The 72,089-nt window shown below is 36.0% G+C and overlaps 2 protein-coding genes and 1 non-coding gene across 3 annotated transcripts; 1 reads left to right on the forward strand and 2 right to left on the reverse strand.

The window, feature by feature from the left end:
• The first annotated feature begins 9,228 nt into the window (after nt 1–9,228).
• LOC130940346 (vacuolar cation/proton exchanger 3-like) lies at nt 9,229–13,881 on the forward strand. Its single transcript, XM_057868458.1, has 11 exons — nt 9,229–9,722; nt 10,796–10,863; nt 10,998–11,026; nt 11,113–11,309; nt 11,400–11,615; nt 11,734–11,847; nt 11,943–12,059; nt 12,213–12,266; nt 12,491–12,607; nt 13,094–13,187; nt 13,443–13,881. The coding sequence occupies exons 1-11, from the start codon at nt 9,369–9,371 to the stop codon at nt 13,487–13,489; spliced, it is 1,407 nt and encodes a 468-aa protein (XP_057724441.1). The 5' UTR covers nt 9,229–9,368; the 3' UTR covers nt 13,490–13,881.
• A 494-nt stretch (nt 13,882–14,375) lies between these two features.
• Nucleotides 14,376–25,488, reverse strand: LOC130941823 (ABC transporter G family member 31-like). Its single transcript, XM_057870423.1, is given in 23 exon segments — nt 14,376–14,918; nt 15,028–15,194; nt 15,389–15,497; nt 15,499–15,739; nt 15,937–16,164; nt 16,366–16,499; nt 16,608–16,691; nt 16,793–17,083; nt 17,161–17,493; nt 17,603–17,724; nt 17,804–17,869; nt 18,096–18,252; nt 18,627–18,730; nt 18,804–19,356; nt 19,992–20,273; nt 20,375–20,676; nt 21,010–21,154; nt 21,240–21,316; nt 21,391–21,553; nt 22,559–22,643; nt 24,678–24,766; nt 24,887–25,007; nt 25,127–25,488. Coding segments are annotated over 23 exon segments (4,497 nt in total). The 3' UTR covers nt 14,376–14,636.
• A 40,017-nt stretch (nt 25,489–65,505) lies between these two features.
• On the reverse strand, nt 65,506–65,613 carry LOC130942365 (small nucleolar RNA R71). The gene has a single exon (XR_009070938.1). It is a non-coding gene; the product is annotated as a small nucleolar RNA R71 (small nucleolar RNA).
• Between the last annotated feature and the right edge of the window lie 6,476 nt (nt 65,614–72,089).

A 72,089-nucleotide genomic window follows, 5' to 3' on the forward strand; every position in this document is an offset into this window, starting at 1 on the left:
GCTTAATGAGGAGTCGGAACAACCCCTGGCAGTTGTTAATGTTGTGATCGGTAGGAATGCACCCCCAAGTCAATATCTGCGACTAAGAAGGACGTCAAGGTCCTGACCATGTTATCAGGAACTCACAAAGCCTCATCCCAAGAACCTCCCAGGATATCCTTCAGACTAGAGGACCAATGGTTCCACGACATCCCTGAGAACCCTCCCATGGTGATTACGGCTAGAATTGGAACAGGCCTAGTCAAACGGATCCTAGTTGACACTGGATCCGACTCCAACATCATGTTCAGAAATGTATTCGATGCCTTAGGGCTCCAAGAAGCCGACATGAAAACTCATCAACATGGAGTCATTAGCCTGGGAGACAATTTCATCAAACCCGATGGGGTAGTCACACTCCCTGTTTGCATTGGAGAAAGGAAGCGAAGAGGTCGGTAATGACGGAGTTCGTTGTCCTAAGGGACTCCACAACTCACAACATTATCCTAGGAAAAAGAAAAATTAATAAACTCTCTACTGTCATATACACCAAATTTTTTCTCATGAAATTCGTTACTGATAATGGATCGGTTGGATCTCTCAGAGGGGACATAGAAACGGCTGTCGCATGCAACAATGCTAGTCTCTCTCTGAGAAAGAAGTCCAAAGAAGCCTCTAGGGTCTTCTTGGCCGACCTGGATGCCAGGATAGACGAAAAGCCAAGGCCTGAACCTGAGGGAGATCTGGAGAAGTTATGGGTTGGGGATACGGAGGACAAGTTCACCTTCGTGAACAGGAACATCCCCCACAACTTGAAAGAACCCCTCATGAAGGCGGTCAGGGCAAACGGCGACCTATTTGCCTGGACCCCAACCGACATGCCAGGAGTCGACCTCGAGTTCATGTCACATCGGCTAGCCATGAAGCAGGATGCCAAGCCCATAGCCCAGAGACGAAGGAAGATGTCCCAAAAGAGAGCTAGTGAAATGGCCAAGCTAGCGGCTAGCTTACTGGAGGCCGGATTTATCTGGGAATTTGACTATTCGACTTGGCTATCAAACGTAGTACTTGTTAAAAAAGCCAATGGGAAGTGGAGGATGTGCATTAATTAGTTAGACCTCAACAAAGCATGTCCCAAAGATTCTTTCCCTCTCCCCAATATTGATGTCTTGGTAAACGCAGCAGCAGGTTACCGTTTCTTGGGTTTCATGGACACATACTCCGGATATAACCAGACACCCATGCACCAGCCTGATGAGGAAAAAATGGCATTCATAATGCCAGGAGACACGTACTGCTATAGAGTAATGCCGTTCGGGTTGAAGAACTCAGGGGCAACATACCAAAGGTTAATGAACAAAGTTTTTGGCGATCTAATTGGAAAGTCCGTTGAAGTGTACATCGATGACATTTTAGTCAAAACCAGCCAGCCAGAAGACTTAGTCAGTGATTTAGAAGTCCTCTTCCAATCCCTTCGTAAGCACAACATGAGGCTCAACCCCCTCAAGTGCGCTTTCGCCATGGAGGTAGGGAAGTTCATTGGATTCATGATAACTCAAAGGGGGGTTGAGGCCAACCCAGACAAGTGCGAAGCCGTGTTACAAATGAAGAGCCCGGATTGTGTCAAGGATGTGCATAGGTCGCCTGAAAGGCACACAGCTTTGTCCCGCTTTTTGAGAGCTTCGGCAGAAAAGGCCCTCCCTTTCTTCAACCTGATGAAGAAAAAGGATTGCCTTTGAATGGACCTCAGAATGTGAAGAGGCCTTCAACTACTTCAAGAAGGTACTATCGACACCCCCTGTCCTTGGCAAGCCTAGAGCAGATGTAAGGTTATTCCTCTACTTGGCCGTCATGGACCAAGTGCTGGAAGCCGCCCTCATCCGGAAAAGAGAGAGAACCCGGCAATTGGTGTATTTCGTCAGCAAGGTGCTCCAAGGAGTAGAGTTGAGATAATCAAAGTTGGAAAAGCTGGCTTACGCTCTCCTCATTTCGTCTCGGAGGCTCAGATAGTACTTCTAGGGACACCCAATCTCAATGCGAACCGACCAAGCTATCCGTCAGGTCTTGCAAAAGCCCGACTTGGCAGAACGGATGATGACATGGGCAATTGAGCTGTCCCAATTTGACCTAAGTTACAAATCTAGACATGCAATCCAAGCCCAGGCAATGGTAGATTTCCTGGTAGAGGTCGTGGGAAGCCCTCCCGAAAACTCGGACACACGGTGGATGTTCCATGTTGACGGAGCCTCCAGCCAAGCTTTTGGAGGAGCCGGAATAATCCTTGAGAGCTCAACGGGGATGGTCTATGAACAGTCAGTTAGGTTTGACTTTTTGGTGTCTAATAACCAAGCCAAATACAAAGCTCTGATCGGAGACCTACTCCTGGCCAAAAAAGTCGGAGCATCATGGGTTGAGGTCAACAGCGATTCTCAAATTGTGACCTCCCAGGTAAATAGAACTTACCAAGCTAGGGACTTGATCCTCCAGAAATACTTAGAACGGGTAAAAAAGTTGTGTGAAGATTTCCAAGAAGTCACAGTCCAGCACGTGCCAAGGGAAAAGAATGCCAGAGCTGACCTTCTATCAAAGCTGGAAAGTACGAAGCCGGGTTTACGGAACCAATCTCTCATTCAAGGGCTGATAAAAGAACCGTCCATAACCCTATGCCTCACGTAAGCCGTAGGCCCCCGATGCTGGATAGACCCAATCATCTGCTGGTTGGAATTCAGCGAGCTCCCAGAGGGCGACAAAGAGGAAAAAGTAATAAGAAGAGAGGCAGCCAAGTGTGTGGTGGTCCGAGGCCAGTTGTATAAGCAGGGCTTTAACTAGCCTCTGTTGAGATGCCTACGTCCCGACCAGACGAGCTACATTCTCAGTGAGGTCTATGAGAGATGTTGCGGCCACCGTAGCTAGGAAGCTCGTTAGAGCAGGATACTACTAGCCCTCGATGATGGTGGACGCGTTAGTATTTGTAAAAAAAGGCAAGAAATGTCAAGAGAACGCCAACTTCCACAAGGCCCCGGCGATAGACCTCGGCTCTATGTTAGCAGATCGACCTTTTTCCCAGTGGGAAGTCGACCTCTTGGGCCCTTTCCCAGTAGGACCAAGACAAGTAAAATATCTAATTGTAGCCATCGACTACTACACCAAATGGGTGGAAGCAAAGCCACTAGCCAGCATATCGTCAGTAAATTGTCGGAAGTTCATATGGAGCCAAGTGGTGTCCAGATTTGGAATCCCTGAGGTCGTGATCTCAGATAATGGGACACAATTCACAGACAAGAAATTCGACGAGTTCCTTTCTGGGTTAGGAATCAAATAGAAGTTCTCCTCAGTTGAGCACCCTCAGAGTAATGGCCAAGTGGAGGCAGCGAACAAGATCATCCTTCAAGGCCTGAAGAAGAGATTAGACCAGAGGAAAGGATCTTGGGTAGACGAATTGCCCTCGGTCCTATGGTCATATAGGACAACGCCACAATCTTCCACCGGGAAAACGTCTTACCGACTTACCTACAAGGTCGACGCAGTCATTCCCGTGGAAGTTGGGGAGCCTAGCCCGAGAATGCTCCTCGGCAGTGGTGAGGAGCCAATAGAGAATGCTCCTAGGGAACAATCCCATTTGACAGAAACGGTTGAAACAAAGAGTGGCGATGAGATACAATGCCAGGGTGTTGAAAAGAGACTTTGAACAAGATGACTTAGTGCTGAGGCGAAATGACGTCGGACAGCCGACCCCAGGGGAAGGTAAATTGGCGGCCAACTGGGAAGTCCCGTACAGAATAAGGAAAGTTTTCGGCAAAAGTGCATACAAGCTGGAGTGCCTAGACAGAATCGAACTGCTGAGAACTTGGAATGCCATGAATTTGGAAAGATTCTACTCTTAGGGTATGACCCTATGCTTTAACAATTTATTTCCTCACTTATGATGTTATCTTCATACTTGCCTTATGTTTGTCGGGAATGCCTCCCCTGTTTTGTCATCCATTATGTTCATTACTCTCATTCAGTTGACTTAATTTCATTATTAATATTATGAACCTATTAGTTATTGCTTTATCAAATATTATTAGCACCACGTGTTTATTTTTGTTCACGGTTTTCCGGGACTGATCACCCCAGGAAAATATCTATATATGTATATGTATATATAAAAAAATAAAAAATAAAAACAAAGTGTAGATAACGAATTCATGGCCCACGAGCCAAGCTAACACAAATATTTCACAAGGGCACACATCAGCCAGAAAAGTACAAAATAGTATACAAAACAAGGGCATCACATCAGCCCTACAAGTTCATCACTAAGTAATTACAAAAGTCTTCACTTCCTCAGAATGTCCACGATCTTACCATCTTGGACCATCATGAAAGCGCCAACAACAAAAGTGTCAAGATCGGGAGCCAAAACGGCGATCTGAGCCTTGATGCCGTCTTATGTCGCCTTCACGACCTTTCGAGCGTCCCTCACCACTTTTTTGTTTTTTTTTTCAAAGTTGCAGCCTCCTGCTGAGATGCTTCCAATAACCTCTGGGACTCAGCTAACTTCTCCTCCATCTCTTTGACTTTCGTCTCGGCAATAGTTGTCTGGCCGTGCAAAGTATTCAAGAACTCGGTGAGAGTAAGGTCCCGCTCGGCCAGCCAGACTATCTCGACGGCATCAGCAGCAACTTGTTTTTCCTTCTCCTCAAGACGGGCCTTCAGAGCCCCCTCCGAGGCCTTCAAGCTAGTGAGGTCTTTCTGCACGGCCCTCAGCTTCTCCTCCAAGGCTTGGTAGTTGACCAAGATGGGCTTTAATTTTCGAGCAATGGTAGCAGAACGGAGGAGGCTGCGATAGGTCCACCTCGCCTGGGCCGCGAGGTCCTCATCCTGGAAGATCGCCCCGTTCCCTGGGAGGAGCTGGGAATCTATGAAGAAGCTGGCATTAAAATTTTTTTCCATGACAGTTAAAGTCTTGGCGCCAGCAACTGCTTTCCACTTCTTGGGGTTGGTTACAAGGACCACTTAGCGGTCATCTCCAACCTCTTCTTGAATTGGGTCTTCGGGAGGGCAATTGTCCGCCTGATCTTTTGGTGACTCAGCGGGGGAAGGAATGGCCTCTCCCTGAACACCCGGAGCAGCCTGGCTCGACCCCTCCCCGATTGTTTTGACGCGAAGACCTCCTGAAACAGTCGCCGAAGTGTCATCTTCGACGTTGCTCCCATCATGAGGAAGGAAGTGAGCCATCAGCTCGGCCATGGTCGTCTTTCCAGCAGCCATGGAAACTATAGTAAAAAATGAGAAGTTAAAAACCGAAGTAACGGAATCAGTAAATAAGAAGCTCAAGTCGAAAGCTTAGAAAGAAGGAAAAGTAAAATGGGTAACTTACTCACGAGGGCTCGACCGGCTTCCCGGTCCCCTGTCACCAAGTGAGGGTTTAAATTTTTGGTGCCAAAGATAGCCAACAGTATGTCGGCTACCCAGCGGTTCTCTTTGCTCATCCAGTCGTAAGGCATCTTTACAAAATAATCCACCCCGGCCCCAAAACTTCAGTAGGTCGGGATCCACCTTGTCCCTTCTAGAGTAAGCCAGAATGGGTGATGGCCCTGGACCGGTCGGACCTTGAAAAAGGTGCTCTTAAAATTGTGAAAAGAATCCTCAAAGAGGTCGAAAATCTTGTGGCCCTGTTGATCCCGGAAGGACATATATCCCTTTTTCGTTTTTCCCTCCCGAGTGGGGTTCGTCAACTTAAAAAGATAGAGAAACACATCAACGGAGATTGGGAGCCCTAAATACTCGTACACCGATTTAAAACACTGAATGGCGGCCCAACTGTTAGGATGAAGCTGGGACGGAGCAACGTCACAGCGATTTAGGAGAGAAATAATGAAGGGAGAAAAGGAAATCGAAGGCCCATGGTGGTGAACATTGGCTTATACACCCACAACCAATCGACAACTCGGGGTGTCGCCATGTTCATATGACAAACCCTGTCCCGCTCGCTCGGCGTGTCTTTCACGTCTGAGGTGACCCAGGCGCAGTAATCTATAACGTTCCCACGGACCATCGGTTGAGCCATACCTACAGTAGGGGCACCACTAACGTCAAATCGGGAGGTCGTAAACTTGTGGGATACACAAAAACAAGTCACAGCCAAGTACAATAATAATCAGCATTGGCTACGCTAATCCAAAAAGCCTAAAACCAAGAAACGTACTCCTAACCAAATCCAATGGCAGATGGTACCCCCTCTGATAACTACTCAATGCAACGCAAACTACGCTAGCGCAAAGCAAAGAGCCAGAAGCAAAAATAAAAGAACTAAAGGAATATTTGCAGAAACGTAATAAGACAGTGAAGGGGAATGAACAATTACCAGGAAAATGTGCACGTGATGGAGAAAGAATAGGTGGTAGGAAGATGCAGAAGCCAAAAATGGAGAGCAAGAAGAGAAGACTAGCGCAGCATGATGGACGCAAATGTAATGAGAGAGGAATAAACTGAGCAAGGAACAAAAAGTGATTTTATAAGGAAGGAATGGTAACCGTTGAGAAGGAGCGTGAAAAGGCAAGAGTACAATGGTCTTTTCATTAGGGTTTTCAAATCAAACATAATGAGCATTAAATGCTCGGCGTAGAATCCAAGGTGACATCCCAACCAACGGATAGGGCATCACGTGCACACGAGGTCGTGACCTTGGGGAACTCGACTGAAGAGGGCGTGTACTGAACGCGCTAACCACGAGCATAACCTCATAAGTCGGCACGTTGGGGGCACTGTTCTAGCCCAGCCCCTTTTATAGCTGGACCCGGGTAAAAAACCACCAACCCGACAGGGTTACAGACCTGACGGGTTCCCTGACCCGAGGTTTCCCTCGCTTCTGGCGTGATGCCCAGCCAATTGGAAGGAAGCTTCATAGAAAGAGGACCTGCACATGTGGGGTCCACTTCCGTGCAAGATATATAAGGGAGAGGATCCTACCCCTTCTCAGAGGTACGTCACCTATACCTACCCTATCTGTCATCATTTCGTACGGATACTAACTTGATCGTTGGAGTCCTTGCAGGTGACCACCCTTTACTCCGTTCAACCCATCCGGGGAGACCTCTCAGCGGGAGATCAGGACCCACCACCTCCTCCTCTCAGTACTCCTACATCTATTCGTCAGTTTTGAACCGTCAAGCACCCGACCTGATGATCAAATATAATTATTATACTCTTGTATATTTAAAGGTAATTGCATTGTTAGAAAAATTCATTTTTAATATCATGCTTTCATATAGATAACTTTTCAGATATTTAACAAAAATAATATTAATTATATTTTCTCTATGTTTGATCAAAATTTCAGTTTTTGCCCGAGTATGAAATGTTTCAATTTTACCTTTCTATTAAAATTATTAACAATAAACTATTAATCGACATTTTTTTACTTGTTAAAAGAGAGTCGCTATTGTTTTATCCACAAATTTGCTATTGAAGAGTGAATGTTGACATTCATTTTTATATTCACTGTATAGGATTAATTGAAGGTTATCATACCCCAATAAAAAGATCCCAATGAATATTGCTAATTAACTTCCACCTTATAGAATTTATCAAAATTGAAATTTCAGATTGACTTTTTATAATAAAAAGTTGAAAAGGGTTAATAATTGTTCTAAGTATTTGATACAAAATCTAAAGTTTCAATAATGATCAAAGAGAAATTTTAAGAGGACAGGAAATTTGGTGATTTTTAGCTATTAATTAACTATTAATGATATTTTTAATAATGTAAGATTGTATTTAATAGTATAAAATCATTCAATTTTTTTTTATAATTAAATCTGACTAGAATTTAACAAAGTGCTGGTCCTTAGTACTCCTCATAATCAAAATATTTATATGTAAAACTGATGAATACCTGTTAAGAGGGTTGGTATACGTGGTTAAAAACTGAAATAGACCAAGTGATTGCGATCCATTTAATAAAGACTTTTATGAGAAAGAAAGAAAGAAAAAAAACAATGGCCTTAATTTAAAAAAATTAATTTGAGAGTTTTAATTTTTAAATAAAAATATTTTATTCTTTTAGTGTTTTCAAAAATAATTTATATATTTAAATCAGTACTCATTTAAAAGTTAAAAAAGTTAAATTAAAATTCAGAATTATTACTCATCTCCAAAATATCTGTAGGGATGACTTGCAAAAAAAAAAAAAAAAAACACTCAGAAGTCAGAACTGAAAAGAGTAGCGATATAAATCCGTTGCATGCAAATTAGGATATGCATATAACTATATATCTTTCTATATGGCATGGCATGACCCAAGGTGACGCCATAAGAAATGACAAATGAAAAATGATCCCCACACTTGAAAGGAAAACCTTGTTGACACACTGACACACATGTACCAATTATAGGAAGATTCATTCTTCATTCATTAATATCACCCATATTATATAGTAACAATATTTCACACACAAATATGTGGCTAAAAAATTTTGATATTGGAACAAAAGGAATGATATACTTTAACATGATAATTTTTGGTATTTTTTAAAATTGTGAGAGTACACAAATCGAACCCTTCGATTTGTGTTTAAAAAGTTGAAAAAATCTAGAGTACACAAATCGGAGGGTCCGATTTGTGTTAAAAAAAATTGAAAAAACTCAGAGTACACAAATCGGACCATACGAGTTGTTTGATTTTAAAATTTTGCTTAAGAAATCGCATGGTCCGACTTGTGGTTGGGCAAATATAAATTTTGGAAGTTAGAAAACGGACCCTCCGAGTTGTTTGTTGTTTTCAATTTTTTTATTAATGGAGAACTCGCATAGTCCGAGTTCTGTTCCATTGACATCACATGACTGTGAAACTTCTGTATTCCCCACATTTGAGTTCAACACCACTTTTTTATCCATATTCAAATTAAAAAACCCAAATATGTATAGTACTAATTAATTAGTAAATTGATTAAAATTCTTCTAATTTTGCTCCCTACTATATCTCTTGCAATAAAGGTTAAGATTTCGCCGATTGGCATGAATATGTACCGCAATAAAACACCTATCACTATACGTGGCTCATGCAATATATTGTTTGAGAAAATTCCACGAAGCTTCATAGCACTGCACTGCTACGGACATTGGAAACACACCGTCTATGTTTATTACAACTATTTTTCCTAATAATAACAAAACATTATTATTATTACTATGGTCAATTGGTTAAGAAAAACAAACACTATATTAATTATTCATTTGATAATGCTAACTTTCGCACACAATATTTAATCTTCACGATATATATCCTAATAGAGAAAGAGAAACTAACAGCAATAAAGAAACTAAACCTATTACATATATACGAACCTTATTATATAGTTTTCATTTCATCCGTTCTTCTTCTTCTTCTTATTCTCTCTCAAATGCACATTCTAAGTTATTACTCATCACAACAAGGCAATAATAATAATAATACAATGCAACCCTCATCCTCTATGGAAAACAATGATTTGGAGAACAACAATAGCAATAAGGAAGTTTCAAACAACATCAATGGTAGTGGTAGTGGTATTTTTGCAAAGACACCATCAATGGTGGTGAGAAAGAAGTCATCATCAGAAGATTCAATTATTGTCACAAACAATAGCAATGGTCGAATGGAAATGCTTAGGAATTTCGTGACAAATTTGAGAGAGGTCATTCTTGGAACTAAGCTTGCTGTGCTTTTTCCGGCAGTGCCTTTGGCTGTTGCTGCAGATTTGTATAGCTTTGGAAGGGTAAGCTCTAACCATCATTTTTACTACATGGTTCTTATGATTTTCATTTATTTATTTATTTTCTTTTTTATGTCAACCCGTTTTATGGTATTGTAATAAATCCAAAATGTTATGTATATCTAACACTTTTTTCCCCTTTTTATTTTGTTACTCCAAGTGTCACTATAAGTTTCCTTCTATTTCGTTTTATTCATAAATTTAGTTATGTATAAGAATTAAAAAATAAAGTTAAGATTTAATAATGATAAAAAAAAACATTTATTAGAATGTCTTTGTTTATTTGTTAGTATCTGATTAACTAATTTTACTTTATATTATTCCATTAATACTATATGCCTTTTTTGTAATTACAATCAATTTATAAGTCTCCTGTTTTAATTTTATAAGGTTAAAATTTTGACTTAAGTTTTTTTTCTTTTTTTTTTCAAAAAAACTACTAACTTCTTTCTGTGTCTTTATTAAAAAAATTTATATAAAAAGCCATTTTACCCTAATGAAATAGGCAGTTTAGAATAAGTAAAACTAAAAAGTACCTATAGTTAATCACATTTATTTTTACTTTTTTCTTTTTTTATATATATATAATGTTTAAGTCTGGCATATATCTTACCTGGCCCAAATATGTAAACTAGTATGAATTTGTGAGATGATTATCAAGCACTAGTTGTATCATATTATTAAATTTATCCTATTTTATAAAGTGTCTAATTTGATGAAATGACAATATAACATTTCATAACTATTTAACCATATTTTTTTTTTTACGTTTCTTTCAAATGATCATCCTATAATTATTATGTGCATGTATATATTCCAACGGTATATTAAAATTAAATTTTTTTTATAAATATTTTTTATAATATTTAATTTTATGCATTATCAATAGAAAAATATTTTATTTAAGGTAGAAATTTATATGTAAATATTTTTATGTGAAATTATAGATTAATAATTATTAAATGATTTGATATATTTAATTAAATTATTATTTAATTATTTTTATTTGTTAACTTGACAAGAAAATATATGTATCCAAGTATTTATTTTGAAAACGGTTGTCCTGTCCTATGCAGCCGTGGATTTTTGCATTAAGCTTAATCGGACTTGCCCCGCTAGCAGAACGTGTCAGCTTCCTCACTGAGTATGTTTGCCATGACAACTCCTATCTAAGCTATATATTTATTTATAGCGATAATAATTTAGTATATGATTTATGATTCTTGTTATCGTGTTTCTAACTCCTTTTATTTTTCATTATTCTCATCCAACATGAAGGCAAATTGCCTACTACACTGGTCCAACAGGTACAAACACTTTAACATATAGTATATATGTTGCACAAAGATATTGCATATTTTGAGATAGTTAATGGAAATTTCTGTATAATTAGTTGGAGGGCTTCTGAATGCTACATGTGGAAATGCAACGGAGATGATAATTGCATTATTAGCACTGCGCAAGAACAAAGTGGATGTTGTCAAGTTCTCCCTTTTGGGTTCCATTCTCTCCAACCTTCTTTTGGTTCTTGGTAGTTCACTCCTTTGTGGTGGCTTGGCCAACCTTAAGAGGGAGCAAAGATATGACAGGGTACAATAATAATAATATTTAAATTCTATAATTAAACTTAATTACTTGTTCTATTTACATAAATTATTATTATTATTATTATTATTACAGAAACAAGCAGATGTGAACTCACTGCTATTGTTGCTGGGGTTGCTGTGCCATTTGCTGCCATTACTGTTCAAATACGCATTAGCAGGGGGAAGTTATTCAATTGCCACTTCTACCCTTCAGTTGTCAAGAGCAAGCAGTGTTGTCATGCTAATTGCATATCTTGCATATATTGTTTTCCAGTTAAAAACTCATCGAGTAATATTTGATGCACAAGAGGTAGTACAATAATTCAAATTCAAGTTAGTTAGCAAAAGGCCAAAATCAGAAACAACCTTAGCTTGGACTATATATACCACTTTATTAATTATTTGGTGCGGGAATTTCACGTCTACAGGAAGAAGATGATGAAGAAAAGGCCGTTTTAGGATTTTGGAGTTCATTTTCATGGTTGGTTATTATGACATTGGTCATATCTGTGCTATCCGAATATGTTGTGGGAACCATTGAGGTATATATATATATATGATTATTTTTGTAGCTATGAATTTTTTTTCTTCAGTACCATGCATGATCAATTAATTAATCCCCTTTTGTTTTAAATAGGCTGCTTCAGATTCTTGGGGCATTTCGGTTAGCTTCATTAGCCTAATCTTGCTTCCAATTGTTGGGAACGCTGCTGAACATGCTGGTGCAATCATATTTGCTTTTAAGAACAAGTTGGTATGGTTTAATTTTTGTCAGTTATATAAGTACTATATAGTTTAATAGAAATTTCACTCCGTATCATGCTTGACTTAGATATATTAACTGTAAAGTGATATTTTGAAATAAATTAGTGGGGGCTCATGGTTCAATTAATTATCATGTATGCAGGACATATCTTTGGGCGTTGCCATGGGATCGGCAACTCAAATTTCCATGTTTGTGGTAAGAATGAATTAATAGTAAGAGTTTGTTGTTATTGTTATTCTTTTAATAGAAATATTAACGCGACTTATTTTCTTTAACTATTGGAGTATGAAATCCCCTTATGTAACTTGGTGTACAACAAATAGTGTGAATATAAGTGTAAAACAGGGAAAAAGCGTGATGGATCATTATTGAAAATGTTGAAAAAATTGATCATCCATCGAATAATCGATTTTCATCAGGTTCCATTAAGTGTGATTGTTGCATGGATAATGGGCATTCGAATGGATCTGGACTTCAATCTTCTTGACACAGGGTGTCTTGCTTTGGCAATTCTTGTTACGGCATTTACTTTACAGGTAAAGCTATAAATGCTCTACGCCTTCTATATATTAAAATTAGGAAATTGCTACGGTAATTTTTGAAATTTTGAGGGTAAATTATCCCAATTATATATTATTGTATGATAAGTCTATTATGTATCTTTTTAACATATGAAATAATGAATTCTTTAATTAATATAATTTTTAGTTAAAGTTTGTACAAAAATAAGCTTGTGGAACATGCATGAAATACACTTTTAAGATTCCGGTTTTTTTTTTTGAAACTATGCGATAAGTTAACTATTAGAGATTAGAGTATGATATTCCAAGTTCAAATAAAATGCGTAAAGAAATTTATTTTTACATGTTAAATATGTGTATAATTAGACCTACCATATAATAATACAACACAAGATAATTTCCTCCAATTTCCTGAGGGTACAAGAACCATTGCCGTAAATTTATATGGCCAATTTCTGTTTTCTTTTACCTTACAGAAGATTTTTGTTGTATCTCTTGCAGGATGGAACTTCACATTACTTGAAGGGAGTTGTTCTTACCCTATGTTACATTGTAATTGCTGCGTGCTTTTTTGTTCTCAAAACTCCATTTACCGGTAAGTTATAATCCTAGCGTATTGCATCTCATATTGCAACTTAAATTTCAGTTTGTGCATCTCAATTTAGTTTCTGATTTCTATGTTGAAGGACAATAAATTAGATATGCTGCTGAATATAGAAAATTTGATGTTGGGGAAAATTCCCTAGGAGATCTCCGTTTATTGAATAGAATATCTAATTATTTACTTATCCAATTAGCATGTAAACTATGAAGTGGTTCTTGAATTGACATGGTTTCTCTTATGATGCAGACGACCCTGACATCGAAACTAAAACATCCTATCATGCTGTGGCCTAAATAAAATGGTTTTGTTCCCGGAAGCTAAGCTATGTCACCCTCTTTTGCTTGTAACTGAAGCTCCTCACCTGGATTGGAGAATGACACCTTTTCTATGCTTGGTGGAACATAACATATGTGCCTTAGTAGCCGAGGGTTTGAGACTAAACATATTTCAATGCTTTGTATAACTTTTTCTTTGCAATAAGGTTAAATTTACTCTTAGAAAAAGAAATAATAAGGTTAAGATTTTGGGTCTTCGCATATCCAAACCCCCCCTCCACCCTCCCTTTTTTTTTTCTTTTTTTGTTTACCCTTTTATTCCCCTATTTTAATTCCCTAACTACTTTTTCCTTATTTTTAATGGATATTACTTTTTCATGTATTTAATTTATGTGCTCCGCTTTCATGTACTTATATATACACTTTACCAAGGAATAAGAATTCCTTTTGAATAGTGAAATTCAAGTAGTAGTTCAGTGAATAAGGAATGTTGTGTTAATCACTATAAAAATGGTTAAATATTATGTTGGTAAATCTGCAACACTTCTAAGATTATTGGTGTGTACAAATAAATCCTGATGGGTTTATATATTCTAATATGAGCATATTAAGAATGGTGATCGAGGGAGACAGGGTGGAAGCAGTTTCAGGGAAGTTTGTGGAAGCTGCAAGAAATTAAGGTAAAATCATTCACTGATATATGTCTGTTGAATGATTGATTACGGAGTGAATCAGCCTGTCTGAACTATATTTGTATATAATTAGTAACTACCAATCTACTGAAAACTTATTCTAATTGACTGGACACTTGGTAACAAATTGAAAAACAGAAGAACAAACAACTGATCATAGCTAATCATATCAGAAAATCTCTTCATGTAAGTGAACTGTTGGGTATGACAGAATGAACATCCTAACTTTCCTGTTGGTTTATACTTTATACTTGTATACAACATTTTAAACTCACTCGATGAGGAAGCTTGTTGACTGAATTTTCTAGAAGCTATTGAACTAAAGACTAACTGTAAATGACTCAAGTAAATGTAAATAAAAACTACATCTATAAAACTCACTTTATTTAAGGTTATAGTAAATGTACATACCTAAGCCTATACCCTAACCCTCAATTTTGTTTTTTCATAGTTCTAAAACCTATCTAAAACGCTCATCTCCTTTGAAAATTCAAAACTTTGACTGATATGGCAAAAGAGCCGAAGAAGATTAAAATGAATCCAATAAGAACTATCACTGAAAGTCCCACAGATGAAATACCGTTGATTTTATCATCATATCCAAGACTCGCTGATAAGTATCCTTTCACAGTGCCGTTGAATCCGGGTCCCGAAATTGTGGTTCCGACGTCGCCAAGCTGAGATGTGACTATGCCACGTAATGTCCACGAAACCGGGCAGATATAATAGAACCAAATCCACCATCCTGGAATCCTCTGAAACAATAACAAGGGGTCAATAACATCAGAATCCATAAAAGAGAAATGAAAAGTTTCATGGTTTGAACCAGCAGTAAAATTATTTTGCAAGCAAAGGATTACTTACCGATTTTGGCACAAGAAAACCAGAAAGAAGATTCCACAGAGAATAAAATGCTGAGGAAAGAACAGCTGCCAAGTGTTGAGAAGGAGTAAATCCAACGGCCATCATGCCGTAAAAGGTGAAGTAGGTGAAGGTTAAGAACATGAACAAGAGATAGAGAAAAAATTTCGCTGCAATGAAGAAAATATATTCATTGATCAGATGCATATTTTTTTCTCAATGAAGAAAGTATATTCATTTTTGCTTTGCTTCTTTTCAGTTACTACAAAATTTCAACACACTTTTTTTTTTCCTGTGGAGAGGAGAAGTAGGCCAGATTCATTGTATAGAATTATAGATTGTAAAGGGAGAAATATCTACATACGGTAAGTTGAAATATTACCAGCTGTCCTTTCAAATTCGACCATCAAATATGTGATTATACCAAATAGAATAGTCTGAACAGCAATGTATGGTATCTCTATCAGCCCCTGTCAATGAGATTAAGTAAAATTTAAAAAACGTTAACATTGGAAATAGTTTCCGGTATTGCAATATATATACCTGAGCGGCAGCGTATGCGATTGGAGAGTACATCCCAGCTGCTTTCTCCCTGTAAAACACTGTTCTTTCTATAGAAACAATGGGCTGCACAGAAGAAGCATTATTTACCCCGAGAAACAAGCATGCAGAATACAGAGCTCCCATAACCACCATAAGATCCTGAGGAGTTGACCTACAGAATGATTATGATAAGTGTTTGATTATTTGGGTTAGAGGGAATGACCCCTAGAAATTAAATTTTATCAACTCTCATAAGGAGTCATCCTTTGACTAATGGAGAATAATTCTAACTTTTTGTCCCTTTGATTTAGTGTTCGAATTATTGAAAGCATTCTCTTTACAACAAATGAGAACATAGAGGGCAGTTACCTTTTTAAGCCAACTTTCCAAAATACAGTTCCAAATATCAGAGCACTGATTGCAGTGAAGAATAGCCTCATGGCATTATATGGTGGGCTTCTCCAGTACACAAGGTTTTGTTTCCATATGCAATAATAAAATTGGGAGAACAAGTTTTGTGAATATGTGGTGTCAAACTTCAGTGGTTTTGAGCCAGCAGGAGGGTCTCCATTTTGAAGAATCGAAGCTTCCACCTCCCTGGTAAAAATTTAAAAGAAATAAATATTGACAACAACAAAATTGACTAAACAGATTAATCATTCAGTTCCAAAATCAATTTTCCTCTCCTAAAGGATAGTATTTTTCTCCCTAAATATCACCCATCACCAGTCTGTTCTCAAATTGTAATGAAAAGATTATGCAATATCAAAGAAACTATAATTAGAAAAAAACAAGCACCTAAATTGGTCAGAACTTGTATATATGTCTGCAAAATCTGCACCAATTCTTTCTTCGACAGCCGAAGTAGTAACCTCAAGCACCCAAGTAGCTGGATTGTAGCCATCTGGAATGGGGGGAATTCCACTGATTCCCTGCAAAAATCACGGAGGAAAATAATCACAAACCAAAGATATAAACAACACAGCAGAGAAACTTGCATCCTGACTCGTTTCAGAAAAGAGGCTAAAGTGTCATTTCACCTGAAAGTAGTCTATCATTATCTGTGAGCGCACACCAAGCTTTCCCCCATATATTACTCTTCCCCCACGTTTCATAAGAAGTAACTGGGAATCAAGAAAACCAAGTATTAGGCTCATAATAGAAGCTAGTGCATCGCTAATTATTGGAACATTTAACTGACGAAAAAAGCTATAATTGAACTAACTTCATCAAATGCTTCAAATATATCAATACTTGGTTGATGTATGGTGCAAACCACAGTTCTTCCAGTATCAACCGTATTACGAACAGTTCGCATGACAATCGCTGCTGCACGTGCATCTAGTCCAGATGTAGGTTCATCCATAAAAATAATGGAAGGGTTTGCTACAAGCTCTACTGCAATTGTCAATCGCTTTCTCTGCTCTGTTGATAATCCAGAACTGCCAGGCATACCAACCAATGCATGTCTCAAAGTGTCAAGCTCAACAAGTTGCATTACTTGTTCAACAAATTCCTGTAATATCTCAGTGAATCAAAATTTGGAAATAATTCAAACCAATACGGTACATAATGTGTCGTTAAACAACTTACATGTCTTTGACTGATGCTGACATCCTTTGGCAGGCGTAAAGATGAAGAAAACCATAGGGATTCCTCAATCGTAACTTGAGGAGAATGTATATCATTTTGTTCAACATATCCTGCTATTCTAGCAAATGTCCGTTGCACTTTTGGGTAACCAGATATTTTAATGTCTCCTTCTATATGCCCTCCAGTTTTCCTGCCGGCAAGTACATCCATTAAAGTGGTCTTTCCGGCCCCACTAGACCCCACTAGTGCTGTAAGGACACCAGGTGAAAAAACCCCGCTCACATTTGACAATAGCTGCAACCGAGTTTCTGGTATGCCTTGCTTTCTAAACACCTATTTGAGAAAAGGGGAAAAAAATCCAAACCAGTTAATGGAAGAGACTTTTTTCAGTGGAATGTAAAAATTAACAAATTAGTTTAGACCTAAAGTACAAATTAACCACCTTCGGCATTTCAACAGAATAATTAACATTGTGGAATGTCATTGTCAGTGGTTGAAATGGAAGAATCATTCCTTTCTTATTACTTTCTTCTCTAATAGTCAATTCATGGACCTGATTCGTAGCTGCAAAACCAAGTTATGGATTGTTAGACAATTTTGGTCAATACATGATTAACCCTGCACATTATATTTGGCTCATTACCATCTCTAGAAGAGTTATTTTCTGAATCATCGTCAGAAAGAATAACTGTCCGTGCTTTCTGAAGTGCTGTATTAAAAATAATAAAGACAAAAGGATTAGAGAGAAAGGAAAATGGGGATTATGAGAAGATGGCACAAAGAAAACAATGATGAACAGAAAATAGAATTTAAAAAAGTGGGTCGAAGGAATGACAGTGATAATTATATAGTAACAGAGAATGCATGCTATAAAATGGGAAGAGGAAAAGAGTGTGCGTGTGTGTGTACAAAGAGAAAATATATTCAAAACTTACGATTTAGATAGGCCAAGGCCACAGTAACCATATTGTTGAAAAAGATTGCATAGAGTGCCAAAACGCCAACACCAATCCAATACCAGTAACCATCACTTGGTAAGCTGTGTAGACGGAGGATATTGTCACCAACTGTGTTGTGATTAATTGCAGATTTCTGCAAAAATTTACATGATAATTTATAAATATTCTTTAAGCCAATTCCAAATAAGGAGTACTTATATAACGATGACATCAAAGGCTACTCATTGGTCAGATTGCCTACATTAACATCATCATCATTTAGTAAATTTACCAATTTTAGATACAAAAGTCGTTGTTGCACCTACACCAGCAGCTGAAGATTTTCATACGAATTGATTCTTTGGAATGAAAACCTTCCTAATCAAGAGTCAAGAGTTTATACCAAACAACTAATGATTTGCTTCTGCCATGGTTACAGACTAAAATCAAGTGAGAAGGAGCTGAAATGCTGAATATAAAGATCAGTTGTTACAGAAAGAGGAAGAGTTGCATTGCAAAACAAAATACCTCCATCCATCTTGAAGCAGTAAACTCATTAACAGAAATTGCGCGTTGTCCATATGTAAGGGGGGACAACCAGTAACCCCAAATCCACCATGGCTTAATCACACCTGAAGGAATAGCACAACAATCACTAACAGCAATATTTTCAATTTTCTTTGCTAACATTGTGCTGCCACCTACCTTTCGGGATAATAAACCCTCCAAGCAAGAATATAACTAACAGTGCAGCTGATCCAAATGTATTCGCAAGAACCATGTCCCGTGCAATAGAAGCCATCATCCGGAATAGACCTAATGCCATTTGATGCACTGTAAACAGTAAAATCATATAGCGAAAAAACCTGAAACATTTAACAGAATTCAATGATTACAAGGGTAAGAACCTGCAACTGAAATATGTAATGAAATTAAGGTACCTTCCCGCGGAAGGGGCAAATCCAACAGTGTAGTATACAACAGCAGACCATATTATAGCCTCAATAACAGAGTAGGGTACACGGAGAATCCAACTAGAAAGAGACCATGCCCATGCAGGATAGAATAAATTGTCTCTTTGCTTATAAAATACTGGAAGCCGAGTTATCATGAGAGGTAGCTCAGAGAAACCATTAAACATCATGTGAATGAGCCCAAAAAATAGAGCAGAAAGATAAAGGTTTCCGTTAACCTCATCTGTGGGATGTAATCTTGTTCGCAGGAATATTGTGCATGTGACAAATCCAACAAAAGCAACCTTCAAGCGGAAGAGAAACATAAAATAAAACACAATTTCTGAGAAAATAGACAGGAACAGAAGAAATAAGAACAACAAACATTTAACAAATTACAGAAATCAGAATCCGTAACATCTAAGTTATTACCATTTCAGAGACACTATCGTTTAAGATTATTAGGTTTTATCCTCAAAGTTCGTCAAGGACAGGTAAGCAGGAAATCTATATAGTCACCAGCCAAACTCAACAACAGTCATAGATGTGAAGAAGTGCTCATTTAGTACACTGGCTTCCATCGAGTCTTTATGGGTTTTTCAATGAAAAGTGAAAATATGCACTCTAGAAAGAGATATAGATCAGATCAAGAGATTGTTGAAGGGAAACCTACATGATGTGATACCGATACGATTGAATCATGGTAGAATTTTAAGAACAAGAAACCATACGTAAGTTTATATTTCTTTGAACTATTTTCCTTATTTAATAACAGTACTATCCGATAGAAAATCATGTGATGCTTTGGGTTTGGTTTCTTGAACTCTGTGCTGCTACTACAACCATATCATGTAACTTTGAATTGATAAAGAGATATGTTCTGAAAAGAAAAAAGAAGTTCAAACAACCATCTTAAAATTCCATATCAAATCAAGATTACCTGGAACGTCCTAAAGATGTAAAGAAAACTGTGCCTTTTGATCAAAATAATTTCTCGAGAAAAGCAAGCTTTAAAGAGCTCCCACTTCGACACAGCAAACTGAGATTTAGCCAAAGCTGAAGGATGACATTTTGATTTATCAAACGGATGAGCCTGCATGGATTCCATATAGCTTCCAAATTTGGAATTCCTGAAGGCTTCTGCAATCTCAAGAACTGAGACATATTGGTATGGCTTCGAAGGATCAGCCCAATATTGTTCCTGATCCTTTTTAGAGGTCACCTGACAAAAGAAAGATGTTATTAATAAGCAAAAATTTAAGGATGCTATGGCTTCGAAGGATCATAAAAAGCTTTGTTTTAAAATATACTAAAATATACTACCTCCTGAAGAAAGTCTGCAACACCCTTACGTGGTGGAAGTTGAAAACCTATTGACTCAAAAAACTCAAGTACGTCTTCTCTTGGGCCTTGATATACCACGTAACCTTCTGATAGGAGTACCAGATCATCAAACAGGTCAAATGTCTCAGGAGCTGGCTGAAGGAGGGCCATGAGCACGGTAGCCTCCATTTGATGGACAAAATTCCTTATGCATTTTACTATCTGGTATGTGGTAGAGCTATCAAGTCCAGTTGATATTTCATCCATAAATAGTGTTTTTCTTGGACCAACAACCATCTCTCCTAAACGATGCAATGCAACAACTCATTGATTGCGGCTTAAATTGCAGTAATAGTTGAGATACAGTCAAAATATTTCATTCAATTCATCATTAATGGATCATCTAGAAACTCCTAGCCAATCCAGGAACAAATACACCAACTACAAGCACTATTACCAACAAGTATCAGTATGAGATATAACCCAAATTTGCACAATTAAGAATATCTGTATGTATAGCTATCGTTCTACCTGATGTAACTGAGTTCCCCTTTTAATTATCTCAATACCTTACACATTATAACCAAATACGGCAACCAAATGCAGTTACTTCCACAAAAAGGGTAAAGACAAACCTGTTGTAACTCTTTTTCTTTGTCCACCTGAGACCCCCCTAATCATTTCGTTACCAACTATGGTCTCTGAACAAATATCAAGACCAAGCACTTTCAAAATGTAATCAGTTATTACACTGTGCTTTTTACCACCAATAGATGATGCCTGTGGAATAAATCGAATTTCACATTCGACATTAGAGAATAGCCTTGAGGCACGTGTTATTTTCACACACATTAAAGATGATAACCTTCATAAATGCGTCGATTTCTGGACTAGGTCGTATGTTCCTTTCCTTCTCTAAGCGGCCCAGGTCCTTGGTATAAACTGTAAGAAAAAGATGGAAGAGTTGTCAGCACCTAAGAAATTTTTCTGTCAATAATTTAAATATTTAATTTTACCTGCAAAACCTTCTTTTGCGCCTTGACATCTAGCAGCAAAGTCAAGAGTTTCTCGCACGGTCAGTTCTGCAATATTATTATCTGTTTGGCTAATGTAAGCAGATGTCCGTTTAACATAAAAGTCATTTATATCATATCCGTTGTATGTTATGCTGCCAGTTTTCTGTAGGACATATAACAAAAAGATAAATCAAAATAGGAGCGCTTTATAAACAAGGGACCGTTAATGAACAATCAAATTGAAACAAGAAACCCAGGTAACATGCCAATTCCCGGAAGCCATTGCTTTTTTCCTTTTACATAATAAGTCTTACAGGTATTGTGGTAATAAGACAGAGATTAGATTATTGACATTGAAAATTAATTTAGAATATCTTTCCTTCCATCTTGAAACTATTATCCTTTTTGAGCAACTTCTATGGTTTTTGCTAAGAAATCAATTATTTTAAGTTTTTAACCAATAACCACTAACAAAATAGCAGATGATGAACAAGATTCAGAGTTTGAGTTGTAATTGTTGGTTGATTTCCATTTTCCCCCCTAATTTTATATGAATTTGAAGAATCCTTAAGAGTTCAAAATTGTCACTTAAACCAAAATACAATCAAATTTAAGAGTGTACAAGGAGTTTGAGAACAGTCAGCTACAGTTATTCAGCATAGTACAATACTTCAATAATTAGTTATTAAATATTGTTAAATTAAACTTTACAATACAATTAATATAAATCAAACTTTACAATATCATTATTGACCACTTATTTCAAAACAGAAAAATGTTATTTATTCTGTGGTGTAAGTTTTTTTTTATCCACAATATCTACTATTTATTATTTATTCCTTTTTCTTTTATCAAAATAAATTATTAAAACCTTTTTATGGAGTATAAAAAATTTAGTTCATGGAATATATAAAAAAAAAATATCTCTACGAGTATATACTAAAAAATAGGGCAAATAATTAGAAGCCACTATTTTGCTTAATTAACCAAGCATACTTGAAATGATTTTCAGTGTAGCACGCAGAATTTTATCAGTCGACAAGCTCAGATTTTGCTTTCTTCACTCTTAATTGTGTTAGTAATATTTTGGAAAAGAGAGGTAATAAGTATCTTCTATACGGCTTTTGTTAAGTAAACCAAGACAAATATAGATATTTGCAGTTTGCACCTTTAGGTTCTTATCAAGCTTGCCCGCTAGAGCCGAAAGTAAAGTGGACTTTCCCGATCCCGGAGGTCCAAGTAGCAAAGTCATCCTACGCAACGAAAGTGGGATACATATTATTAGAACAAAGCAGACACATGAAAATACTGAACCCATAGCTACCAAAAAAAAGGAACCCTTGACTCGTGATAACAACGTCATCACGTTCTGTTCCAAATGCCAACTACTAACTATATAGCGCTATTGATATAGGCTTCAGCTTAAGGTTTGAGTTTGGTAACATAAGGAAGATTGTTAAGAAATTTATTTTTATAAAAAATTATATTAAGGTAAGTATTATTTGAACCTCGATTCAGATTTTTCTGTTGAATCTAAATTAAAAAATATAAATACTTTCTAAATTATTAGCATCTATCAGTTTTTATTAACGAAAATCTTCTCATTTTTTTTTATAGAATTATGATCTAAGTGAATGAGATTGTGTGAATCTTATTCTTATTGCTTTAAAAAAATAGAAAAAAAGTAGCAAAATGCATAATACATGTTTTAATGGGATTCAAAATTAACCATATTATAGCTTGTCCTATAAAATATTAATTATGAACAATGCTAAAGACCAGTAACTTTTGTGATTGGTAGTCATCAAATAGTCATTAATAATGATTTAATGATATGAAATTCGTGTGAGATTTCATCCAATGGCTCACCTTTCTCTGCTGATTACATGTTGGCCAAAATACAATAAAATTGCTGGTCTCTAGACTTTTTCATTAATTATTTTGTCTGTTTAAAACATGTATCTACTATCCATTTCTCAACACTCCATTCAAAACACGCAAACTAGAAATGGAAAGATTATTGGTTGCTAATAAGTTACCTTATTAACTTATTGGCCTGTTAATATCTACCACTTGATCAACATTTTCAACAGGATTATTACCTTAAGTATCAAGTATTAAGTTTATTACATGCTCTAGAACAATTGCTTTTACGGTAATACTAAGTAAATAAGAACTTTTAATCAAACATAATTTCAGTACTGTTGGACAAATTCTTGGAGATTCTAGTTATAGAAATGGTAAATGTTATATGCACTATTTTTATATAATCTTTTGAATATATCTTAATTATTTTAGCATTTAAAGTGAAATGTACCTAAAAAAAAGTGAAGAATTTGTTTTTTAATATAAAAAAGAAAAATATAATTTTAAAATGTACTAAAAAAACTCACAAATATCATTTTCAAACCTGTAATGCTATTTAAAACTCAGTGCATCGGCATTACGGCGAGTTTTTTCTTACTTTTGTTGCCATAACGATTTCGATGCAATGGCATGGGTGTGCTTGAAACGGCCAAAAAAACCTAAATGATTTTATTTGAATTTAAACTGAATTAGATTGAATTTTAACTATTATATATGAAGAAATAAATGGTTATAGGTACTTATTTCAAAATACACAGTATAGTTAACATATTTTAAAAATGATAATTTTTAAAAGAAAAAAATGTCAGAACTTATTTTATTTAATATTTATTAATTATTAAATAATAATTAATAAATATTAAATAAAATAAATTTTAATTATTTTTGGTTAAAGTTTTTTAGTTACTAAACATTTTTATTTTAAAAAAACAAGCAATTTTTTAAAAACAGTTATTCAAATAAAAATACTAAAATATCTTTTTATAAAAATACTTTATATAAAAATATGATTTATTTATTTGATTATACTTTAAATAAAAATAACACTTTTGTAATATATTAAAATTTAATTTTATAATTTAATTTTATTATCTAAAAATAAAAAAGAATTTTTACATAAAAATAATTATAAAATCTTCTTTTTGAAATACCATTTTTTTAAATATAATTTTCCTTTTAAACTTTAATAACACAAATCAACTAATTTTTATCACGATTGACAAAATTTCAGTTCCATTATTTCTTGTGAATTTCATCCATGCTGATTTTGAAATGAGAAAATGTCTACTTTTATCTCACATTCGTAACACACAGATAACTATTCTTCGCTTCTTGGTTAGAGAAGCATTTGAGGATTTGAATTTGCGGTGAATTAGTTTCGTCTAGTTGGCTTAAACTAGTATCTACGAAAGACTATTTACCTTCCAGGTTTGATAACACCACTGACATTGTTCAATATAGTAAGTGAATGCCGTCTAGGTCGAAATATCCTCAAACTCGTTAGTATATTCTGCGCGTAACCACATGAAACAATTTAATTTAATTTCAAAATTAGAATGAGGCACATAATAATCAGAGAAAGAAATACAGAAAGAATAAATCAGGGAAATAAGGAATTATGAAATTAAACCTCAATGACGTCACGAGTGAAATTGATCAGAGTTGGGAGAGATCTAGAACCGATTTGAACATCAGCATGCACATTCAAATCCTTGTACCTCACTTCAATCTTCGGCACCTCCAATCCAACCCTATCATTATTCAACAAAACAGAAGCAAAAATCACGGATCCCTAATACGGTTCTGATTATTAGAGATAAAGAAAAAAGGAAAGGAGAAAGGAAAAAAGAAAAAGAAAGAAGATCGTTACCTATCGAGGCGTTCTTTGATGGCGAAGAGGAGTTGGTAATTATCTTGTTCGTTGGTAGCGAGGGCTTTCTTGACGACGAGCTCACGGTGCTGGCGACTGAGCTTCCTGACGTCGATCAGTTCTTCTTTTTCACCTCCACCGGGTTTCGACTTCTCCTCCGAGCCGAAGGGAGATCTCCGGCGAGACGATGAGGCTCGGAGGACGGCGTAGTTGCTACGCTTCTGAGACGGCAATCTGGAGAGAGCCGCCCACCGGAGCTCCTCCTCGTCCTCCTCCACCGTCTCAGCGTTCGACGCCCTCGCAAAGCTCTCATTCCCGATCGATACTATCTCGAAGTACTCGCTCCCATCGGAGGTCGTCATTTCCTCTCGGCCTTTCTTTCTCTCTAAACCGTTGTTATCTCTATCTCACACACTCTCTCTAAACCGTTATTCTCTCTCTAAACAGTTATCTCTCTCTCTCTCTCTCTCTCTCTCTCAATCGCTGTCGATGTAAATGTAGCGTTTCTCTTTCGCTTTCTCCCTCTCTCTCTCTTCTAGAGAAGAGTATTAGTTACAGTTTTCGGTTTAGATCGGAGAAAAACGAAAGAAGTCGCATGAAAAAAGAGTGATGCGTGAGAAAATTGTGATGCGTTGCTTTGTGTTATGTGTTACTATTATATAACAAGATACTACCGCGAATTTTGAAGGTGGATGAAATTACGGAAAATGCCTTGAACTACAAGGCTGGGTCGACCAGCTAGGGAAAACTGGAGAGTTGCGAAAATGCAATTAGCTACTGTAGCTTAGCTGGCTTTTTTCAAGTCTGGAGTGTGTTTTATAGTTTCATGCAACTCACGATTTGTAATGCCATGTGTTTTTATGTATAATTGCGCTGTTGTCCTATTCTTCAGTGACTCATGCCCACACGTGTTTTTTGGTGGGAAAATAAAAAAAAAAAAGTTAAAAGGAGTATGACTGAAGTTCAAAGGCGATGTTCTAGAGACTTAGAGATTAGAGACAATCCAAATTGAAGATGTTTATTCATTTATTAGAGTTGTATTTTTCCTTTTTTCTATTTAACATTCTTTCTACTTATTTGAGAGATTCTCTCTATCAAAAACAGAATTGAGTGGAAATTAAAAAACGCCATGACGTAATGAGAAGCATATGGAAGGAAGGTTATTTTTTTCCCTTCGCATGCAAGTATATTTGTTTTCAGTTTCACGCTTGTAAATTTAATTCCATTTTGATGGAGTCTAGTTCATTATGGACTTGTGGTTATTTAGTACCCACTTCAGTAGAGCTGTAGAGAGGAACTAAAGCTTCATTCATATCGTTTAATTCTTTCCATTTCAAGTTATATATTTGTCCATAACTATACAATTGATATTTAATCACATTTCTAATTAAGTCCCTATTGAACCTCAATATTCTTCATTTTCTTTTCTTTTTTTATTTCTTTTTCTTATTCTATTTTTCTCTCTCACGTTTTTTCCCTCATTCTCCTCCACTTTTTTTTTTCTTTTCTTTTTCCTCTTCCCCGTCTGTACCCTTCAACGTGAGCTGTAGATCATACCATAAATAAGGAAATAGTTGTAAACTAATAAGTGAATTTTGAAATAATGGTGCTCGATTACTTGAAGCATTTTCTTTCCTTGCAACTACATGATAATAGTGTATTGTTTAATTATACGGCTGTACCCCACAAATTATTTTGCTGTGTAGATGGATGAAGAAATAATTCATGTGTTAATTTGAAGTTATTTTTGTGTTGTTTATATATATTTTGTAAGTTGTTTTCTCATAATTTTCGTGTTTCTTTATAAAATTTATGTGTTATTCATAATAATTTTCATGTTATTTTGACAGATTTTTTGTGTTATTTTCATAGATGAAAAAGCTAGGAAGACAAAAGACAAAAGACAAAAGAACAAACCCTTATTTTTGAATTACTTAGTTGAAAATTACTTGTAACCTAATTTTTCTCATCTCAAACATACTTCCTCATTTTAAAATATTTATCACTTCAATATTTTAATTCATTGAAAATGTAGTGTATCTAAATGTATATTGAACTTTTACTGTACTAATATTATAAATTAATAAATATTTTGAAACAATAAGAGTAATTGAATACTAATATTTATGATTTTATTTAATAGTATTTTGAATTTAATTATTATGATTTTTTATTTATTACTTGAAATTAATAATGCCTATAAAGCACGATAAATAGTGAAAAATCCCATATCTGAGGAATTAACAAATTAAAGGGAAAAAGGTGGCAAAAGCTATATGTAGAGACTTTAGTTTCTCTACTTAAACATGTGACTGACTTTAATTTTCTACTTTTCTTACTCTCTTTATACTCTTTTATTAGAAAGGTACGAATATTATATTGACTAGAAGGTTATTTTATAAGGAGTGAATAACCGAATATAATTGGACAAGGGGTTCTTTGAGAGAGACTGGTATAATTAGTTTTCACATAATAAGTGTTATTATTTTGGTTATTTTCCAATAACAGCCATCACTCTTTTTTCCCAATTTAAAAACTTTTCCATACAAAAATTATGTTTAAATTGGGATTTTTAAATAAATTAAATATTTAGCCATATATATATATATGAAACAAATTACATTTTTACACTGTATTATAAAAGTATGTAGGTTTGACAAATATATATATATATATATATAGAGGCTGAACTTGAAATAAAATTTTGGGGGGTCACATAGAAGATAATTGTCAAAATGCTTTTGATATAGACCCCATTTAAGATAAGCTCGTCTAATCTCATCTTTCTGGTTTTGGTGATATTGCCAAATTTAAAGTCGTTTTTCAGGATCTCGTTCCAAAAAATTAAGGTCAAACTCATCAGATGTAACTTTTTGAACTTTTAAAATTTGTATCTCACTTTTTTCGCGATTCATTAAAGTAGAAAAATTATCTACATGTGTTGATATTGTAAAAATTATATGTTCTCCTTCTTAAATATTAGCCTTTCTCTTAAAAAATGCATCAATTCTTTGATTTTTTTATTATTATTTTATATAAAAATTTGAATATATATCCTGTAGAATATATAAAGAAGAAGTTAGAAGGACAAATATTAAAATTTATAATATTATTAAATTTTTTAATCAATTTATACAAATACAATAATATTAATACTTATTGAATATTCTATTATTTTTTATCATATAAAAAATTAAATTAAATAAATAGTAAAATATAAAATAATATTAAATTAAATAAATAAAAAATCTAATTTTTTATATTTAAACTTAAAGGTAGAGAGTGTTGCTTATTAAACTTATTGGGTACTTAAGTCATAATAAAGTATTTAAACCAATTGAATTATTTTTTATCTTTTAAAAAAGTACTACTAATTTTTTTATAAAAAGTTTGGGGGGACCATGGCCCCCCTTGTCTGAACTAAGCTCCACCACTATATATATATATATATATATATATATATATATATATTTATTTTATATATGTCGATTATATATACTCTAGGATGAATTCAAATATTTATAATTACGGTGGTTATTATATACATATTGTTAAAACTAAAGTTGCAATTTTTAATATTTTGGTACCACTTTTTTAATAATATTTTTTTTGAGTTAATATTTAATTTGGTCTTTTGATTTTTGTGCGAATTTTAATTTAGTCTTTAAAATTTCAATTGTTTTTATTTAATTTACAAATTTTGTAAACTTAATTTACAATGGTTCCTGAGATAATTTTCGACATACAAATATTAATAGAGCGTTAATATAGACAGCCAGATACCATAATGAAATTTGTAAAATGATGCCATTTTAATTTTGGCACTCAAATAGCTCAAAAATAATGTGAAAACACTTGCTTTGGAAGAAAACACTTACAATATTGTTTTTGGCTATTTAATGTCAAAACAAAAATAATGTCATTTTACAGAGTGCAACTATCCGATTGCCTATATCTATTAATATGTGTGCATCGAAAATTATTCTAAAGACTAATAAAAATTACATTCATAAAATTTGAGAACTAATAATATTACCTCAATATTTTTTAAAAAATATTGTTAAATAATAAAACATATTAATATAATTTTAATAATACTTTTTGAAACATTAAAATTCAAAAGACATCGTAAATATTTTATGAGTAAATTTGTCAATATTTAAAATTTGTATGAATAAAATAATAGGTTACTCAAATAAAAAAGAATAACTATTATAATTTTAGTCAACATTAAGAAAGAGAGAAAGCTTGACACGAAGTCCAAAAAGCTATGAGAAAGCCTGATATGCATAGTTGTCAGAATCGAACCGGTCAGGTTACTGGGTCACTGGGTCACTAGTTCAACCGGTGGGTCACTGGTTGAACCGGTTGACTCGGTACTATATAAATAAAAAATAAAAATAGTCAAAAATTTAAAATTTTAATTTAAAATACATATTTTTACTAATATTTTAAGAATATCAAAATATTTTAAAATATTATAGACCAGAAATAATAAGTATTTTATTATTTTCTCTATTATAAATATTTTTATTTTGTTTTTATATTAAAATAACTATTATTTTTAAATTTCAACAATTTATTAATTAGTTTATATCTATTATATTATTATATACTACAAGTATTTATTAAAAAATAATGTTAATAGTATTATATAATTATAAAAAAAATAAATGAGTTTATAATTATTATTAAATGAAAATATAATTAATTTAAGAATAAATAAATTTATAACTAAATTTAGAATAAATTGGATAGAAATAAATTATTTGATAAAAGATATGTATATATATTATAATTTGCATATATGCTAATGAAAAACAATCTAGTCTAGTGGTGGTCAACAGCGTTACTCTTTCAGGAGGAGGGGTTCGAACCCCTTATATTACATTTTGTAGTCCAATTTACCGATTTTATTAGAAAACTATAACAACGTCCTGGACAACATAAGCATATTAGAAAAAAGTGCGTTTGACTTTTTAAAATGTTTTATTTTTATGTTTAATAACTCTTTACTCCTATTATTCCGGTGAAATTTTTTTTATTAACTTTACTTTTTATTTTTTTCTATCAAAAAGATACCAATAACTACTATAATTTTACTGCAGTTCTTTTTAATTTTTTGTAATTTTTCATTTATTTTTTTATTAAAATTATTCATATTTGTTTTAATTACTAGAAAGGTGTATTTTCTTTTTAATTTTTCGTAGTTTTTCATTTCAATTTTTTATTAAAATTATTCGGATTTGTTTTAATTACTAGAAAGGTGTATTTTAATTTTTTTATTATTTTTAGTATTCTCTTTTATATTTTAATTTTTATATTTTTTTCGTTCATATAATATATATTTTTATGAAATTTTTATTGTTTCTTATTTGTATGAGTTTTTTCCCTATTTTTTGATGTGCTCTATTTTCGTTTTGTATAAAAAAATTTATTTTTTATTTGACTTTGTAAAATTTGTAATTATAATTATTATATGTTATATTTATTATCAAAATTTTGTATAATATAAATTGATCTTATCAAAAAGGACAAAATAAATAAAAGTTTAATTATAAGTTATAATAGAATCATAAATAATAAAAATTTATAGTTTAAAATAATAATAAATTAAAGAGTACTGATAATACTAAAAAAATTATTAAATTTTTTTATTTGACATTATAAAATTTATAGTACTCTCTTTTATATTTTTATTTTTTATTATATTTATTTTATTTATATGATAAATCATGTTTATATTATTTTTGTTAATGTTCTGTTTTTCATGTATATTATTATTTTTTGTAATTCTTATTGTTTCTTTGTTCATATTAATTTTTTTTATTATTTACTGTTCTTTATGTCTAATATTTTTGTTTTGGTTAAAATTTTTTATTCGATTATATAAAATTTATAATTATAATGCTCGTATATTATGTTTTATTATAATTTTTTATAATATAGATTATGATCCTATTTAAAAAGACAAATTAAATAAAAAATTATTCATAAATAATAAAATATATTTTTTTATTTTTAATATAAAATATATTTTGTTAACCTTCATATGTTACTTTAATTTAGTAAATAAATATTAATTTTATTATAAATTAATTAATAATATTTAAATATTTAAATTAAGATGATAGAATAATATAAAAAAATATTTAAATTGATGTCTTTTTATTAATTTTTTATCTAAAAATAATTTTGAGTAGTATAATTTAAACAACATTTATTTTATCATAATTTATTTTGATATAAAAATTGTCAAACATAAATCACGTTATACTTACTTTTTATCAAAATTAATTTTATACAAACTTTCATTTACAAACTGTAATCCAAACATACACTATATCTAATTTTATAATTGCTTATACAAATTTTGTTTAAATAAATTTGGCTTGGATATTGTAAAAACAAAAGCAAAAAAGGATTAAATAAGCGAGAATAGGAACGATTTTTTTCGTTGAAATAACAAATATCATCTGTACTACTAATAATCACTCTTTCTGAAGGAAAAAATTGGGTTATGTAGCAAATTTATATCCCTCTCAAATTACTGATTAGACTAGTATCCCTCTCAAATTATATCTTGGGTCTTTTTGAACTCTGACATATGAATGAACTATCAGTAATTAATTAATGAACAGTACCCGAAGATTTTACACAAAGTAAAATCAAAATCTCATGAGTTAAATATAGAATTTTTTTTTAGTGTGTAAAAGATTTAGAGAAAGAAAAACATAATAAGCTCAGCTCAGTGATAAGTTTGAAAGGAAAAGAAAAATTAAAACAGAGACAAAGACTTGTAATGAGAGTGTAATCAAGTTTCATTTCTTTTCAGAATCATATATTTACTAAGCCAAGTTTGCTATATATATATATATATATATATATATATATATATATATATATATATATATATATATATACTAGTAACTAATCAAGAAAGACAGCAATATAAAGAAAGACAATAATGCAGTTTTACACACTGCTCTTGTACACTATTACTCTCTATCCTTAATATCCCCCCTCAAACTGAGGTATGGGTTCTGAAATACTCACAGTTTGCGCTTATACCTATCAAATAGGTGTTGTGACAGTGGTTTTGTTAAGCAATCTGCAATCTGATCAGAAGAGGGAATATGCACAATATAAAGAGATTTCTGGTTAACTAGGTCCCTTAGAAAATGCAGATCCAGCTCCAAATGCTTACATCTGCTATGAAGTATAGGATTTGCTGCAAGAAGACACGCACTCTGATTATCACAGTAGATAGTAGGCACCACGGTTTGAGGTATCCGAAGCTCTTGTAGAAGCTGTTGTATGGACATAATTTCTGTCTGAGCTGCACACATAGTCCTGTATTCTGCCTCTGTGCTACTTCTACTCACTTTAGTTTGTTTGTTGCTCTTCCAAGATATAGGATTGTTCCCAAGATATACACAGAATCCAGAGATAGACTTTCTATCCTCCAAATCCCCTCCCCAATCTGCATCTATAAAAGAGAAAATTCGAAAATCAGTAGCTTTCGTGAACACAATCCCATGATCCAACGTACCTTGCAAGTATCTGAGGATCCTTTTTACACTTTTCCAATGTAGCAAAGTTGGACCTTGCACAAATTGGGACACACGATTAACAGCAAATGTGATATCAGGCCTTGTCATAGTGAGATACTGCAGTGCACCCACTATAGACCTATATTGTGTTGGATTTTCAAACGGTTCTGAATCGTTGGAGAAGAGTTTGACATCTATAGCCATTGGTGTAGGTAATGGTTTAGAATTCTGCATTCCTGCCTTTAGAAGTAACTCTCTTATGTATCTGACCTGAGAGAGCATCATGTCACCATGAGGGAAATAAGTTACCTCTAAGCCTAAGAAATAGTTAAACCTGCCAAGATCTTTCAGCGGAAAAACTCTGTTCAATTGAGATATCAATAGTTCAATTTCTTTTGAATTATTGCCCGTTACAATAACGTCATCTACATATACTAATAAATAGATTACATGTGACTGATTATGTTTTATGAACAATGAAATGTCTGATTTTGTATTCTTAAAATCAAATTGGAACAAGGTATCTTCTAATGTCTTGAACCAAGCTCTAGGAGCTTGTTTTAAGCCATAGATTGCTTTATTTAGTTTGCAAACTAAATGACTATTGGTACTAACATATCCTTGTGGTTGGACCATAAAGACATTCTCTTCCAATCTGCCATTCAAAAAAGCATTATCAAAGTCAAATTGTCTTAATGGCCAACCTAAAGAAATTGCAATAGTTAGAATGACTCTCACTGTGGTTGGTCTAATAACTGGAGAATAGATTTGCTCGTAGTCTATTCCCTCCTTTTGATGAAAACCTTTACCTACTAACCTTGCTTTATACCTGAGTATCTCACCATGTTGATTCTTTTTTATAGCAAAGACCCATTTGCTTCCTATAATGGTTGAGTTTAGTGGTGGTTCAGTGAGAATCCAAGTCTGACATTGCTGTAATGCTTGTATCTCTGCATCTATTGCCTGTTTCCAATGTGGACAGTTAAGGGCTTGATTGACAGTAGTTGGGGTATGGTGTATAAGGTCAGTGGTTTGTGTGACAAATGCCTTAGGTTTACGGATGCCTGTTTTTAATCTGGTGATCATAGAATGAGTATTTAAAGGTGTATTGGGAGGTAAATTTGTCTCAGGGTCAGTGATAGAAATGGGTGTGGGATGGTGTGATGGAGTTTGAGTTGGTAAGGGTTGAGGGGCATGCTGAGCAAGAGTAGGGGAAGGATTAGGTGATGCCAATGGAAGAGAAGTAGTTGGAGAACAAGGTTGCTGTGTAGAGAGTGGAAGTGAAGAAGGATGATCAATTACAAATTTTGTCAATTCTGCAGTATCTGCAACAGTCTCTATAGCAGATTGGATTGAGGAATCACAAAACATAGATTGATAAGGAAACAAATTCTCAATAAAAGTTACATGTCTTGCAAGATATATCTTATCATTCTTATTCATACATTTGTAACCTTTGTGGGTAGAATCATATCCAAGAAAGAGGCATAAGTCAGATTTATAATCAAATTTATGTCTATTATAAGGTCTCAAATCAGGAAAGCAAGCACATCTAAAAACTTTAAAGAAGGCAAAATCTGATTTTTGATGGAATAAAATTTCATAAGGACTCTTATTGTCTAAAACTTGTGTAGGCAATCTATTTATGATATAGACAGAGGTTACAAATGCATCTTCCCAAAATTGGAAGGGAAGAGATGCAGAAGCAAGAAGGGACAGTCCCATTTCTGGGATATGTCTGTGTTTTCTTTCCACACTTCCTTGTTGATGATGTGTGTAGAGACACGACTGTCTATGATGAATGCCCTGAGTGTTAAGAAAATCAACAAATACTGTGGATAAAAATTCACCTCCTTTATCAGTTTGTAAAGCCTTAATCTGATGTCTTGTCTATTTTTCCATAAGTCTTTTATAGTTTTGAAAAGCTAGTAAAGATTGAGATTTATTTTCAAGCAAGAAGATAACTGTAAATTTAGAAAAACCATCAACAAAGCATACATAGTATCTAAATTCATTTATGGAATTAACCGGGGCAGCTCCCCAAAGATCAGCAAAAACACATTCTAATGGTTGATGATATGTAGTTTGAGTTTCATTAAAGTGAAGTCTATGCATTTTAGCCAATGGACAAATTTCACACATATATTGTAAAGATGATCCAGAATTAGAGATAGGAATAGAACACTGATTCATTACTATATGAACTGTTTTCATTGCACAGTGGCCAAGTCTTTTATGCCACAATATTGTATTATTACTATTCTGATTACAAGAACTGTGAAAAGAACAAAAATTAGGAGGATTAGTTTCTTGATTGCTAATCCTATCTGAATTACATTGTATTGAAATAGAAGGATGATTATTACTAAAAGGTTTATGAGAATAGGTAGAGTGGTAAGACAAAGAAGATTTCACAGAAGCATGCCTAGGAACTCTGAGATTGTGAAAGGAATAGATCCCATTCCTAGCTATGCCCTGTAGGAAAAATTCTCTGGTAGCCTGATCATGAATAAAGCAGAAATCAGGCCAGAATTCAAAAAAGACACCATTATCAGCTGCAAACCTAGAAACACTAAGCAAATTTTGGGAAATTTGGAGTACATGGAGTAAATTTTGTAATCAAAAAGTGACATTAGCGTATGGATCATGCAAAATTGAAGAACCATAGTTTTGAATGGCAATACCTGACCCATTACCTACATACACTTGATCAGAGTCATTGTTGCTCGCAGTGAAAGTTAGCAAATTGGATGGATCGGGGGTCAAGTGATGGCTCGCACCAGAATCTGCAAGCCAGGCAACATCACTTATGGAGGAGGAAGAGCGTGTGAGATATGCAGTTGGTTGATGAAAACTGGAAGGGGTGGTGGAGGTTGAGCATTAAGGTAGGGAGGCTGAGAAGATGAGTTAGGGTTTCCAGAATTAGGGTTGAAAGACTGATCAAACCTATGATAGCAGTTCCATACCACATGACCCATTCTTCCACACAGTTGACACTGCATTCTTGTGTTATTGTTGTTGTATCCAAATCTGCCTTCTCTATTATTTCTGCCTCCACGTCCTCTTCTAAAAGTATTACCTCTGTTGGGATCGAAATTCTGAAAAGGGTTCTGCACATAATGGGCGATAGGCCTGCCAGAAATTGGTTTCTTGAAGTGTTCAAGCATTTCTTCATGGGAAAGCAAAAATGCTTCAGCCTCTACAATCCTAAAAGACCCTCTCTTTGCTGTAACGAAAGAAATATACACTGTATATTCTTCAGAAAGACCCTCAATAATAGCCTGAAGATGATCATCTTTTGGCACTTCATATCCCACAGCAAATAGAGCATCAACAATTCTTCTAATTTTAGACAAGTAATCAGCAGCGGAACCTGTTTTCTTGCACAATCTCAATTGACTCTTGAGACTTTGAACACGAGCAGAAGAGGCTGCCTGAAAGTAATCATCAATCTTCGCCCATACTTCAGAAAATCTTGAGAGGTGAATCACTTTGTTCTTGAAGCAATTAGTCATGGAAGCAACGAGCCACGTTGTGAGGGTTCTATCTCTCTGGCGCCAGGTTTTGTATTCTTCAGATTCTGTTCTTATTTTCTTGGTAGCATCAGTTGTGAACTGCTCAGGGATCTTGGAGGGATCGAGATGAATTTCAAGACCAAGACTCTCAATAGTGAGAATTGCAAGGTACCTCCATGTAGAATAGTTATCTTCATTTAGTTTTTCACCAATTGGGGAGAAGGTCTTCTTTGTTGAATCAGAAAGGATGATTTCCATTGTAGAGCTGAAACTAAGCAATAGGCTCTTGATACCATAAAAGATTCAGAGAAAGAAAAACATAGTAAGCTCAGCTCTATGAGAAAGAGCAGTGATAAGTTTGAAAGGAAAAGAAAAATTAAAACAGAGACAAAGACTTGTAATGAGAATGTAATCAAGTTTCATTTCTTTTCAGAATCATATATTTGCTAAGCCAAGTTTGCTATATATATATATATATATATATATATATATATATATATATATATATATATATATATATATATATATATATATATATATATACACATGGCTAGTGACTATTGAAGCTCAAGACTTATCAAGAAGGACACTAGTAACTAATCAAGAAAGACAGCAATACAAAGAAAGACAATAATGCAGTTTTACACACTGCTCTTGTACACTATTACTCTCTATCCTTAATAGTGTGAGTGTGTGCAGTGTAAGATCTAAAAAATTTAAAATCAAAATCAAAATTAAGATATAAGTAGAGTCAGACCCCAAAAAAAGGCATAAAGATACCTTTGTTCAATCTTATAGCTTGAAGAGTGAAAAATTATACAAAATTATCAAAAAAAAAAAGAAAAAAAAGGGAAAAAAAAAACACAATCCAACATAACCTATATACATGACTTCCTAAAATGCTATAGTGCCATTAGCATTATCTTCACTATAGCACAGAAATATACCATGACTTCCGTTTAGAAAGATCCATTCAAAAAACATGGGATGGAAAGTTGGAACTTAGAAGCCATGACATGTTAGTAGATGCAATGGTCAAAAGTAGTGAAATACCATCCTAAAAGCTAATATTTTTTATAGTTATCTATCATTTAAATAGTTAAATTGGTTCTTCAGATTTCACTCGTCAGTTAAATTAATCTTTTAAATTTTTACTAAATCAAATTAATTCTCTAAATTTACCAAAGTCAACCACATTCATCCTTGTCTAAAGTGATATAAAAAACTAACGTGATTTGCATTGGAAAATTTGGAAAACCAATTTGATTGAGTGAAATTTAAAATTTTATTGACCCAAATCATGCATACTGAATCATAAAAAATATATGATAATGCGGAAGCGTACTTTTACTATTAGAAATTAAATTATAAATTAGACAAAAGGATTGTCTCAGTCTTATGGTTCTTTCAATCTTCCTCAACCAAAACCTTCTGTATTTCTAGATGGCTGATGGTGCACGAATTTGCAATATGTACAACTAACCAGCAAGTGCACTGGGTCGTCCAAGTAATACCTTACGTGAGTAAGGGTCGATCCCACGGAGATTATTGGTTTGAAGCAAGCTATGTTTATTTTATTAATCTTAGTCAGGATATTAATTAAAATTATCAGTTGGAATTATTAGATTGGAAAAATAAAAGAGAATAAAATCGTTACTTGTTGTGCAGTAATGAGAAATATGTTGGAGTTTTGGAGATGCTTTGTCCTCTGAATTTCTGCAATGTAATATTCAACTCAATTGTTTGTAAAGCACGTCTACGGCAAGCTGTATGTAGGGTGTCACCATTGTCAGTGGCTACCTCCCATCCTCTCAGTGAAAACGGTCCAGGTGCTCTGTCACAGCACGACTAATCAGCTGTTGGTTCTCGATCATGTTGGAATAGGATCCATTGATCCTTTTGCGTTTGTCATCACGCCCAGCAATCGCGAGTTTGAAGCGCGTCACAGCCATTCAATCCTTGAATCCTACTCGGAATACCACAGACAAGGTTTAGACCTTCCGGATTCTCAAGAGTGGCCGCCATCAATTCTAGCTTATACCGCGGAGATTTGGATTAAGGAATCTAAGAGAAGCTCATTCAGTCTGATGTAGAACGGAGGTGTTTGTCAGGCACACGTTCATGGATTGAGGGAGGTGATGAGTGTCACGGATCATCACCTCCTTCATAATTAAGCGCGAATAAACATCTTAGATCGGACCATACACACGTTTGAGTGAAATAGAAACAATTGCATTAATTCATTGAGACGCTGCAGAGCTCCTCACCCCCAACAATGGAGTTTAGAGACTCATGCCGTCAAAGTGTATAAAATTCAGATCTGAAAATGTCATGAGGTCCAAAATAATTCTCTAAAAGTTGTTTAAATAGTAAACTAGTAACCTAGGTTTATAGAATATGAGTAAACTAAGATAATTGGTGCAGAAATCCACTTCTGGGGCCCACTTGGTGTATGTTTGGGCTGAGACTACAGCTATCCACGAGCTGAGGCTTTTCTTGGAGTTGAACTCCAAGTTATAACGTGTTTTGGGCGTTCAACTCCGGATCATGACGTGTTTCTGGCGTTTAACTCCAGACAACAGCATGTACTTGGCGTTCAACGCCAAGTTACGTCGTCTATCTTCGCGCAAAGTATGGACTATTATATATTGCTGGAAAGCCCTGGATGTCTACTTTCTAACGCCGTTGAGAGCGCGCCAATTGGACTTCTGTAGCTCCAGAAAATCTATTTCGAGTACAGGGAGGTCAGGATCCAACAGCATCAGCAGTCCTTTTTCAGCCTAACTCTGATTTTTGCTCAGCTCCCTCAATTTCAGCCAGAAAATACCTGAAATCACAGAAAAACACACAAACTCATAGTAAAGTCCAGAAATATGATTTTTGCCTAAAAACTAATAATATTTAACTAAAAACTAATTAAAACATGCTAAAATCTACATGAAATTACCCCCAAAAAGCGTATAAAATATCCGCTCATCACAACACCAAACTTAAACTGTTGCTTGTCCTCAAGCAACTAGATAAATAAAAGAGGATAAAAAGAAATCAAGAAGCAATAATATCTCAGAGTTTTAAGTGAAGCTCAGATTCTAATTGGATGAGCGGGGCTAGTAGCTTTTTGCTTCTGAACAGTTTTGGCATCTCACTTTATCCTTTGAAATTCAGAATGATTGGCATCCATAGGAACTCAGAATTCAGATAGTATTATTGATTCTCCTAGTTTAGTATGTTGATTCTTGAACACAGCTACTTTATGAGTCTTGACCGTGGCCCTAAGCACTTTGTTTTCCAGTATTACCATCGGATACATAAATGCCACAGACACATAACTGGGTGAACCTTTTCAGATTGTGACTTAGCTTTGCTCAAGTCCCCAATTAGAGGTGTCCAGAGTTCTTAAGCACACTCTTTTGCTTTGGATCACGACTTTAACCAATCAGTCTCAAGCTTTTCACTTGGACCTGCATGCCACAAGCACATGGTTAGGGATAGCTTGATTTAGCCGCTTAGGCCTGGATTTATTTCCTTGGGCCCTCCTATCCATTGATGCTCAAAGCCTTGGATCCTTTTCACCCTTGCCTTTTGGTTTAAAGGGCTATTGGCTTTTTCTACCTCTTTTGCTTTTTGTTTTTTTTTTTGTTTTTTTTTGCAAGCTTGTTTTTCACTGCTTTTTCTTGCTTCAAGAATCAATTTTGTGATTTTTCAGATCATCAATAACATTTCTCTTGTTCATCATTCTTTCAGGAGCCAATAATTTTAACATTCATAAAATTCAATATCAAAAATATGCACTGTTCAGGCATTTATTCAGAAGACAAAAAGTATTGCCACCACATATAAATAATTAGAATTTTTCTTATTAAGAACTCGAAAAAAATATTGCTTCTTTATTCTAAAAATCTACTATTTTATTCATGTTTGATGATGATGAGAAAAATAAATTATAACTTAATTGGAATTAAAATCAAAGTAGAGATACTAATTACTACTACTAATATATAACTTCTAAGGTAAATTTCTAATAAGAACAGTTATCACAGAGTTAAGGCAAAGATTAGAACTCAACGACCTTTATTTTGGGAAGTGGATGTTCCTCTAGTCTGTGGGGTGCTTGGTCCTTCAAGATATAATTTCTGACGCTTCAGTTCCTTCAAGTTACATCCTTGCTCTTCCTGTTTCCTTAGGTGCCATGATCTTGATGAGTTTTAGCTCAATGATCATGGCAAATCACACCAAACTTAGAGGTTTGCTTGTCCTCAAGCAAAAGAAATGATAAGAGAGGAATAGAGGGAGAGGCAATTTCGAAATTCAAAAGATATGATGAGTTGAAAAAGATTTGGAAAAAAAAGATATAAGATAAAAGATATGATTTATAAAAGATAAATATGATAAGAAAAAGATATAATTTAAAAAGATATGAATGATATTTAAAAATAAATCTGAATTTTTAATTTGAAAAAGATTTTAGAAGATAATTAAGTGTTGAAGAACTTAAAAAAAAAAAGTTGGATTGGATTGGAAAACAATTTGTTTTTATGGATTAAGATGCATGTAATATTTTTGAAAAAGGGATTTTAGAAATTAGGGTTCTTAGAAATTAGGATTAAAATTTTTGAAATTGAAGGATGATATTTGGAAACATGTTTATGCAAGAAATCATGAATTGAAACATAAAAATTAGAAAATTTGTGAAGAAAAACGAATTTTACCTCCTCCCCACCATCCTGGCGTTAAACGCCCAAATGCTGCATGTTTTGGGCGTTTAACGCCCAATTGCTGCTTCTCCTGGGCGTTCAACGCCCAGCTGTTGCTTCTTTCTGGCGTTGAACGCCCAGATGGCTACCCTTACTGGCGTTGAACGCCCAGTGGGTGCTTCTTTTGGGTGTTCAACGCCCAAAATGTTTCTTACTGGCTTTTTCACGCCAGTGAGCTTCCAAATTCCCTTGTAACTCTGTGAATCCAATCAATTGCTATTTTACCTTGAAAATACTTTGACATATAGCTGTAAAAATCAATTAATTAATCAAAACGAATAAAATTAAATTTTGTGATTGGCTGGGTTGCCTCCCAGCAAGCGCTTCTTTATTGTCCTTAGCTGGACAGTGAGCTCTCATGGAGTCTCACAGATAATCAGAGCAAGGTAGGGACCTCCCAACATCAAACTTAGAGTTTGAAAGTGGGGGTTCAACGCCAAACTTAGAGTTTGGTTGTGGCCTCCCAACACCAAACTTAGAGTTGGACTGTGGGGGCCTTGGTTGACTCTGCAGTGAGAGAAGCTTTTCATGCTTCCTCTCCATTGTTACAAAAGGAGAACCTTGTGTCTTATAGTTTGCAATGTCTGCAAACCACAGAGCTTCCTGAACAACAAACAATTGCTCATCCGGAAAGGTTTCAGAGATCTCAGTAGGAGGGAGGGATGCTCCTGCTACTGGTTCTATCCGGGACAGGTGATCAGCTACTTGATTCTCTGTTCCTTTTCTGTCTCTTATTTCTATATCAAACTCTTGCAGAAGCAACACCCATCTTATGAGCCTGGGCTTTGAATCCTGCTTTGTGAGTAGATATTTAAGAGCAGCATGGTCAGTGTACACAATCACTTTTGATCCTACTAAGTAGGATCTAAACTTGTCAATGGCATAAACCACTGCAAGTAATTCTTTTTCTGTGGTTGTGTAATTTTTTTGGGCATCATTTAAAACACTGCTAGCATAATAAATGACATGCAGAAGCTTGTTATGCCTCTGTCCTAATACTGCACCAATGGTATGGTCACTGGCATCACACATTAGTTCAAAGGGTAATGTCCAGTCTGGTGCAGAAATAACTGGTGCTGTGACCAGCTTAGCTTTCAGGGTCTCAAACGCCTGCAGACACTTTGTGTCAAACACAAATGGCGTGTTAGCAGCTAGCAGATTGCTCAGAGGTTTTGCAATTTTTAAAAAATCCTTTATAAACCTCCTATAGAATCCTGCATGCCCCAGAAAGCTTCTGATTGCCTTAACATTGGCAGGTGGTGGTAATTTTTTAATTACTTCAACTTTAGCTTGATCTACCTCTATTCCCTTGTTTGAAATTTTATGCCCAAGGACAATCCCTTCAGTCACCATAAAGTGACATTTTTCCCAGTTTAAAACTAGGTTGGTCTCTTGGCATCTTTTCAGAACAAGTGCTAAATGGTTAAGGCAGGAGCTGAATGAGTCTCCAAATACTGAAAAGTCATCCATGAAGACTTCTAGGAATTTTTCCACCATATCAGAGAAAATTGAGAGCATGCACCTCTGAAAGGTTGCAGGTGCATTGCACAGGCCAAATGGCATCCTTCTGTATGCAAATACTCCAGATGGGCAGGTGAATGCCGTTTTCTCCTGATCCTGGGGATCTACTGCAATTTGATTATAACCTGAATATCCATCCAGGAAGCAGTAGTATTCATGACCTGCTAGTCTTTCTAGCATTTGGTCTATGAATGGTAAAGGAAAATGATCCTTTCTGGTGGCTGTATTGAGCCTTCTATAATCAATACACATACGCCACCCTGTAACTGTTCTTGTAGGAACCAGTTCATTTTTTTCATTGTGAACCACTGTCATGCCTCCCTTCTTAGGGACGACTTGGACAGGGCTTACCCAGGGGCTGTCAGAAATAGGATAAATAATCCCAGCCTCTAGTAATTTAGTGACCTCCTTTTGCACCACTTCCTTCATGGCTGGGTTCAGCCGCCTTTGTGGTTGGACCACAGGCTTGGCATCACCCTCCAATAGGATCTTGTGCATGCATCTGGCTGGACTAATGCCCTTAAGATCACTGATGGACCACCCAAGAGCTGTCTTGTGTGTCCTTAGCACTTGAATTAGTGCTTCCTCTTCCTGTGGCTCTAAGGTAGAGCTTATGATTACAGGAAAGGTATCACCTTCTCCTAGAAATGCATATTTCAGGGATGATGGTAATGGTTTGAGCTCAGGTTTGGGAGGTTTCTCCTCTTCCTGAGGGATTTTCAGAGGTTCTATTATTCTCTCTGATTCCTCCAAATCAGGCTGAACATCTTTAAAGATGTCCTCTAGCTCTGATTCGAGACTCTCAGCCATATTGACCTCTCTTACCAGAGAGTCAATGATATCAATACTCATGCAGTCATCTGGGGTGTCTGGATATTGCATGGCTTTGGCAACATTCAACTTGAACTCCTCCTCATTAACTCTCAGGGTTACTTCCCCTTTTTGGGCGTCAATGAGGGTTCGGCCAGTTGCTAGGAAAGGTCTTCCTAGAATGAGAGTTGCACTCTTGTGCTCCTCCATTTCCAGCACCACAAAGTCAGTAGGAAAGGCAAATAGCCCAACCTTGACAATCATGTCTTCAATCACGCCTGATGGGTATTTAATGGAGCCATCAGCAAGTTGAAGACATATCCTGGTTGGTTTGATTTCTTCAGTTAAACCAAGCTTTCTGATAGTAGATGCAGGTATTAGGTTGATACTTGCCCCAAGATCACATAGAGCTTGCTTGGTACAAGTACCCTCTAATGTGCATGGTATCATAAAGCTCCCAGGATCTTTAAGCTTCTCAGGTAAGCTTTTTAGAATGACTGCACTGTATTCTTCAGTGAGGTAAACTTTTTCAGTTCCCCTCCAATCCTTCTTATGACTTAAGATCTCTTTCATGAACTTAGCATAAGAGGGTATTTGCTCAAGTGCTTCTGCAAACGGAATCTTTATTTCAAGAGTCCTGAGATAGTCTGCAAAGCGGGCAAATTGCTTATCCTGTTCTGCTTGGCGGAGTTTTTGAGGATAAGGCATTTTGGCTTTATATTCCTCAACCTTAGTTGCTGTAGGTTTATTACCTACAGAAGTGGGTTGGGAAGCCTTTTTAGAAGGGTTGTTATCAGCACTTGTATGTGACTGATCCCCCACTGGCATTTGAATGCCAGGGGTGGAGGCTGGAGTGGAGTTAAACGCCAACTCCTTATCTGTTACTGGCGTCTGAACGCCAGAACTGTGCTCCCTTTGGGCGTTCAACGCCGGATTCATGCTTGTTTTTGGCGTTGAACGCCAGGAATGAGCATGGTCTGGGCGTTCAGCGCCAGCCTTATTCCTCTCTGGGCTCTGATTGTCCTCAGAGGGATTTTGAGTAGCCATTTGTTCATTTCTTGGCTTCCTGCTGCTTTGAAGTGAGGTATTTAATGTTTTCCCACTTCTTAATTGAACTGCTTGGCATTCTTCTGCTATTTGTTTTGACAATTACTTTTCTGTTTGCTTTAACTGTACTTCCATATTTCTGTTAGCCATTCTTGTTTCCTGTAGCATTTCCTTGAATTCGGCTAGCTGCTGAGTTAGAAAGTCTAATTGCTTATTGAATTCAGTAGCCTGATCTACAGGACTGAGTTTAACAGTTACTGTTTTAGCTTCTTCTTTCATGGAAGATTCACTGCTTAGGTACAGATGCTGATTTCTGGCAACTGTATCAATAAGCTCTTGAGCTTCTTCAATTGTTTTTCTCATATGTATAGATCCACCAGCTGAGTGGTCTAGAGAAATCTGAGCTTTTTCTGTAAGCCTATAATAGAAGATGTCTAATTGCACCCATTCTGAAAACATTTCAGAGGGGCATTTTCTTAGCATCTCTCTGTATCTCTCCCAGGCATCATAAAGGGATTCATTATCTCCTTGTTTGAAGCCTTGGATGCTTAGCCTTAGCTGTGTCATCCGTTTTGGAGGGAAATAGTGACTCAGGAATTTTTCTGACAGCTGCTTCCATGTTTTTATGCTGTTCTTAGGTTAGTTATTTAACCACCTCTTAGCTTGATCTTTTACAGCAAATGGAAACAGTAATAATCTGTAGACATCCTGATCTACTTCCTTATCATGTACTGTGTCAGCAATTTGCAAAAATTGTGCCAGAAACTCTGTATGTTCTTCTTGTGGAAGACCGGAATACTGGCAGTTTTGCTGCACCATGATAATGAGATGAGGATTCAACTCAAAGCTACTAACTCCAATGGAGGGTATACAGATACTACTCCCATATGAAGCAATAGTGGGGTTAGCATATGACCCCAGAGTCCTCCTAGACTGTTCATTTCCACTTAATTCCATGATGAAACAAGGGAGATGATATGTATGTTGATATTATTTATTTTATAGAAGTGGAATAAATAAAAACAGAATATATAAAAAGAATTTTAAAAATATTTTGTGAAAATTTTTCGAAAAAATTTGAAATTGAAATCTGAATTTTATATAAAAATTTCGAAAATGTAGTTTTAAAATTAGTTAGAAAAGATATTTTTTGAATTTTGAATTTTATGATGAAAGAGAAAAACACATAAAAGACACAAGACTTAAAATTTTTTAGATCTAATGCTCCTTATTTTCGAAAATTTTGGAGGGAAAACACCAAGGAACACCAAACTTAAAAATTTTAAGATCAAGACACAAGAAAAACTCAAGAACACCTTGAAGATTCTCAAGAATACCAAGAACAAAAGGAAGAACACCAAACTTAAAATTTTTAGAAAGCTTTAATAAAATTTTCGAAAACTATGAAAAGATTAACAAGAAAACACCAAACTTAAAGTTTGGCACAAGATTAAATCAAGAAAAATTATTTTTGAAAAAGGATTTTAAAAAGGAGGTGCCCAATTGCCAAGAACATAAACCCACGCTATAACCAACTGAGCTAAAAATGTAACGTATTTTAAAGATGTATTATTTTTATGGATAAAATTATAATTTTTGAAAATTAATGTTTTGAAAAAGCACAAGAAAAACAAGAAAAGACACAAAACAAGAAAAATTAAAGATCAAACAAGAAAAATAAACAAGAACAATTTGAAGATCAAGGAAGAACAAAGAACACAAGTTCGAAAATTTTAAAGAAAAATATCAAATATGTAATTGACACCAAACTTAGAACAAGACACTAAACTCACGAAAAATTGACAATTAATTAAGAAAAATGATATTTTTGAAAAGAAATTTTCGAAAAGAAACTATCCTATCAGAATTTAATGACTCTATAACAATAAAAATAAATTATTCCTAATCTAAGAAATAAAATAAACCTTTAGTTGTTCAAACTCGAATAATCCCCGGCAACGGCGCCAAAAACTTGGTGCACGAATTTGCAATCCGTACAACTAACCAGCAAGTGCACTGGGTCGTCCAAGTAATACCTTACGTGAGTAAGGGTCGATCCCACGGAGATTATTGGTTTGAAGCAAGCTATGTTTATTTTATTAATCTTAGTCAGGATATTAATTAAAATTATCAGTTGGAATTATTAGATTGGAAAAATAAAAGAGAATAAAATCGTTACTTGTTGTGCAGTAATGACAAATATGTTGGAGTTTTGGAGATGCTTTGTCCTCTGAATTTCTGCAATGTAATATTCAACTCAATTGTTTGTAAAGCACGTCTACGGCAAGCTGTATGTAGGGTGTCACCATTGTCAGTGGCTACCTCCCATCCTCTCAGTGAAAACGGTCCAGGTGCTCTGTCACAGCACGGCTAATCAGCTGTTGGTTCTCGATCATGTTGGAATAGGATCCATTGATCCTTTTGCGTTTGTCATCACGCCCAGAAATCGCGAGTTTGAAGCGCGTCACAGCCATTCAATCCTTGAATCCTACTCGGAATACCACAGACAAGGTTTAGACCTTCCGGATTCTCAAGAGTGGCCGCCATCAATTCTAGCTTATACCGCGGAGATTCGGATTAAGGAATCTAAGAGAAGCTCATTCAGTCTGATGTAGAACGGAGGTGTTTGTCAGGCACACGTTCATGGATTGAGGGAGGTGATGAGTGTCACGGATCATCACCTCCTTCATAATTAAGCGCGAATAAACATCTTAGATCGGACCATACACACGTTTGAGTGAAATAGAAACAATTGCATTAATTCATTGAGACGCTGCAGAGCTCCTCACCCCCAACAATGGAGTTTAGAGACTCATGCCATCAAAGTGTATAAAATTCAGATCTGAAAATATCATGAGGTCCAAAATAATTCTCTAAAAGTTGTTTAAATAGTAAACTAGTAACCTAGGTTTATAGAATATGAGTAAACTAAGATAATTGGTGCAGAAATCCACTTCTGGGGCCCACTTGGTGTATGTTTGGGCTGAGACTACAGCTATCCATGAGCTGAGGCTTTTCTTGGAGTTGAACTCCAAGTTATAACGTGTTTTGGGCGTTCAACTCCGGATCATGACGTGTTTCTGGCGTTTAACTCCAGACAGCAGCATGTACTTGGCGTTCAACGCCAAGTTACGTCGTCTATCTTCGCGCAAAGTATGGACTATTATATATTGCTGGAAAGCCCTGGATGTCTACTTTCCAACGCCGTTGAGAACGCGCCAATTGGACTCCTGTAGCTCCAGAAAATCCATTTCGAGTACAGGGAGGTCAGGATCCAATAACATCAGCAGTCCTTTTTCAGCCTAACTCAGATTTTTGCTCAGCTCCCTCAATTTCAGCCAGAAAATACCTGAAATCACAGAAAAACACACAAACTCATAGTAAAGTCAGAAATATGATTTTTGCCTAAAAACTAATAATATTTAACTAAAAACTAATTAAAACATGCTATAATCTACATGAAATTACCCCCAAAAAGCGTATAAAATATCCGCTCATCAACTGAATTGTGACTCTTTTGATAGGGAAAGAGAAACAAACACGGCTTTTGGTATATTCGAGACCGAAACCCTGAATGCACTATTTATATTTGAGTATGGCACCCATTAAACCCTAAAACCCAAATAAAATAGTATTTAAAGTCCAAAAGATAATATATCAAAAATTCAAAAGATAATTATCTAAGGAACAAAAGATAATATCCAGTTTTATTCTCATTTAATTCCAAATCAAAAGTAATAATGACTTATTCAATTTAGCATTTAAAATAATAAATGAGGTCACCATTATATATGTTATTTAATTTGAAATAGCATAATCTGTAATTATAATTAATATATGTATTGCGCACACACAAATTCGGAAATTAAAATAATTTCCTAACAATCTCCCACTTAGGCTATACATATATTTTTTCTTGACATAATCACATCTTACAAAATTTATGCGTGCATCTGAATGCTATTTCTCTCATTACTTTAACAATCTGGTCCGTCTCATATATTAGATATGGAACTACCGCAACTTTTATCACATTAATGTCGTGACTAAACCACGACAATCACCATCCTAATATACTTAACGGCAAAAATCAAATTTGGATGAGTAATATGGAAATTACATGGCAAGTGATCTCATGCATGTCTATTTCCAGCTGGTCCAACTTTAAAACTTTATTGAGATCAAACGCAAAATAAATTTTGCAAAATGAACATTTCACATAACATGAAATAAACCATCAACTTAATTCTGCAGAAAAATAATTTAATTATCTGTCATAGGACATATAGCATAAAATAAACTCCTACTAAACTAAGGCATCACAAATATTGACACTCATTCGAGCAGTGTGCTCATAAAAGACTTTAAGGTTTAATTCCTTGGTTAATAAGTCTGTTAGCATATACTCTATTCCTATATGTCCTATGAAAATCTGTTTTTCTTAAACTTTCTCCTTAACAACTAAGAACTTGATGTCTGTATGTTTCGATTTTGTCAAGCTCTTATTGTTGTTGGAGTATAGTACTGGTGACTTATTGTCACAAAATATCTTTAATGACCTTTTAATGTCATCTATTATATGAAGCTCAGTGACAAAGTTTCGCAACCATATGCCATAAAATCGGAATCAAAGGACCTAATGATCTCCAAATTTTCTGATCTCTGATAAGTAAGCATGTAATTCTTTGTTCTATTTAGATAACGCATTACGCGTTTAACAACTATCCAATGATCCATGCTATAATTGCTCAAGTATCTACCTAACACTCCCATTAAGAATGATGTATCAGGTCGTGGGCAGACTTAAGCATACATTAAGCTCCCTAGTGCTGATGCATAAGTGTTATAATGCATTGTTGTCCTCTCAAGTTTATTTTTGGGGCATTACTTGAGACTGAACTTGTCTCCTTTAGTTACGGGTGTATCAATTGGTCTACAACTTTTCATAACATATCTACTTAAAATCTTTTTGATATAGTTCTTTTGTGATAATCTAAGAATACCTTGAGAGCGATCTCTTAGTATCTCGATTCCTAATACAAAAGAGGCATCACCAAGATCTTTCATTTCGAATTTGTTCAATAGAAATTTCTTAGTTTCATGCAACAAACCTATATCGTTACTGGCAAGTAGAATGTCATCAATATATAAGACCAAAAAAATGTATTTACTCCCACTGAATTTGCGGTATACACATTCATCTATAATATTTACCTCAAAACCATATGAGGTAATGCCTTAAATTTGTGATACCATTAACGAGAAGCTTGTATGAGATCATAGATGGATTTTCTCCTTTTTTTTTTGTTGGACCTTGGTGCGGAATTTAACAACCACAAACTAACTGGTAAGTGCACCGAGTTGTACCAAGTAATACCTCAGATGAGTGAGGATCGATCCCACGAGGATTGAAGGACTAAGCAATAATGGTTAAATGATTGGCTTAGTTAGGCAAACAAAAAAGAGTGTTTGAGTGTTCAAGAGCATTAAACAATAAATTCAAAATATTAGAAAGACAGGCAAGTAAATAAGTTGGGAAGAACAATATGAAGAAGGCAGTTAAGATTTCAGAGTTATCTATTTTCCGGATTGACTTTTCTTATCAATTTATTTTAATCATGCAAGATTTAATTCATGGCAAACTATATGTGACTAGACCCTAATTTCTTAGACCTTCCTAGTCTCCTCTAATATTCATCAACCGCCAATTCCTTGGACAATTAATTCCAATTAGAGGGTAAAGATCAAATTCCAGTTTATATGCCACAAAAATTCTAATTATCCAAATATAAGAGAATTATATGTCACGTATCCCATTAAGTCCAGATAATTAGAATTTAGGAGAAATTATTTTCAAGCTGTTGTTCAAGTAAAGAGCTTTTCCAAGTTATACAAGAACTCAATTAGAAAGAGGATCATACTTCCGTTCCACCCAAATTCATAAGATAAAGAACGAAAATAATTATTGAAATATAAATCAAACATGAATTAAAATAAAAAAATAATAGTATCAATCCATACAATAGACAGAGCTCCTAACCTTAACAATGGAGGTTTAGTTGCTTATGATTCAGAGAAGAAAACTAGGATTGTAAATTGGGCTGAGATGGACTGAAAAGTTAATTACTGGAATTTTTCTAAAAGGGAAGTTTCTTTCTCTTTTATATCTAATCCTAATAAATTTAAAATCTAGTTTCTAAGAAAAATTAAAATAATATATTTTCCTCATTTTAAAGATAAAAATAAAGTTTTAAATTAGAATTAACTAAATAATTAGCAAGCCTTCAATGGATAGATGGGGACCACTTGCTTTGTAGGGTCCATGCTTAACTTGGGAAGTAACAGGAAGTGTTCCCCAGAGTCCTCCATTCTACAGCATCTAATATGTGTTTTCTGTGCTAAAAACTGGGTCAAAAATAGCCTAGAAATTGTCCCCAACATTTTCAGCGTTTTCTGCACGTGGTGCATGTCACGCGTACGCGTCAGCCACGTGTACGCGTCGATGGTATTCTTCGCGTGTCACGGGTACGCGTCAAGTATGCGCACGCGTCACTGTGCAACTTCACTTTTCACGCGTACGCGTCAGGTACGCGCATGCGTCGCTCCTCGCTGTCATCTCCTTTAATTATTGTGCGGTAGAAACTCCATCAAATTGAGCCGAATGCTACCTAAAATAAACAAAATTGCACAAGACTCAAAGTAGCATCCATAGTGGCTAAAAGACAATTAATTATTGATTAAACTTAACAAATTAAATGCAAATTCAATAGGAAAAGATAAGAAAGATGCTCACGCACCAGATCTCCTTAATGGTACTTCTTGAGGTTGTTGAGATTGCTATATGGGTTGGAGTTGAGGAGGATTCTCATTATTTTTCTATGCTGTAGTAGTATCTTGAGCAACAACAATATTCTCATTGTTCTCTTGTACTGTAAATGGATCTACAGTAGGATTCTCATTATGCTCTTATACTATAATTGTATCTTGAACAATAATAGGCACAAAGACCTAATCATTGTCAGTTATAGAATCCTCATCAAAAGCAACATTCCTAATATTTCCTTCCCCCCAAACTCAACATCCTCAAGAAATCTCGCATTTTTCGTTTCAAAAATAGATCTTGATGTAGGATTGTAAAACTTGTACCCCCGTAAACGTTCAGTGTAACCAACAAAATAGCAACTAATTGTCCTTGAGTCCAATTTTCTTTCATGCGGCCTATAAGGTCGTGCCTCAGCTGGACATCCCCATGTTAGGATTTGGTTGAATTAGTCCCACATTACTTAGGATAGCAAATGGAGTGGGTGGCCTAGGCTATAAATATGAGGTTAAGTTCTCCATATTTTTTGCACCAGTCGGAAACACTTAAAGCTTGTATCTGACTTTTTTTTTTCTCTATACCTTTTTATTAGAGAGTGTTGTGAGGTGTAGTTAAATATTTGCTTTGAGAGTGTGGGTGTACTGGGGTACCGGTGTTAAAGAGAAAGAAGTCTATGTGTTGTAACAATTTTCACATAGTGATATTCTCTGGTTGTCATTTGGCAACGGCCGTAGTTTTTCTCCAGTAATTGGAGTTTCCACGTTAAATTCTTGTGTTGTGATTGTGTCTATTTTATTTCTCTGTGAAAGGTATTTTCTCAAGGGGAAATGGTGTATTATTCCCAACAAGTGGTATCAGAGCTTCAGTTCGGTGGGATTTATTCTTAGTATGCTCTGTGGTTGCAGCCTAGTCTGACCTTCCACATCAGAAAAGAATTTTGTCCTGTAGCTTGAGGTTGATCTTTGGTTGCTGTTGTTGTTGCTGGAAGGTAGTGTGACACTGTGAGAGTGCAGTTTGGAAAGGTTCTGGCTAAAGAAAGACTTGGTATTTAAGTGTGTCCATTGTGACCCACCTCTCTTTCCTGGGGACCCTTCCTAGTGCACGGCCTACAGTTGAGTTATACTATTCCAGTATACGGTTATAACAATGTCAGGATATTCAAGTGCTGTGAAGCTTGAAATAGAGAAATTTGATGGAAGAATCAATTTTGGCTTGTGGCAAATACAAGTCAAGGATGTGTTGATACAATCAGGTTTGCACAAGGCGTTGAAGACAAGAAGTATCCTCATGGTATTGCCGCACTGCCATGGATAAGGATAAGTTATGGCAATCGGGTCCACAATTGCACACGGACATTGGTTGGCGTTGAGATGCAAGGTGTGTGGCGGAGTTATGTCGATGGCGGAAGAACTTCCAGGAAAAGTCAATTTGGAAGTTGCACCATGAATTTTCAGCAAGGTTTCGATTTGTACCAAGGTGAAATGCTTGGAGTGGTCTAATTCCAAGTGAGTATACTTTCATGGTGGAGTATGATAGTTCTCTGAACTATGATTGTCGGTATAGACAATGGCAGCAAAGAATTGTCGGTGTTGACTATGGAAGCTGAAGATGTGTGACTATTTTAATCAAGGTGGAGATTGTTAGGATTTGGTTGAATTAGTCCCACATTGCTTAGGATAGCAAATGGAATGGGTGGCCTAGGCTATAAATATGAGGCTAAGTTCTCCATATTTTTTGCACCAGTCAAAAACACTTAAAGCTTGTATCTGACTTTTCTTTTCCTCTATACCTTTTGATTAGAGAGTGTTGTGAGGTGTAGTTAAATATTTGCTTTGAGAGTGTGGGTGTACTGGGGTGCCGGTATTAGAGAGAAAGAAGTCTATGTGTTGTAACAATTTTCACATAGTGATATTCTCTGGTTGTCATTTGGCAACGGCCGTGGTTTTTTCTCCAGTAATTGGAGTTTTCACATTAAATTCTTGTGTTGTGATTGTGTCTATTTTATTTCTCTGTGAAAGGTATTTTCTCAAGGGGTAATGGTGTATTATTCCCAACACCCCAAACATGTAAATGCCTTATACTGGGCCTTTTTCCAGTCCAATTTTCATAAGGGGTTCTGCCAACTACTTTACTTGGCACCCTATTAAGAATATACACTGAGATCTTTGAGGCTTCTCCCCAGAGTGATTCAGGTAAGGAAGAATGACTAATCATACTTCTCAAGAGTTCGGTTCTTGCGCTCTACAATACCAATCATGCTAGGTTTTTCTGGCATGGTGTATTGCAGAACAATACCGCACTCCTCTAGGAAAAGAGCAAAAGGCCTAGGACATTTCTCACCTAAACCGTCATATTTTTCATAGTATTCACCACGATGAGCAGATTTGACAGCTTTAATTTTCTGCCCAAGTTAAAGTTCAACTTCAACTTTAAAAGACTTGAAAACATCCAAGGCTTGGAACTTTTCATGGATTAAATATAAATACCTGTAACTAGAGTAATCATCTAGGAATGTAATAAAATACCGTTGTCCTTTCCAAGAAACAGTAGGAAATGGGCCACATATATCAGTATGTATCAGTTCTGAGACATCTTTAGCTCTATCGGCACCTAATTTTCTTTCGTTTGTCCTTTTCCCCTTTATTCACTCAATGCAAATTTCAAAGTTTGTCAAATTTAGGGGTCCAAGAATTTCATCCGACACGAGCCTCAGAATTCTCAATTTAGAGATGTGACCTAGGCTTTTGTGCCATAATGATGCTGAATTCTCATTTAGTTTTCGTTTTGCACCTATTTGTAGTATTTCATTATAATAGAAATTCAAATCAAACCTATATAGATTGTCAACCAAACGACCTGAGCAAATATTATTCGAATTATAAAAGAGACTAACTTTACTGTTTTTGAATGAACAAAAATAACCTTATTTGTCCAAACGAGAAATAGAAACTAAATTCCGTCTAAATGATGGTATATAAAATGTCTATAATAAATCCAAGTAAAATCTACTCGTGGAACATAATTTAAAGGTTTCTATAGCTTCTACTGCAACTATATTGCCGTCTGCTACATAGATGTATCTTTCAACATTACTTAGCAGTTGGCTCCACAGGCAACCCTGCATAGTAACACTTACATGAGTAGTAGCAGCAGAATCTACCCACCAAGTATAAAAAAAAAGCATAACTTAAACTAGTCTCAGAATAAATGAAAGTAAGAATTATACCCTTCTTTACACGCTAAGTGGCATATTCGGTACAATCCTTCTTCATGTGTCTCACCTTCTTACAGAAGAAACAGGTTGAAACTTGATCCTGTTTCTTAGTTTTTTTCTACTGAGAAGGCATATTCACAGTAGTATCACGCATTGAGAAGATGAAGCCATACGAGCACTTTCAGTCTTATCTTGCTATAGCCTCTCTTCTTCTTGCACACGATGAGATATAAGCTCTTTTAAGGACCAAGTGTCCTTCAAAGTGTTATAACTCACTTTGAATTGTCCAAAGTGTGCAACAAGGGAGATCAAAATGAAATGCACGAGTCAATCTTCAGACAACTCTAACTTTAGTGCTTCCAATTTTGAAGCAAGATGAGACATTTCCATAATGTACTCTCTTATGTTCCCTTTACCTTTATACCTCATGGAGACAAGTTTGCTCAAAAGACTACTTGCCTCCGCCTTTTCATTCTTAGCAAAGAATTTTTTAACATCTTTCAGGAACTATTTGGCATCTTTATCCTCAGTAATTGAGCCCCGAAACGCCTCAGGAATTGAGCGTTTCATAATCATAATGATCATTCGATTGGATCTCTCCCACTTCTCTATTTTAATCTCATTGAGATTTTCTGGAGTAGAAGTGGGTTTCTCCTCTCGAAGAGCTATATTAAGATCCATACAATCGAGGACAATCTCCATGGTATCCTTCCAAACTTTAAAGTTTGAACCATTCAACATAGAAATATTGCTAATTTGTGCAGAAACATTGGTAGCTGAAGCCATAGTTTCTGGATTAGAACAAAAAGAACATGCAGTAAACATTAGCTAAATAATGAAAAAATCCGTATTTAGATATCTAGAACAACGTTAATTTTCAATCTTTGGATAGACAAATTAAATGTAAGTGATACTCTCATTGCAGTAATCAAATATTGCCAAAATTCCTATCACACGTTAAGCTTTTCTTTGGGCCGATTTAATGCACACATGGAGACTTAAACTTCGCAACCTATTTATTACTGCATATATTTTCTATTAATTGGCCAAACAATAACCTTCCTTTGGGCCGATTATTGACCGTATAATGAATAAAAAATAAACAAAAGTGTGCAATGCTTATTATTTGGCCAAACAATAAACATCTTTTGGGCCGATTATTATCCGCATAAATAATAAGTATTACTTTATTCTTAATTAGTTACCTAAACATGTATTTACTATCAATATGTGTATATAATTCGGCCAAATATAGACCTTCCTTTGGGCTGACCAATATTCGCATCAATTATATATCGCCATATTTCTTATATTTTGTTCAATCAATTTATTCCAAAATCAAATCTTTATAAAATGAATGGGTATAATAATCCAAATTGTTACTAATTTTCTTATGTAATAATTACATTTTTTTATTATTGATACATACACCTAATTTGGCTAAATATAAATCTCCTTTTGGATCAATTAATATTTATATAAGTGACATATACATATTAATCTTTATATCCTAAAAGGATAATCAATTAATTTTATACCAAATTAGTGGCATTCACATAATAAAAAAATGAGATAATTATAATTTAATAATATTTTATTAATATTTTAAAATAAATCATCAATATTTATTTATCAAAATAATTTTATGAGCATCGTCTCAAAAAAAAAAAAAAAAAAAGAAATAACCGAATACAGGAGGTATCTATCACAAATACACAATAATGTGTATAGCCAAAAAATAACATAATGATGTCTCCAAATTTACATACATAATAGTACGAGTATATATATAGAAAGAATTAATCCAAGATGGCATATATCCACGTAAGGATGTTTAAAAAATATATATGTATATAATTTTACAACACAAAAAATTCTAAATGTATACGAAGTACGCATATACATATATTAATTCAAAAGGAATAATAAATTGAATATTTTAATGATTAAATTATGAATGGTTTTAATATCATTTGTTAGAATAAATAATTTTATTAATTCAAATTATTTATATTAAATTATTAAAAATATATGATAATGCGGAAGCGTATCTTTATTAGTAGAAATTATAAATTAGACGGAAGAATTGTTTCAGTCTTGTAGTCCTTTCGACCTTCTTTAACCAAAGCCTTCTTCTATATTTCTAGGCGGCTGAAGTGTAATCTTTTTAATGGGAAAAGAGTAACAAAGACAACTTTTGGTATATTGGGGATCGAAATCATAAAGACACTATTTGTATTTGAATATGGCACCCATTAAACACTAAAGTCCAAATAAAATAGTATTTAAAGTCCAAATGATAATATATCTAAAATCCAAAAGATAATTATCTAAAGAACAAAAGATAATATCTAGTTTTATTCTCATTTAATTCCAAATCAAAAATAATAATGACTTATTTAATTTAACATTTAAAATAATAAATAAGATTACTATTATATAAGTCATTTAATTTAAAATAATATAATTTGTGATTATAATTAATATATATTGCTTATACACAAATTAAAAAATTAAAATAATTTTCTAAAAGTGAATAACTGAATATAATTGGATAAGGGGTTCTTTGAGAAAAACTTGTTTAATTAGTTTTCACATAATAAGTGTTATTATTTTGGTTATTTTCCAATAACAGCCATCACTCTTTTTTCCCAATTTAAAAACTTTTTTATACAAAAATTATGTTTAAATTGGGATTTTTAAATAAATTAAATATTTAGCCATATATATATATATATATGTATGTTATATACTCTAGGATGAATTCTAATATTTATAACTACGGTGGTTATTATATGCATATTGTCAAAACTAAAGTTGCAATTTTTATGTTATATACTCTAGGATGAATTCTAATATTTATAACTACGGTGGTTATTATATGCATATTGTCAAAACTAAAGTTGCAATTTTTAATATTTTGGTACCACTTTTTTAATAATAGTTTTCTGAATTAATATTTAATTTGGTCTTTTGATTTGCGCGAGCTTCAATTTAGTCTTTAAATTTTCAATTGCTTTTATTTAGTTTATAAATTTTGTAAACTTGACTTACAATAGTTTCTAAGATAATTTTCGACACATAAATATTAATGGAGCGTTAATATAGACAGTCAGATACCATGGTGAAATTTATAAAATGATGCCATTTTAATTTTGACGCTCAAATAACTCAAAAATAATATAAAAACACTTATTTTGGAAAAAAAAAGTTTCAATAAACGCCACTTACAATATTGTTTTTTATTATTTGAGTATCAAAACAAAAACAATGTCATTTTAGAGAGTGCAACGTAGTATCTGACTACCTATATCTATTAACATCTGTACGTCGAAAAATATTCTAAAGACTAATAAGAGTTATGTTCATACCCTGACCCAACGCTAGGGCCCAGGTCCAAACGAAAGGCCCAACCCACAAGGATGAGCCTCGCATTACGCCGACCTTCTCCTGAGAAGTCGGTTCTTGCCACGACTTGCTTTAAAGAAGTCGGAAACGAGGATTAGCTGGCAGATAATACTAAAATAACTGCCCCTAAAATCTCTCAACCCACTTCCAGGAGCCATATCTCACCTTCCCTAAGATAAAAGGACGGTTATCCACCTTAAAAGGTGGAACTACTTCAACGGTGGTTATTGGTTCACCACTATAAATACACTGACACCCCTCAGGTATCTCTAAGTCCTAATACTCTCTAGACCTGCTCACACCCTTGCTGATTTAGGCATCGGAGTGTCTTTGCAGGTACCACCCCCATCTCACTCACACTCACAAGTCGGACGGAGGCCCCAAAAGTGCGAAGCCATTCGAAGGCTTCCCTCCTCAGATGATTGGGCCAACCTAACAAATCCAGCCCATTAATCTCCGGTTACCCATCGTAACATTGGCACCGTTGCCGGGGACCCGAGAGATCAACCAGTAATGGCAGACAACTCACCGGAGGATGGTCATACAGCGTCTAATTCCGAACAAGAAAATCTAGATACTGGAAACAACGACGCGGACCTGACCCTTCACCAAAGAGCCAACGACCAGCATAGAGAAGGTACCTCTGGGTTAAAAAACCCAAAGGTAAACTCCTCGGAAGGACGAAAATCAGGAAATGAAGGGCCACCCCATGCAGCCGAGCTAATGGGGTTGGTCCATCGTCACCAAGGTCGTTTGGAACAGCTGGAACAGGAATTAGAACGACAACGAGAGGCAGAGCGAAATCTCAGAAAAGAGATAGAGCGACAAAAAGAGTTAGAAGAAAAACTCTTGAAGCTAAAATCTTCCCTTAGAAGTCGGAACTCCCGTGGCAACCGAGAAGAATCGCCCCTGGGTGGAGAGGATCCGTTCAGTGAGGACATAACGATGGCAAAGTTCTAAGAAACTTCAAAAGCCCTGATATGAACCTCTATGATGGAACCACAGACCCGAAGCATCATTTAAGCAATTTCAAAAGTCAGATGTATCTGGCTGATGCTTCTGATGCAACTCGCAGCAAAGCTTTTCCGACCACCCTGTCAAAAGCGGCGATGAAGTGGTTCGATAGCCTCCCTCCAAGGTCGGTTACCAGTTTTGAGGACCTCTCGAGAAAGTTCTTAGTGAGGTTCTCCATCCAGAAGGATAAAGTAAAGCACGCACCGAGCCTCCTGGGAGTAAAGCAAGAGGTCGGAGAACCTTTACGAAACTATATGGAAAGGTTCAACAAAGCGTGTTTGGAGATTCAAGACCTACCCACTGAGGCAGTCATCATGGGCTAGTAAATGGACTTAGAGAAGGTCCCTTCTCGCAGTCCATATCAAAGAGGCACCCCACCTCCTTGAGCGATGTACAAGAAAGAGCAGAAAAGTACATCAATATAGATAAAAATGCCAGACTACGAGAGTCGAGTTGGCGACCGGAGCACCCCCACTCAGCAAAAGAAAAAGAAAAGGAGCCCAAGAAAAAAGAGGAGGTTGGTTCCGACAGGCCGAGGAGATATCACTCCTATACTCCTCTAAAGGTTTTCATAGTAGACGTATACAGAGAAATCTGTAATACTGAAAGATTGCCGCCCCCTAAACCCATCAAAAACAAAAAGGGAGGAAGCCACGGCGACTACTGCGAGTACCATAAGATGTATGGCCACTCAACAAATGATTGCTACGACCTTAAAAATGTGATAGAAAGGTTGGCCAGGGAAAGCCGACTAGATAGATATCTCATGGAAAGGTCAGACAATCATGGAAAAAGAAAACGAGATGATGCGGACAGAAGAGACCCACCACCACAAACCCCCGAGAGACACATACATATGATCTCTGGAGGATTTGCGGGAGGGGGACTCACTAAGTCATCTCGCAAAAGACACCTAAAGCGAGTTTACCAGGTCGGAAGCGAAGTGCCCGACCTCCCAACTATCTCTTTCACAAAAGAGGATGGGCAAGGGGTGATCCCTGGGCATGACGATCCAGTGGTGATAACCATGATCCTGGCAAATGCCCATCTCCACAGATCTTTAGTAGACCAAGGAAGTTCAGTGGACATTCTTTTCAAGCCCGCGTTCTACAAACTAGGATTGGATGAAAAAGAATTAAGGGCTTACCCTGACACCCTATACGGTTTGGGCGACATGCCAATAAAACCAATGGGATTCCTGCCCCTCCACACGACCTTTGGAAGAGGGGAGAAATCCAAAACTCTGAGCATAGACTTTATAGTCATCGATGTTGGGTCAGCATATAATGCCCTGATTGGCAGAGCTACCCTGAATCGGCTCGGAGTGGTGGTATCCACCCCCCCACCTTTGCATGAAATTCCCAACATATGCGGAGATAGCTACGATACGGGGAGACCAGAAATTGGCAAGGAAATGCTACAATGAAAGCCTCAACCTGAGGGGAAAGGGCAGGGAAGTTCACACTATAGAACTCGGCGGAGCAAAAGCTAAAGAAGAGCTGCGGCCGCAACCAGGGGGAAAAACTGAAGAGATACAGGTCGGCAAGGAGGAAGGAAAAAATACCAACATAGGAGCCAGCCTAGAGGAAAACTTAAAGTGTAAGTTGACAAAGCTCTTGCGAGATAACTCTGACCTCTTCGCCTGGAAGGCCTCCGACATGCCAGGGATAGACCCCGAGCTCATGTCCTACAAACTCTCAGTATACCCTGGGTCACGACCCGTCTAGCAGCGAAGGCGTAAGCTCGGTCCAGAACGAGCTCAAGCGGTGGAGGAGCAAGTACAAGCGCTCTTAGAAGCCGGCTTCATTAGAGAAGTCAAATATCCAACATGGCTAGCTAATGTGGTGCTAGTCAAAAAACAAAACGGCAAGTGGAGGATGTGTGTCGACTACACCGACCTGAATAAGGCGTGTCCTAAAGACCCATATCCACTTCCAAGCATCGACACTCTAGTAGACTCTAGCTCGAGGCATCAATACTTGTCGTTTATGGATGCCTACTCGGGATACAACCAAATCCCTATGTACAAGCCGGATCAAGAAAAGACATCATTCATCACGCCTAGAGCAAATTATTACTACGTGGTCATGCTTTATAGATTAAAAAATGCAGAGGCCACATACCAAAGGCTGATGAACAAGGTGTTCACTTCCCACCTCAGAAACTTAATGGAAGTCTACGTAGACAACATGCTGGTGAAAATCAGAGAAGACACCGACCTCTTAACAGACCTCTTGCGAGTTTTCAACACCATAAGGTCGCATGGGATGAGGCTAAATCCCGCAAGATGCACCTTCGCGGTGGAGGCTGGAAAATTTCTAGGGTTTATGCTAACCCAAAGAGGGATCGAAGCCAATCCCGACAAGTGCAAGGCCATCCTAAAAATGAAAAGTCCAACCTGCCTAAGAGAGGTCCAACAATTAAATGGCTGACTTGCAACCCTCTATAGGTTCCTGGCAGGATCAGCATTAAGATCCCTTCCACTGTTCTCTCTACTACGAAAAGGATGCCAATTCGAATGGACTCCAGAATGCAAAGAAGCATTCCAAGAGTTCAAAAAGTTCTTGAGCCAACCCCCAATCCTGACCCGACCTCTAATTGGGGAAGAGCTCATCCTATATTTGTTCGTAGCAAACAAAGCTGTAGCATCAGCCCTGATACGAGAAGACGAGGCTGGACAGCTTCCTGTATACTTCACCAGCAAAGTTCTACAAGGCTCTGAACTAAGGTACCACAAACTAGAGAAGTTTTCTTACTCCCTATTAATAGCCTTACGAAGGTTACGACTTTATTTCAAGCTCATACAATAAGAGTTCGAACGAACCAACCCATGAAGCAAATCCTCCAAAAGACAGATGTTGCTAGGAGAATGGTTCAGTGGGTAATAGAGCTCTCCGAGTTCGACTTAAAGTACGAAACCCAGACGGCAATTAAATCCCAATGCCTCACCGACTTCATAGCAGAATATGCAGGAGATCAAGAGGAAAAGCCAACTACATGAGAACTTGATGAGCGGATAATTTGTACGCTTTTTGGCATTGTTTTTAGTATGTTTCTAGTAGGATTTAGTTAGTTTTTAGTATATTTTTATTATTTTTTAGTTAAAATTCACTTTTCTAGACTTCACTATGAGTTTGTGTGTTTTTCTGTGGTTTCAGGTATTTTCTGGCTGAAATTGAGGGACTTGAGCAAAAATCTGATTCAGAGGCTGAAAAGGACTGCAGATGCTGTTAGATTCTGACCTTCCTGCACTCGAAGTGAATTTTCTGGAGCTACAGAAGTCTAATTGGCGCGATCTCAACTGCGTTGGAAAGTAGACATCTTGGGCTTTCCAGAAATGTATAATAGTCCATACTTTGCCCAAGATTTGATGGCCCAAACCGGCGTTTAAAATCAGCTCAAAACTGCCCGGCGTTAAACGCCGGAACTGGCACAAGAATGGGAGTTAAACGCCCAAACTGGCACAAAAGCTGGCGTTTAACTCCAAGAAAAGTCTCTACACATGAAAGCTTCAATGCTCAGCCCAAGCACACACCAAGTGGGCCCAGAAGTGGATTTTTATGTCATTTACTCATTTCTGTAAACCCTAGGCTACTAGTTCTCTACTTATAGGACCTTTTACTATTGTATTCTCATCTTTGGACGTCTAGTTCTTAGATCATCGGGGTAGCTATCTTTAGTCTTATGCTATCTTAGATCATGGGGGCTGGCCTCACGGCCATGCCTAGACCTTGTTCTTATGTATTTTCAACGGTGGAGTTTCTACACACCATAGATTAAGGTGTGGAGCTCTGCTGTACCTCGAGTATTAATGCAATTACTATTGTTCTTCTATTCAATTCAGCTTATTCTTGTTCTAAGATATTCATTTGCACCCAAGAACATGATGAATGTGATGATTATGTGACGCTCATCATCATTCTCACTTATGAACGAGTGCCTGACAACCACCTCCGTTCTACAAGCAAACAAGGCTTGAATGTTTATCTCTTGGATCCCTTAATCGGAATCTTCGTGGTATAAGCTAGAATTGATGGCGGCATTCAAGAGAATCCGGAAGGTCTAAACCTTGTTTGTGGTATTCTGAGCAGGATTCAATGATTGAATGACTGTGACGAGCTTCAAACTCCTGAAGGCTGGGCGTTAGTGACAGACGCAAAAGAATCAATGGATTCTATTCCAACATGATTGAGAACCGACAGATGATTAGCCGTGCCGTGACAGGGTGCGTTGAACATTTTCACTGAGAGGACGGGATTGTAGCCACTGACAACAGTGATGCCCAACATACAGCTTGCCATGGAAAGGAGTAAGAAGGATTGGATGAAGACAGTAGGAAAGCAGAGAGACGGAAGGGACAAAGCATCTCCATACGCTTATCTGAAATTCTCACCAATGAACTACATAAGTATCTCTATCCTTATTTTATGTTTTATTCATAAATCATCCATAACCATTTGAATCTGCCTGACTGAGATTTACAAGATGACCATAGCTTGCTTCATACCAACAATCTCCGTGGGATCGACCCTTACTCGCGTAAGGTTTATTACTTGGACGACCCAGTGCACTTGCTGGTTAGTTGTGCGAAGTTGTGAAATTATGTTTAGACCATGGTATTGAGCACCAAGTTTTTGGAGCTATTACCGGGGATTGTTTGAGTTGTAAAAAGTAGAGATCACAATTTCATGCACCAAGTTTTTGGTGCCGTTGCCGGGGATTGTTGAGTTTGGACAACTGACAGTTCATCTTGTTGCTTAGATTAGGTAATTTTCAGAATTCTTAAGAATGAATTCTAGTATTTCAAGGTGATGTTCTTATCATCACCAAAGCTGATTGATTCTCATCAATTTAGCTCTTGAATGCAATTTCCTGCTGAAGCTTGGCTAGCCATGTCTAATTTCTTTAGACTAAAGCTTTAGACTAACATTGCATGATTCCTGGAATTCTCATTAAGAATTTTGATACCTTTATTTTCTTTTCCACTTAATTTTTGAAAAATAAAAAAAAATTTATAAAATCATAAAAACCAAAAATATTTTATGTTTCTTGTTGAGTCTAGTGTCTCATGTTAAGTTTGGTGTCAATTGCACGTTTCTGTTCTTCTTGCATTCATTCATGTGTCTTAAGTGATCTTCAAGATGTTCTTGATGATTTCCTTGCTCTGATCTTTGAATTCTCTTGACTTGTGTGTTTTGTCATATGCATTCTCATTTTGTTAGTGTCAGTAGTATACAAACTGCTAAGTTTGGTGTCTTGCATGCATTGTTATTTGATTTTAGTTACATTTTGATTATTCTTCATCATTAAAAATCCAAAAAATTTTTTAATTTGTGTTTTTTCAAGTCAATAATACAGAGAATTGAAGATTCAGAACATACAGCAAAGGAATTATACAGAAAAAGCTGGACATTCAAAACGCCCAGTGAAGAAGGAAAACTGGCGTTTAAACGCCAGCCAGGGTGCCTGGTTGGGCGTTTAACGCCCAAAAGGGTAGTGTTTTGGGCGTTAAACGCCATAATGAAAACCATTCTGGGCGTTTAATGCCAGGATGGCACAAGAGGGGAGATTCTGTTTTTAACTCAATTTTTTTTTTAAGTTTTCAAAATTTTTCAAAATCAAATCTTTTTCAAATCATATCTTTTCAATCATATGTTTTCATAATCAATTTCTTTCCTTTTTCAAAAACACTTGCTAACAATTAATGATTTGATTCAACATTTTAAGTATGTTGCCTTTTCTGTTGAGAAAGGTTTAATATTTGAATCATATCTTTTCTTGTTAGCCAAGTTAATAAATTTTAAAATCAAATCTTTTTAAATTATTTTTCAAATCATATCTTCTCAATCACATCTTTTTAAAACCATAACTTTTCAATCATATCTTCTAATCACATCTTTTTCAAAATAGTTTTCAATCATATCTTTTTGATTTATAATTTCAAAATCTTTTTCAAAAATCACTTGATTTCTTTTCCACTGCTAGTTTTCGAAAATCAATTAAGTTTTTTTTTAAAATGTTTTTAAAATCTTTTTTACTTAATTTTCAAAAATTTCTTCCCCTCTTTTCACATCCTTCTATTTATGGACTAACACTCCTCCTCAATGAACTTCATCTCTTTTGATAAGTTCGAATTCTTCTACCTTCCTTCTATTTTTCTTATCCTCTAACACCTCAAGGAATTTCTATACTGTGACATAGAGATTCCATATTTTCTTGTTCTCTTCTCTTTCATATGAGCAGGAGCAAAGACAAAAGCATTCTTGTTGAGGCTGACCTTGAACCTGAAAGGACCTTGAAACGAAAGCTAAGAGAAGCTAAGGCACAACTCTCTGTGGAGGACCTAACAGAAATCTTCAAAGAAGAAGACATGGCAGCCGAAAACAACAATAATGCCAACAATGCAAGGAAGGTGCTGGGTGACTTTACTGCACCTACTTCCGACTTCTATGGGAGAAGCATCTCTATCCCTGCCATTGGAGCAAACAACTTTGAGCTTAAGCCTCAATTAGTTTCTCTAATGCAACAGAATTCTTGCAAATCTGTGACATTGTCAAGACCAATGGGGTTGACCCTGAGGTCTACAGACTTATGCTATTCCCTTTTGCTGTAAGAGACAGAGCTAGGATATGGTTGGATTCACAACCTAAAGAAAGCCTGAACTCTTGGGAAAAGCTAGTCAATGCCTTCTTGGCAAAGTTCTTTCCACCTCAAAAATTGAGTAAGCTTAGAGTGGAAGTCCAAACCTTCAGACAGAAGGAAGGAGAATCCTTCTATGAAGCTTGGGAAAGATACAAATAATTAATCAGAAAGTGTCCTTCTGATATGCTTTCTGAATGGAGCATCATAGGTATCTTCTATGATGGTCTGTCTGAACTGTCCAAGATGTCATTGGATAGTTCTGCTGGAGGATCTCTTCATCTGAAGAAGACGCCTACAGAAGCTCAAGAGCTCATTGAAATGGTTGCAAATAACCAATTCATGTACACTTCTGAAAGGAATCCTGTGAACAATGGGACGAATCAGAAGAAAGGAGTTCTTGAGATTGATACTCTGAATGCCATATTGGCTCAGGACAAAATATTGACTCAACAAGTCAATTTGATTTCTCAAAGTCTGTCTGGAATGCAAAATGTACTAGGCAGTACTAAGGATGCTTCATCTGAAGAAGAAGCTTATGATCCTGAGAACCCTTCAATGGAAGAGGTGAATTACATGGGAGAACCCTATGGAAACACCTATAATTCTTCATGGAGAAATCATCCAAATCTCTCATGGAAGGATTGGTGGACGAAATTGTGATCCATGTTCTAATTATTTTGAGATGAAGGCTTCTAAGGGGCACCAGCTGAATTCACAACTCTGTTCAACTAACCAGCAAGTGTACTGGGTCGTCCAAGTAATAAACCTTACGTGAGTAAGGGTCGATCCCACAGAGATTGTTGGTATGAAGCAAGCTATGGTCACCTTGTAAATCTCAGTTAGGCAGATTAAATTTGTTTATGGGTTTTCGAAAATAGAAATAATAAAATAAGAAAATAGATGATATAATAAAAAGGGATAGAATACTTATGTAGATCCATTGGTAGGAATTTCAGTTAAGTATATGAAGATACTGTAAGGCTCAAGGACGCCTGCCCTCCTACTGCTTCAACTCAATCCTTCTTACTCCTTTCCATGGCAAGCTGTGTATAGGGGTTCACCATCAGCGGTGGCTACTTTCAATCCTCTCGGGAAAATGATCCTATGCGGTTGTCAATCGCACGGCTAATCGTCTGGAGGCATCACCCATGGTTGATGGCTACATCCCATCCTCGCAGTGAAAACTAATGCTCACGCACTCTGTCACAGTACGGCTAATCACTGGTTGGTTCCCGCGCCTACTGGAATAGAATCCCTTGATTCTTTTGCGTCTGTCACTAACGCCCAGCACTTGCAAGTTTGAAGCACGTCACAGTCATTCATTACCGGAATCCTACTCGGAATACCACAGACAAGGTGAGACTTTCCGGATTCCCAGGATCCTACTCGGAATACCACAGACAAGGTGAGACTTTCCGGATCCTCATAAATGCCGCCATCTATCTAGCTTATACCACGAAAATTCTGTTGGGGAATCTAAGAGATACACATTCAAGCTCGGTTGCATGTAGAACGGAAGTGGTTGTCAATCACGCGCGTTCATAAGTGAAAATGATAATGAGGGTTATCTAACTCATCACATTCATCATGTTCTTGGGTGCGAATGAATATCTTGGAATAAGAATAAGAGAGATTTGAATAAAAGAAAATAGAACTTCATTAATACTTGAGGTACAGCAGAGCTCCACACCCTTAATCTATGGTGTGCAGAAACTCCACCGTTGAAAATACATAAGTGAAAGAGGTTCAGGCATGGCCGAATGGCCAGCCCTCTCCATGATCAAGTGACCGAATATTCAAAGAGATTAAACTGTCAAAAGATGTCTAATACAATAGATAAATGTCCTATATATACTAGACTAGCTACTAGGGTTTACATGAGTAAGTAATTGATGCATAAATCCACTTCCGGGGCCCACTTGGTGTATGCTTGGGCTGAGCTTGATCTATCCACGAGCTGAGGCTTCTCTTGGAGTTGAACTCCGAGTTATGACGTGTTTTGGGCGTTCAACTCCGGATCATGACGTTTTTCTGGCGTTTAACTCCAGACAGCAGCATGTACTTGGCGTTCAACGCCAAGTTACGTCGTCATTCTTCGAATAAAGTATGGACTATTATATATTGCTGGAAAGCCCTGGATGTCTACTTTCCAACGCCGTTGAGAGCGCGCCAATTGGAGTTCTGTAGCTCCAGAAAATCCATTTCGAGTGTAGGGAGGTCAGAATCCAACAGCATCAGCAGTCCTTTTGTCAGCCTTTTTCAGAGTTTTGCTCAAATCCCTCAATTTCAGTCAGAATTTACCTGAAATCACAGAAAAACACACAAACTCATAGTAAAGTCCAGAAATGTGAATTTAACATAAAAACTAATGAAAACATCCCTAAAAGTAGCTTGAACTTACTAAAAACTATCTAAAAACAGTGCCAAAAAGCGTATAAATTATCCGCTCATCACAACACCAAACTTAAATTGTTGCTTGTCCCCAAGCAACTGAAAATCAAATAGGATAAAAAGAAGAGAATATACTATAAATTCAGAAATATCAATGAATATTAATTATAATTAAATGAGCGGGACTTGTAGCTTTTTGCTTCTGAACAGTTTTGGCATCTCACTTTTTCCTTTGTAGTTTAGAGGGATTGGCGTCTCTAGGAACTTAGAATTTTGGATAGTGTTATTGATTTTCTTAGTTAAGCATGTTGATTCTTGAACACAGCTACTAATGAGTCTTGGCCGTGGCCCTAAGCACTTTGTTTTCCAGTATTACCACCGGATACATAAATGCCACAGACACATAACTGGGTGAACCTTTTCAGATTGTGACTTAGCTTTGCTAAAGTCCCCAGTTAGTGGTGTCCAGAGCTCTTAAGCACACTCTTTTGCCTTGGATCACGACTTTAACCACTTAGTCTCAAGCTTTTCACTTGGACCTTCATGATACAAGCACATGGTTTAGGGACAGCTTGATTTAGCCGCTTAGGCCTGGATTTTATTTCCTTGGGCCCTCCTATCCATTGATGCTCAAAGCCTTGGATCCTTTTTACCCTTGCCTTTTGGTTTTAAGGGCTATTGGCTTTTTCTATTGCTCCTTCTTTTTCTATATACTCTTTTTAGCCATTTTTTTTCACTGCTTTTTCTTGCTTCAAGAATCAATTTCATGAATTTTTCAGATCATCAATAACATTTCTCTTTGTTCATCATTCTTTCAAGAACCAACAATTTTAACACTCATAAACAACAATATCAAAAGACATATGCACTATTCAATCATTCATTCAGAAAACAAAAAGTATTGTCACCACATCAATATAATTAAACTAAATTCAATAATAAATTCGAAATTTATGTACTTCTTGTTCTTTTGAATTAAAACATTTTTCATTTAAGAGAGGTGAAGGATTAATGGATTTTATTCATAGCTTTAAGGCATGGTTACATACTAATGATCATGAAATAAAGGCACAAAACATAGATAAACATAATACTAAAAACCGAAAACAGAAAGAAATAAAGAATCAAGGAATGAATCCACCTGAGTGAGGGTGGCGTCTTTTTGAAGAACCAATGGTGCTCTTTGAGCTCCTCTATGTCTCTTCCTTGCTTCTGTTGAATGATTCCTAGTAATTTTTGTGTTCCTCCCCTTAGTTGCTTCCAATATTTTTGTGGAGGATAACTTATCCCCTGAGGTATCTCAGGGATCTCTTGATTTGCAGCCACATGTTCTACCCAACTGAGCTATTCCAGTTTATATGAGTCTTTCCATCTCCCATGACTCATAGGTGGAAGCTTTTGTCTTCCCTTTGAGGTTTCTCTGGCCTTAGGTGCCCTTAATGGTAATGGAAAAGCAAAAAAGCTATGCTTTTACCACACCAAACTTAAAATATTGCTCGCCCTCGAGCAAGAGAAGAAAGAAGAGAAGAAGAAGAAGAAGAAGAAAAATGGAGGTGAGTGAGGGGAGATGGATTCGGCTATATGGGTGGGATTGGGTGGGAAAGAGTAGTTGAATTGTAAAGGTAGGTGGGGTGTATGGGGAAGAGTGGATAGATGTAGGTGGTGAAGAATGTTGGGAATTGTGACATGGGGAATAGTCATCACAAAAACTAGGATTAGGAGGTAAGGTGGGAATATGGTAGGTGGGGATCCTGTGGGGTCCACAGATCCTGAGGTGTCAAGGAATTCCATCCCTGCACCAAATAGGCATGTAAAATGCCTTCATGCATCATTCTGGCGTTCAAACGCCCATTGGTGCACGTCTTGGGCGTTCAACGCCCATGTAATGCATGTTTCTGGCGTTGAACGCCAGTTTCATGCTTGTTTCTGGCGTTCAGCGCCAGTTTGTCCTCTCTGTGCACGTTCCTGGCGTTTAACGCCAGGTTGTTGCTTGTTTCTGGCGTTCAGCACCAGAATGGTGCTCTGTTCTGGCGTTGAACGCCAGCCAGATGCACCTTACTGGCGTTGAACGCCAGTCTGCGCTACCTCCAGGGTGAAAATTTTTTTCTTCTGTTTTTGACTCTGTTTTTAATTTTTTGATTTTTTTCGTGACTCCTCATGATCATGTACCTAATAAAACACAAAAACAACAAAAAAACAAAATAAAATAAATTTAGATAAATAAAATTGGGTTGCCTCCCAACAAGCGCTTTTTTAATGTCAATAGCTTGACAGTGGCTCTCATGGAGCCACAAAGTGATCAGGTCAATTTAAGTGTGGTCCCAACACCAAACTTAGAGTTTGGATATGGGGTTTGAACACCAAACTTAGAGTTTGGTTGTGGTCTCACAACACCAAACTTAGAGTTTGACTGTGGAGGCTCTTCTTGACTCTGAATTGAGAGAAGCTCTTCATGCTTACTCTCTTTTGTCACAGAGGGATGGCCATGTGCCTTAAACACAAGGTAGTCCCCATTCAATTGAAGGACTAACTCACCTCTGTTGACATCTATCACAGCTCCTGCTGTGGCTAGGAAAGGTCTTCCTAGGATGATGCATTCATCATCTTCCTTCCTAGTGTCTAGGATTATGAAATCAGCAGGGATGTAAAGGCCTTCAACCTTTACTAGCACGTCCTCTACTATTCCATAAGCTTGTCTTATTGACTTGTCTGCCAACTGTAATGAGAACAAGGCAGGTTGTACCTCAATGATCCCCAGCTTCTCCATTACAGAGAGTGGCATAAGATTTATCCCAGACCCCAGGTCACATAGAGCTTTTTCAAAGCTCATGGTGCCAATGGTACAAGGTATTGAGAACTTGCCAGGATCTTGCTTCTTTTGAGGTAGAGTTCTCTGAATCCAAGTATCTAGTTCACTAATGAGCAAGGGAGGTTCACTTTCCCAAGTCTCATTACCAAACAGCTTGGCATTCAGCTTCATGATAGCTCCTAAATATTGAGCAACTTGCTCTCCAGTTACATCTTCATCCTCTTTTGAGGAAGAATAGTCTTCAGAGCTCATGAATGGCAGAAGGAGATTTAATGGAACCTCTATGGTCTCTGTATGAGCCTCAGATTCCTTTGGATCCTTAATAGGGAACTCCTTCTTGCTTGAGGGATGTCCCAGGAGGTCTTTCTCACTAGGATTTTCGTCCTCCTCCTCCCTTGTGCATTCGGCCACATTGACTATGTCAATGGCTTTGCACTCTCCTTTTGGATTCTCTTCTGTATTGCTTGGGAGAATACTGGGAGGAGTTTCAATGACTTTTTTACTCAGCTGACCCACTTGTGCCTCCAGATTTCTAATGGAGGATCTTGTTTCATTCATGAAACTGAAAGTGGCCTTTGACAGATCAGAGACTATATTGGCTAAATTAGAAGTATTTTGTTCAGAATTCTCTGTCTGTTGCTGAGAAGATGATGGATATGGCTTGCTATTGCTTAGCCTATTGCGTCCACCATTGTTAAAGCCTTGTTGAGGCTTTTGTTGATCCTTCCAGGAGAAATTTGGATGATTTCTCCATGATGAGTTATAGGTGTTTCCATAAGGTTCACCCATGTAATTAACCTCTGCCATGGTAGGGTTCTCAGGATCATAAGCTTCTTCAGAAGCTGCCTCTCTAGTACTGTTGGATGCATGTTGCAGTCCATTCAGATTTTGAGAGATCATGTTGACCTGTTGAGTCAACATTTTGTTCTGAGCCAATATGGCATTCAGAGCATCAATTTCAAGAACTCCTTTCTTCTGAGGTACCCCATTATTCACGGAATTCCTCTCAGAGGTGTACATAAACTGGTTGTTTGCAACCATGTCAATGAGTTCTTGAGCCTCTTCAGGCGTTTTCTTCAGGTGAATAGATCCACCTGCAGAATGATCCAATGACATTTTCGAAAATTCAGAGAGACCATAATAGAATATATCTAATATGGTCCATTCTGAAAACATGTCAGATGGACATCTTTTGGTCAGCTGCTTGTATCTTTCCCAAGCTTCATAGAGGGATTCACCATCTTTTTGTTTGAAGGTTTGAACATCCACTCTCAGCTTGCTCAGCTTTTGAGGAGGAAAGAATTTATCTAAGAAGGCAGTGACCAGCTTATCCCAGGAGTCCAGGCTATCCTTAGGTTGTGAATCCAACCGTATTCTAGCTCTGTCTCTTACAGCAAAAGGGAAAAGCATGAGTCTGTAGACTTCAGGATCAACTCCATTCGTCTTTACAGTCTCACAGATCTGC

Source organism: Arachis stenosperma, chromosome 7 (genome assembly GCF_014773155.1).
Source record: "Arachis stenosperma cultivar V10309 chromosome 7, arast.V10309.gnm1.PFL2, whole genome shotgun sequence".
Classification (NCBI taxonomy): domain Eukaryota; kingdom Viridiplantae; phylum Streptophyta; class Magnoliopsida; order Fabales; family Fabaceae; genus Arachis; species Arachis stenosperma.

Coding starts and splice junctions, on each gene's coding strand:
- LOC130940346 (XM_057868458.1), top strand. CDS start 9,369: ATGCACATTCTAAGTTATTACTCATCACAACAAGGCAATAATAATAAT. Junction 9,723..10,795: donor ATTTGTATAGCTTTGGAAGG/GTAAGCTCTAAC, acceptor TGTCCTATGCAG/CCGTGGATTTTTGCATTAAG. Junction 11,616..11,733: donor TAATATTTGATGCACAAGAG/GTAGTACAATAA, acceptor TCACGTCTACAG/GAAGAAGATGATGAAGAAAA.